The 71,018-nt window shown below is 46.3% G+C and overlaps 2 protein-coding genes and 1 pseudogene across 2 annotated transcripts; 1 reads left to right on the top strand and 2 right to left on the bottom strand.

The window, feature by feature from the left end:
- The first annotated feature begins 1,240 nt into the window (after positions 1-1,240).
- On the top strand, positions 1,241-30,940 carry DDHD2 (DDHD domain containing 2). Its single transcript, XM_056860283.1, has 18 exons — positions 1,241-1,256; positions 5,443-5,655; positions 6,930-7,120; positions 10,173-10,262; positions 10,721-10,841; positions 11,262-11,351; positions 13,596-13,728; positions 14,937-15,145; positions 15,971-16,038; positions 18,953-19,075; positions 19,560-19,655; positions 21,192-21,311; positions 24,427-24,582; positions 25,238-25,340; positions 26,754-26,927; positions 27,712-27,874; positions 29,318-29,437; positions 30,905-30,940. Exons 2-17 carry the CDS (start codon positions 5,451-5,453, stop codon positions 29,397-29,399), a joined length of 2,124 nt encoding a protein of 707 aa, XP_056716261.1. The 5' UTR covers positions 1,241-1,256; positions 5,443-5,450; the 3' UTR covers positions 29,400-29,437; positions 30,905-30,940.
- Positions 30,941-38,268: 7,328 nt separating this feature from the next.
- PLPP5 (phospholipid phosphatase 5) lies at positions 38,269-50,586 on the bottom strand. Its single transcript, XM_056860619.1, has 7 exons — positions 50,490-50,586; positions 44,403-44,511; positions 43,145-43,235; positions 42,687-42,750; positions 41,577-41,701; positions 40,180-40,350; positions 38,269-38,438 (listed from the first exon to the last, which is right to left on the bottom strand). The coding sequence occupies exons 1-7, from the start codon at positions 50,564-50,566 to the stop codon at positions 38,269-38,271; spliced, it is 807 nt and encodes a 268-aa protein (XP_056716597.1). The 5' UTR covers positions 50,567-50,586.
- A 13,094-nt stretch (positions 50,587-63,680) lies between these two features.
- The window catches only part of LOC130487406 (tubulin alpha-4 chain-like), an 11,002-nt pseudogene continuing 3,664 nt past the window's right edge, over positions 63,681-71,018 (bottom strand).

A 71,018-nucleotide genomic window follows, 5' to 3' on the forward strand; every position in this document is an offset into this window, starting at 1 on the left:
CTTGGTGGTCTCCCATCCAAAGATTAACCAGGGCTGACCCTGCTTAGCTTCTGAGATCTGACGAGATCAGGCTAGCCTGGGCCATCCAGGTCATGTAATGCCCAGATATAAGGGCTGGTTTAGAACACTATGTATTCATACGCACACACATGGAAGCTTTGGGAAGTTGGCATCCGGGAGCCATGAACCAACAAATCATGCTCTCTGTGCTTGGTACGGCCTTTCACCAGTAGAGAGCTCTGAATTACGTTGATCTTCAGGAATGTGGTTTCTGGCTACGGAGCTCACAAGATCAGGCACTCACTAAGTGACGCCTTTGGCCAATATCTATAGGTTATGCTAATTAGAGTGAAGTAGACCCCTAATGTGCATTGGTGCTTTTGTGTATCAATTGGCTTGTCAGCAGCCATGGGCCTGCCCCATGCAAATGCATAAATGATACTGACTTTCCTTTGTTTCTCGGGTGAGTAACTCTGCACATCTTATTTGTGGGTTATTTCACCCCCAGGTCTGTGTTTAGCTAAGTAAAGAGCTGTTGCTCTTTTTAACCTCCTCCTAGTTGCTGTCAGGAGCAGATCCTGGGAATGGTATGCTGTGGCTGTGAGCAGCTGCTGTTGTGTTCCTCGTCCAAGGTCTCGCCTTGTTCTCTGTTTAGACTTCGTGCCGCGAGAAGCACCGAGTGCCCCGTTGGTCTCCAGGGGTGGTGGTGACCATGGCGCCCTGTTATCAGTCTTCGTTTTGCTACTGATGTTCTGTCCCTGCCTATCGCCTGCATTAGAGTCCATTTGACTTTTAGGCTTCTGAAACCTGTTGGCTTTTCTGAATAAACCTTATTTTCTGGACTAAGCAGCTCATGGAATTTATTCATGAAATGATCACGGGGCAGGAGTGGACAGTTGTCTTCATTGGACTCTATGAGACAACCAGGGCACTGCAGTCAGGGGCCCCTTCCCTCTGCCGCCCCATAAACCAAACCACCCCTCCCCCTCCCCTAACGACCGTTTCATAACGGCTGAGGGGGGGAAAGCCAGGCTTCTCGCCTAGCCGACCGTTGCGGCGGTTGAGGCGAGCGAGGCCCCGCCCACGGGAAGGCGGGGCCGGAGGGCGGGCCGCGCCAATCAAGGCCCGGCTCGCGCTCGGGTCAGCCCCAGCCCGGCGGCGCGTCACCCGGGCCCTTGTCAGCGGAGCCGGCCGCGGAGAGGCGAGGAGAGAGTCGGCGTCGTCGCCCCGGAGACGTCGCGGCTCGGCCGCCTGGGGTAGGTCCGTCGGCGTGAGGCGAGCGGAAGGGGGGGGGGGAAGAAGGACGGGGTGGTGGTGGTTGTTGGTGGTGGTTGTTGGTGGTGGTTGTGAGGGGCAGGCGGGCGGCGGGACGGTGACATGGCCGGAGGGGGGGGGCGGGCATCGCGCGGCCCGATGCGGTTGGGGGGGGATGCTGGCCAGGGTGGAGCGAGCCGGGGCAGGTGGGGGGGGGAGGGGCGGCGAGACGTTTGTTCTCCCGAGGCGTCTCTCCCGAGCTGCTGTTTTGGCCTCACAACGGCCCTGCGGGGCTGTCCCAGGCGGAGGGACCGGCCCGGGGTCGCCTAGCGCGCTTCGTGAAGCTGGCGGGTGCGGGATTCAGGACGGGCGACGCGTGCTTAACGCGTGGAACTCCCTGCTCCAGGATGTGGTTGGTGATGGCTGCCAACTTGGAAGGCCTTAAGAGGGGAGTGGGCATGTTCATGGAGGGCTATTAATGGCTACTAGTAAAAATGGATGGTAGTCACGATGCATACCTATTCTCTCCAGGATCAGAGGAGCATGCTTGTTATATTAGGTGCTGTGGGACACAGGCAGGATAATACTACTGCTGCAGTGGTCTTGCTTGTGGGCTTTTTAGAGGCGCCTGGTTGGCCGCTGTGTGAACAGACTGTTGGCCTTGATGGACCTTGGTCTGATCCAGCAGGGCTTTTCTTATGGAGGAGAGGGCTATCCATGGCTACTAGTCAAAATGGCTACTAGTCATGATGCATACCTATTCTCTCCAGGATCAGAGGAGCATGCCTGTTATATTAGGTGCTGTGGAACACAGGCAGGATGGTGCTGCTGCAGCCGTCTTGTTTCTGGGCTTCCTAGAGGCACCTGGTTAGCCACTGTGTGAACAGACTGCTGGATTTGATGGGCCTAGGTCTGATCCAGCATGGACTTTCTTATGTTCTTAAGGCTCCCCCCCCCCTTATAATTTGGGTCCCAAGGTGCTTAGGAGAAAGGCAGACGTGTAAATATTTTATCTTCTCAGTGGCCCTGTGAAGGAGGAAGAACGACTAGGTATCTCCCAGAGAGCTTCGTGTCTTCTGCCCCTTCTGGTTTTAGCCTGAGCTACCTCGCAGGGTTGTTGTGAGGAGAAGTCCGAGACTGCCCCATATCAACCGCTGAGCTTTACTTCTGTGTCCTCTTCATTTTATTTGAGCAACAACCTTGTGCGGTATGTCATGCTGGGGCATAGGCTGGCTCAAGGTTATCCAGTTAAGCTTCTTGTCTGAAGATCTGAACCCAGACCTTCCCAAATCCCGCTAGGCATTCTGGCCATTTTAGGCAACGATGGCTCCACAACAAATTCGGTGGTAGGAACGGATGACATTGTGGAATGGGGTGGTAATTCCTTGAGGCAGGCATTGGTCAGAGTGCCATTCTTAATTTTTTTTTAAGAATAGCATTATGTATGTAGCACCACAGTATGGATGGTGCTTTACAAAGTAACAATGGGAGGAAGGCTGGGATCCTTGCATCCAGGAACCCATGACTGGCAGGTGGTAGGGAGGTATTTTTGTGAGTAGGGTCCCTTTCCTGTTGTTTAGTTATTTATTTGCTTCATTTATATCCTGCCTTTCTCCCCAGTGGAGGCCCAGATCAGCTCACATCATTTTCCTCTGTTCCATTTTATCCTTACGCCAGTGCTATGAGGTAGGCTAGGCCGACTGTGTGTGACTGGCCCAAGGGCAGCCAGCAAGCTTCCATGGCAGAGGAGGAATTTGAACATATGTCTTCCAGATCCTAGTCTGATGCCTTAGCCACCACCCCACACTTCCCATTCCAGGAGAGTATCAGTGCTATGTTTAGGGATAAAGAACTTAAAGACTGCCGTATTGGGGATGGGGAGAGCTCTGTGTGTGTTGTGATGGGGAAGGGGGTTTACTTTACTGAGCTGAAGGCTATCAGTGCCTGTGAGGACACAAAAACAATTGTGTGTATTTGGTGAGGGGGAGTGTATAAGGAGTAAATTGACTGCTTGGAGAGTAAGATACCAAGAGAAACACTGGCAAGGGGTCACAGTTCTTGTAGGGTGGTCCTTAAAGATTAGGCGCCATGCAGGAACAACCTTGAAGGCAAATGGTATGTGTATTGGTTGCGAAGTGACCAGTGCTCAGAGGTTGATGGATAAAGTACTGGAGAAAGGGTGACATTAGGTTAACAGTTACAGTGGGTTACTGGTTAAGGGCCCAGCAGTGCTTTAAACGTGACATCTGTCTTGTCAGCAAGACAGCTGTGGGTAGCTGTGTGCCAATGTGCTCTTCCGTCATGATTGTTTCGGTAGATCCTTCCCCAGGGGACAGTGAGCACTGTGGAATTAGGAATGGTATTTGGTATGCTGAATTAACTAAGGCAGTGGGTGGGAGGAGATAGAGATTGTTGGCTGAGTGTTGTCAATAAACCCTATACTTAGATGGAAGCTGGACATGGGTACTCCTACACAGGAATTGATTTTTCATAGCGTTGCTGATGAACACGTGTCATTAACGTGTAGGACAGGGCTCGGGCATCCTATTCCTGCTATGTTGTGCAAGGTTCAATTCTAGCAGGAGAATGTCGGTTTGCAAGAGCCAGGGTCATGCCCCATGGTTTCTCCTGTCTTTTCTGAAATTAGCAAACCATTTACCACTGATGAACATTCAAAGACTGTTGGGAATGTTTGATTTTACACAGCATAGTGATCTGTGCAGACATACATTCAAAGAATCCTTTCATTTGGAAATTTCTGGAGAGAGATTTCTGAATAGCAGCATTTCTACCACAGAGACAAAAATTAGCAAATAAATAAGTGAATATGTGAAGCCACCAGTAGTCTGCAGTGGCAAGTCAAAATGTCAGAGACTGGTTAGTTTAGTAGACCTGATGTTATAAATACAGAAAGAGTATCCCTTATGTGAACATCCCATATCTGGACTGATCCGAAAACCAGACCCTTTGAGCTGGCATGCAGACAGAGCCGTAGTTCCTGCTTCAATGTTTCCTCTCATCTAAATAAATAAAATACAGTGTACATTGCATCGTGAGTGGAGATTGAAAGCCTGCCATTGTTAGTTCGTTGTTTGTTGTTGAATAGCTGATACAGGTATTCTGGTGAGATAGTTACACCTTTGCTTTCTGATGATCCCGTGTACATAAAATTATTAAAAATATTGTTTAAAATTACATTCCGGCTATGTGTATAAAACATAAAGTGAATATAAAACATTTGGGTCCCTTCCCCAAGATATCTCGTTATGTATATGCAAATATTCCAACGTATGGAAAGATTGGAAATAATGACCTCTTCTGGTCCTAAGCAGTCTGGGTAAAAATACTCAACCTGTATAAAACTAAGTTTGATGTACAAGTGTGAGCATCCTAAGAGGGTCTCATCTCAAGAGAATACGAATGGAACATACCGGTAGGTTTTCTTTAGCAAAGATAACATAGTGGACTATTGACCAAACAGTTAGGATTCTGCGACTGCAACCGTTATCTTCTTGTCTACATTTTTATGTCAGCAAAATGGTTTAATAGTTTCCTGTTAGCAAGCGATGCTGATATAATTCAGTTCCCAGATAGATCAAATAATATAGTTCCCAGCTAAAGCAGTGTGTGACTATAGAACTTTGTATTTTATGTATGTGTTGATTAACAGGGATGGTGATACTTGTTCCTGTTTCTTTGTTCATGTATTTTAAAGCAAGAAGATCAGTAGGTTTTAGGAATGCTACTAAAACAAATCATGGGACAAAAAGAACTTTTAAGGCTGTGGTATTGATCTAGCTCTGAATTTTTACTGTAATTGGTTAAAAAAATTAATCCATTCTGAACATTTAGAACCAAAATCCCATTTTTAAATTCTAATTCCACAAATTAGTCTTTATGAGCATGGTCTGTATAGATTTTTGGAATCAAGGAAAAAGAATCTAAAGCTTAGATTTTACTTATTCCACACTCTTCATCCATGTTCCTATACTTGTTCCAGTTTCAGAAACTTGATAAGAAGTCATTTGTGCAGCTGCTGTTTGTAACCACTTCCAGTTTTGTTTGGCTTATTTTCTCAGAAATTGTGTTTTAATTCCTGTGTGATTTTTAGTTCAGTACTGGCAAAGAAATCAAAAGTTTTGTGTTTAAAAAGCGGCCAGTTCATTCTGTCTCCTTGTGTTCTTCTAGGCAGCGCAATGTCAGCAGCAGAACTGCGACCAACGGAGGTTTCTCCATCATCAAATTCATCCAGCTCCTTTGAGGCAGTAGAAACGGATACAGCAAATAAATATGAGCCGGTTTACCCACACTGGTTTTATTGCAAAGTAGCGGATGCCAGAGAAAGATGGATTCCCTTTAGCGAACAAGATTCAGAGAAATTAGAACATTTTTACCAATCTAGTAAGTTGATTGGGGGAAGAGGCATTTTTCTGGATTGAAGATTCTTGGCTGGTTAATATTTTACAGCACTATATAATGCATTTGAGGAGTTCAGAGGTGTACTAAAATCTAACATCACCTAATGCACACACATCTTCCCTTCACAAAGTTTCTTTCTTAACCACTTGTGACCTGGCTGTGTAGTTCATTCAGACTAAATTATGGATATCCAAAATGAAACAGGGTATCAATACTTCTGGATGTTCCAAACTTGAAAGCCCTGATAGTTTGTCACAGCCACCGTTAGAACTGGGAGCATCTGATGTATTTACTGAGTGCTTTACTAACTTCTGGTCTCTAAGCAACACTGAAAAATATGACTCACAGTTATAAATGCCCAGTGATCAAAAGATGCTTCTCTTGCAAAAACAAGGGATTGTGAACAGCACCTGCCTTATGCTTTGTACTTTTGTGAGAGGTCTGTTGGCTGTTTGGGAAGCATGTAGAGGTACAGGGAAGGAATTTTAACTGCGAGTCACAAGGAAGGATCAAGCAAATATTTATGATGCAATGTTTGCCCACGTATTCATTTTGAAAACATCATGCATTTTCAAAGCTATTTCTACAACTTTTTTATAAAAAGAAAAGCAAGGAATATGTAGTATCCTACACTGAATGTGGCATTCTCTGGAAATGACCTCTCATTTTCACAGAGCCTGTTTTTAAGTTCATTTTAACAGATAGCATAAAGTGATAATTCTTTAAAGGTTGGAAGTGAAAATTTGGTTTCTTTTAACGAGCGGATGCTGCTATTAATTACCACTATATCATGATAAAATAATAATAATCCTGTTCTGTACAGGCTGTTAGGATGTTTTTTTGTGTCTGTCCTTTCCAAAGTAAAACAGATATGAGCAATTTGTTTTCCTCTTAGATTTTAATCCTGTTCATACTGAATATTCAGGTCACATTGCGCGGGAATCTACTGGGGCAACATTCAGACAGCCCTCTGTCTCTGTATCACCTATTGCATTGTGTACTCTTGAGGAATTTTGCGGGAGTAGTTAGAGGACTCCCTCAGAGTATGAGTTGGGGGGGGGGTTCTAGTCCAGCCTCTTATTTCTGGATATCTTGTGCCGTCTGGTTAAATTGTTCTCTGTGTTTTGTAATCTGCCTTGAGTCTCAGTGAGAAAGTTGGGCTGTAAATGAAGTCAATAAATAAAATGAGAAGCGTGCAGCTCCTTAGTATATCTTCAGTTTAGTTCCTGCTTTATCAGACTCCTTGTGTTCTGCAGGTAAAGACTGTGAGGAACTGGTTGTCCCGACAGAAGGGGGCCGGTATGATGTGCATTTGAAGGAGAGGCTCCGTTGTGCTGTCTACTGGGAGGAAGAGGACTCTGAAGTCCGGCGCTGCACTTGGTTTTACAAAGGAGAAAAAGACAACAAATATATTCCATACTCTGAAAGCTTCAGTGACGAGTTGGAGGTAATGCTGGTTAAAGATACCACTCGCGTCCCATCACATATTTTTTGGACCTCCTTAGAAATATCCAACTTCATAATGCCACAATCAGTGGGAGCTCTTAGCTGTTCATCCTTTTCTAGTAATGTGAAAGTTGGAAAAGGGCATTTGAGGCCCTTTCAAATTTGATTTCAATTATTATTGAAAGAACAAGCTAATTCTTTCCTCCCTACGTCAGCAGTGAGATTTTCTCAGTTGTAGACATTTACACACTGGTCTTCTGCTGCAGTGTTTACATTTGTTCTTCCTCTAGACCCTTAGGTTCTTCTAAGATGCAAATAAGCCTTCTGGATTTGTCTCTTATCTGTTTTATTCCCACAAATGGGGCCTGATTGTAGACTGAGGAAAAGTTTATGCACAAACTGAATAGAGATGGGGGAAAGGTGAGAGGATGAGAGATTTACCGTATTTTCCGCTCCATAAGACATACTTTTTTCCTCCTCAAAAGTGAGGAAATGTCTGTGCGTCTTATGGAGCGAATGTGTGTGAATCCAGCCCCCGGGGAGGGCAAAGCTGAGAGAGGCCCTGGGAGCCACGGCCTACCCCCGGCCGCGGCAGCCCAGCGCAGAGCCTGTGCGCCCCGGGAGCTGGCTAGGAAGCCGCCAGCCAGCTGGGGGGTGGGAGGCCCCTCCCAGCAACCGCCCAGCGCAGCGGGAGCCCGGCGCGGAGCCCACGCGCCCCGAGAGCCGGCTTTAAAGCCACCAGCCAGCTGGGGGGCGGGAGGCCCAGCGCAGCGGCAGCGGGGCGCGGAGCCGGGCCGCCCCGGGAGCCGGCTGGGACGCCGCCAGCCAGCTGGGGGGCGGGAGGCCCCTCCCAGTCGCCCAGCGCAGCCTTGGGACCGGGAAGCGCGAGGGGGAGGGGAGGTTAAACTGCTCAGTTTAACCTTCCCTTGCGCTTCCTGGTCCCGAATCCCCGCCCAACAACGCGGGGGCGGGAGGGGGGAGGTTAAACTGCTCTGCGCTGCCTAGGCAGGCAGCGCAGAGCAGTTTAAAGACCCCCCTGCTGGGGGGGGGTCTTGAAAGTGCTCTGCGCTGCCTGGGATGGCAACGCGGAGGAGTTTAAAGACCTCTGCCGGGCTTCCAGGGAGTCCCTAGAAGCCCCGTGGGGTGGTGGTCTTGAAAGTGCTCTGCGCTGCCTGGGATGGCAGCGCGGAGGAGTTTAAAGACCCCCCCCCCACGGGCTTCCAGGGGCAGTACACCATTTGATTCAGAATATATTTTTTCTTGTTTTCCTCCTCTAAAAACTAGGTGCGTCTTATGGTCAGGTGCGTCTTATGGAGCGAAAAATACGGTACTCTGGTGCATAGTGCAATATTGTCTCATGGCTGTTGTGCTATAGAAATCTCTTTTTTGCATATCAGCATACCATCTCACAAACGGAATTTAGGAAGTGAACAGTACACAGATGATCTCAGTCTTGAAGTATTAGTGCCCGTGATGATATGAGCCCATAGCGCAATGTTGCCTCAAGTAAATACTACTTGAAGGAATTATCTATCTTGCAAGCATTTAAACAAAGTATGCATTGCAGATGACAGCCTATTAGTCTGTCTCTCGCTCTGTTTTTAAAAAGCAGCACAATCCTGCCCTTAGATTTGCAGGGGCACCCCAGTTTCCCAATATATTTAATAGACCATTTTCTGCCTGATGTCTTTATTGAAAATAGTTAAATCAGTGAACAATATTCTCTTGTCCCATGTGAGTCACATGCTGACATAAAGAAACAGCTCCATCAACAAACAATCTGGTATCTTGGTCCTGCTGTTAATAGGCTGGATTAAGATATGGTGGGTGGTGGTATGTAGATTGGGAAGTTAATTGGGGTTTTATTGGCTGGGTGTTTGACGTTGTAGTTATAAAATTCGTTTTTTAAAATTCTAATGTTGAGACCCAGTTAAGGTCACAATTAGATGTGTGTTTGCACTTAGAACTCTCTTACTTCCAAGTTGCCCCATTAGTGTGACCTAAATTATTGGTTCCCAAGCTTTTAGAGCAGGGGTCCTCAAACTTTTTAAACAATGGACCAGTTCACTGTCCCTCAAACACTGTTGGGGGCTGCCCCCCCCCCGCCCAAACGGGAAGGCAGCCAGGCGCCCAGGCAAAGAAAAGTTAACTTGCGGCAGGAGGACGTGCCGCCCCTCCCCCAGGTGCCTCTCCATGGCCGACACTCCCCCCTTCGCTGGGCTGAGAGACCCCGCCGCCGCGCACCCTCCTTTCCCTCCTCCTGGAGCGGGAGGCGGGCTGGGCTGGCCCCCTGCTTGGCAAAGAGCACCTCAGGGGAAGGGGGAAGGGCGCGGGAGGAGACCGGCAGGAGACGGGGGTCTCTCAGCCCTCCTCTCCCCAAAGGCGCAGCCAAGCCCCCCGCGCGGGGCCCCCTGCGCTCGCCCCGCTCGGCTTGCAGGCAGACGGGGATGTTCTTTTTCCAGCCCGGCATGGCTTCTTCAGGGCTGCTGCAGCTGCTGCGGCAGGAGGAGCATCAGCAGTGAGGGGCACATTGCAGTCCAAGGTGGCGCCTCCCGTCCCCCGAGCGCGCCTGGGGAAAGGAAGGCGGCGGCGGCTCTTCAGAGCAGCCGCGGCAGGGAAGGCACAGAGGCGGCGGCTCCCGGGTCGGTGCGGGTGTCGCCGCTCCACTGCTGCCGCCGGCGCTTTATACGGCAAACGGCTGCCTTAGTTTGGGAAGGGACGGGCGCGGCTGCTCCGGAGGGAGGAGGGGGCTGGGTTCAGGACCCTGACGGGCCGGATCCGGCCCGTGGGCTGTAGTTTGAGGACCCCTGTTTTAGAGTATGCAGACACCTTTTTAACATCAACAATTTTTGCAGACCCTCCACAAGATAGTAGTTGTAACTATTAGTATCCTTTGATTTAGAAGATATATATAATGACAAAAAAGATCAAAGTGACAATTCTTAGTGTGTACATGGCTTCGTTGACCCCTTGCAATAACTCCTCGCCTCCTTCCTCAAGGCTCCCCAGCCCCTGAAATATGTTTAATGTGTTAAATATTTTTTCCTACGTAGGAAACATATATGATCTGTGTCACACTAGATGAGTGGAAGAAGAAATTAGAGTCCCCTTCTAGAGAAATAATAATTTTGCACAACCCGAAGGTAAGTGACTTTCTCACACTGAGAAGTTTCTTCCTAAATATCTTTCAACCATTACAGGCACTTTTCAGACTGTTAATTTACATATTTGACTGTATTTCAGGATCTTGGAAACATGTAAAGAGTTCATCTTTGCTTCCTGACTAGTACATTTTACAATCTTGATGGTTCTTGCGTGTTGTTTTTAGGCTTGTTATAGCCTTGGAAATACACAAATACACTCCAGTTTTTAAGATGTGTTGGTACAGAAAGATTCCTAGGTGGCTTGCTAGGAAAATGATAGAAATACATCTAACATTGGAATTAATTGGGATGGGGTGAAGATTGGTACCAGCATCAGTACGTGTTTTTGTATTCAGATTTTCTTTGGGTCCTTTCTTGGTGATGGAGTCCATATATGACTGTTTGCACCTGCCACATTGCCCCACTTCTAATCTGATTTTTTTGGTGGTTCTTTCAAGCTGATGGTCCATTACCATCCAGTAGCAACCACAGATGACTGGGGTGCGAGTCCCACAGAGCAAGGCCGACCAAGAACCGTGAAGAGAGGAGTGGAAAATATCTCTGTTGAAATCCCTAGTGGTAACTGGATATTATTTCTCAGATTGTTTGATTCTGAATGTATTTTGCTTTGATGTAATTTTAGCCAGGGAATCTTGATTGTAATGGATTATTTAAAGGGCTGCAAAAAATCTTTATCAAAAAGTAATTTGATACTTTAGATTTTAAGAGAACAAAATTCTAAATTATGTCTGCTCAAAATTGAACGGATTGTAGATAATGGAAGCAGCTATCTCTGCAATAACCTTTCTATTAATGCTTTTTATATTTTCCCGTAATGATTACAATAAGGCATTTGAAATGATCAAGATTTTATTTTTTAAAAGTTATGGTTGCTGATTTGGATCGGTATTTTCTATGAGCCATACTTTTGAATAATGTCTCATTTGGCAACAGTCTCAACTACATGCACTGTGTAAAATTCCTTAATTTTTGTTTCAGGAGAGCCTCTGCAAATAGATCATTTGGTTTTTGTTGTACATGGAATTGGACCAGCCTGTGATATTCGGTTCCGTAGCATTGTTCAGTGTGGTAAGTAGGAGAGGAAGTGCTTTATTTTTTGTCCCAGAGAGATCAGATTGTAATTGTGGGCATTTAGAACATTTCTGTCCTGGTTTTTTTGATCCAGTGGGTCCATAAAGTAATTTGTGAGACTGAAAAGAAGAAAACCCAGTGCAAAAATAGAAAACAGTTAAACCAATAAAAATCTGCAGATGCCAGACACATAGAAGACCGCGCAAAGATTCTAAATCCAGAGGTCCAACATCAGCCATCAGAGGAATAGATGAATGCCAAGTGTCATAAAAACTACAACTGTTTTAATCAGATGCCTTAAGACAAGCAGGCAGAGAGCCAAACAGGCATCCTAAGGAAGGGAGTTCTTTATCTTTGGTTAAAAAAAAAAGCCCTGGATAGGAGTCCAGTTGGGAGCCAGTGAACATTGTTTCAGCACTAGAGTCATACATTTTGAACAGATTGCCTGGGAGCTGCCTGCATTCTTAAATACATGTCTGTTGTCCAGACAAAAGTACTGACATGTTGTTTGTTTATGTTAATCCATGTCCTTATAAACTGTGGTTTCTTCTCCAGAAGCAATAAGAGAATGAGTTTTTTGGCAGTTTGAAATTCTTGAGCCTTTGCAGACAGTAGAAATTGCATGTGAGGATTTTATTAATATTTTACACAGCTGCCCATCCAGATGTCTCTGATAGGAAACTGGAGATTGTTAAAAGTGAATAGGTCTTTTCAGTGTACTTTCAAGAAGGGTGGCATCTCTTGCACGGCATAGCTTTAATAGTCCGCATCTTAGAAGGGCAGCACAATCCAAAGGGGGGAGGGTAGATAGACGGCGGCAAGGAGCGGCACAGCCACGCTGCCGCCACAGAGGCTTCCCAGCCGCAAAATAAAAATTAAACAAAAAAGGAAAAAACCCAGAAATGGCCCATAGCATTTATTGGTGCTATGCCACCTATTTTGGTGGCAATGCCACAGCGCAAAGGGGCATTCCCAGGACAAAAGGGACCTGGAAGTTGACTAACATCAGCTCCGCCCCTGGGAAGATCCCAGGAATTGTCCCCCTCTCACGCGGACATGGGATTTCCCTTACGGGAATTCCCAGCCAGTGTGGCTGTGCTGGTGGCAGAGGCCAGCTTGGTCCCTGGCGCCAGCATGTTTGCCCCCGTGTCGGCGTAGGTGCCACTTTGCGCCATGGTAAAGTTGCACATACGCTGGTGCAGGGTCATGCCGGCTTCTAAGGAGCTTCACCCCCCCTCAGGATTGTGTGTGTGTGTAAAGTGCCGTCAAGTCGCAGCCGACTTATGCTGACCCCTTATGGGGCTTTCAAGGCAAGAGACTAACAGAGGTGGTTTGCCAGTGCCTTCCTCTGCACAGCAACCCTGGTATTCCTTGGTGGTCTCCCATCCAAATACTAACCAGGGCTGACCCTGCTTAGCTTCTGAGATCTGACGAGATCAAACTAGCCTGGGCCATCCAGGTCAGGGCCCTCAGGATTACAGCCTCTGAAAGAATTGAAACACTTTACCAAATGCAGATTTAGACTTACTGCAGATGTCACATATCAGGGTACTTACTGGACCAAAGTACAGTGATTTAAATGATCTGGAAATCTATCCTGGTCCTGAATCAGTGAAATGGATGCTAATGTCCTACACAGGAATTTTCCAGAAGAATTGGAATGCTGTTCCTTTTGAAGACGTCTTTTGCTATTTTCACTATAGCTCTCATCTACAATATAGATACATAGGATTACTTTCCCCTCCACCCCAATAGATTTTTAAAAGGCCAACTGTCTTTATAAGTAGTGGTGGAACTTCTTGGTTTTAGATGGTCATATCCTCTTTATTCAGGTCTTACATCATTATCACCTAATCTGTTCCATATAAATTGCAATGTCACATGCAGTTGAGCCTGTTTTTAAGCATAAAATTGTTTTTCAGAAGCTTGGCAATGTTTGGTTTCCAGATCACCCCATTTTGTTGCATGAAGTGGGTAAAACAATTTGTGGCATTTTCCAGTATATATGAAGTTACCCTGTGACAGACAGGAATTGCTTCTCACAGTTTCTTGCTGCGTGTGAGAGAAATACAAAGCCTTAGAAGTCAGGATGAACACATAGGGGTGCCTGGGGTAACCACGGCTGTTTGCACACATGAACTGGGTCTGGAATTGAGTGTGCAAACAGAATGAGCTTTAATTTGATGGTATGTGATGCAGTGTATGTTGGCTGCTTCAATCAGGCTTGAAATTGTCTTCCAGTCAATGATTTCCGCAGTGTCTCATTGAGCATGTTGCAAGCACACTTCAAGAAAGCCCAGGAGCAGCAACAAATTGGCCGAGTCGAATTCCTTCCAGTGAACTGGCACAGTACTTTACATACCGGGGTGGATGTGTAAGTAAATCCTTCAACTTTTCTAGGAAATCTACCCATGACTGCATGCTGACTGGAGCATTGATTCATAGAGTGCCAGATCTATGCTGTCTGTCAGGATGCTATGGATATAGCATTGGAAACATATACATGAAATTGCCTTATGCTGAATCACCCGTTCATCCCTCGGGGTCTGCACTATTTACTCAGACTGGCAGTGGCTCTTCAGGGTCTCAGGCAGAGATCTTCCACATCACCTAATACCTGATCACTTTCATTGGAGATGCTGGGGATTGAACCTGGGACCTTCTGTGTGCCAAGCAGATGTTCTGCCACTGAGCCGATACCCCACGTGCTCTGAATCCTTTGCATTCCCTGACTCCATGCAGCATATTTAACAAAGATGCTTTTAACATATGTGGCATTCCTGCTTGTGCATTATTCTTTTATTCTTCTTCCATGGCAACTTGTTCTCCCACCCTTCGCCTTCCCACCGTGTTGTATTTCTCATTGTAAAGAGAAATGGCTTTTCTTGTGCACCAATTTCCTGGCCTGATATGGCTGCAGGGAGCCAGTATGACATATGTCAGTTTCATCAGTAAGGTAAATAGCAGCTCCCTGGGGCTGTTTTGTGTTGGGAAAATGGGGAGAAGGCTTAAATCCTTTTTCTCTACGGTCCCAATTGAAATTGGACTCCCGTGCACTTGAGAATTCAGTTCTGAGTATTGAACTCCCAGTACATGTATAATAGGAAGTGGACTTCATAGCATGTGAAGTGGCCTTCAGCATCCCATTCCCAACCCTGTAAGATATGGCTCGTCAAAATTGCTTAATATATCTGGATCTGATGTTGAGCACATAGGGTTGCGTATCGGCAATGTACTCACAGTGAGTGGGAAGTATGGTATGGATGCAGCGTGGCCTATGTGGTAGCCATTGTATTCAATATTTTTAGGTCATGTTCATCTCAGTTCTATGTGTGTTTGCTTGAAAGGCCACTAAACTCAATGGGACCAATTTATAATTCTTGGAATACAGAGTACAGCATTTGTATCTGCCAGTATTTGCAGGCAGTTTCGCATTCTTCTTGCTGCCTGGGAGGAAATTTCTCTGTAACAAAATAAAGCTTCAATGCCACAATCTGACAATGTGGAGTCCTGTCTGGAAATGAAAGCAGAAAAAAGAGCAATGCTTTCCCCTCTAAATGCCCTCCTCTGTTTTGTCTTCAGGGACTTGGAAAGAATCACCTTGCCAAGCATCAACCGCCTGCGTCATTTTATCAATGACACCATCCTGGATGTTTTCTTCTATAACAGCTCCACCTACTGCCAGACCATTGTAGACACCGTCGCTTCCGAAATGAACCGCCTCTATCTCCTCTTCTTGCAAAGGAACCCTGACTATAAAGGGGGAGTTTCAATAGCAGGTCACAGTTTAGGTATAAATCTCTGTTTCCTTAATATGTGTACAAACAAGTGAGCTTGTGCGCATGTTGAATGCTCCATTTTACTTGGGTTTGGGATCCTTATTCTGAGGCGTGGTCGAACAGTGTGGGCTTAGGTGACTTGACAGATTAACGCTGAATCATCATCCTTCTTGTCTCCCTTCTCCCTCCTATAAAATTTTAATTGAATACAGAGGTATGCATGGCCTCTTAAGACCTGCTATCCTGCAGTCTCTTTGTTTAAAGCTTTAGCAGGAAGCTGTCATCCAAGGCAGCTGCTCACAAGCTAAGAATACATTTTGTGGGCATTGGGGCTAAGTATCAGGAGTTCTAGCACACCAGCCAGACATACTGGCTGTGTGAAAGTTGCTATTCTTTTAAATTGTAATTTGTAGCTTTAGAATTCTGTGCGGCAGGCTGCCCATAAATTTGCAACTTCAAACCTTGTGTTCAAATGCACGGAAATAAGTAAACTTTGCATCTGCTTGCTTAATATTTTAGCTGTAAACTCCCACTCCAGCCATTCCCCAGCCTCCTCAAACTTCGATTTTTGAATGCATTTTTGACCATGGTGCTAGGATTTTGCTGGTGCAAAAATAAGACCACAACCGTAACTTTGTGTGGTTTTTAAGAGGTTTTTGTTTGTTTGTTTGTTTGTTTTTGATTAAATTTAAAACGTCTCTGAAGGAATAAGGTCTAAAAATGTCCTCTGATAATTTAAAAAAAAAAAAATAGAAAAGGGAGGAGAGGAAGCTTGCCAGGCAGTTCTGGACTGTCTGAGATTGGCATCCCGCTAAACATTTTGTGTGCTGTTTTCAGGGTCGCTTATATTGTTCGATCTTCTCACTAATCAAAAATGTGCTGCTGAGAGAGAAGATAATAACAAGGTAGGTTTATGCATGCTGAAACAGTTTCTGGATTTAAGACGGGCCTTTTAAGCATATACAGTGTCGTGTGCATAATTAAGTTGGTTAACATCCTATACGTAGGAAGTGGAGTATTAATGGACAAAGGCTGGAACAGGTGTCCTGTTTTACATATATAGGTATGATCATTCAGGCATCAGGCTCTTAAGGCGTCCCATAATAATTATGTTGCACCTACACTGTGCCCTCCCAGCCAAGGCTATTCACAGTTACAGAGGAGAGATTTCAGTTGGGATAGATATTTAAAAACCCCTTCCCAGCACTACTGTCCCCAGCCAATATGAGATTCCACGTGACTTCTTTTAAGCTATAAAAAAAAGACATTGGGACATCTGTCAACTGGTACATCTATCATAGAACACGTCTAACGTATCCCTGTTGATTATATATTGCAGGGGAAGATCAATAGCAGTGGGCAAGCTGACTTTCAGGGCTGTTTACAAGCCACTTCCCATCTTCTCATTGAACAACCCCTGGTAAGCTTCCAGGGAGCTCCAGGATTTCCTGGAATGGTTTGAAAACGTTGGTTTTATACTGTCACGGTTACAATACGTAGCTAAAACTGAACTAAGTGCAATCCACAGCAGTGTGGTATGTATTGATATAATCGGAAGCCAGCTTGCCTTGCCTTGCTTCCACATCTGGGAAAGCAGCTGTGGGTAGGGTTGCCAGTCTCCAGGTACTAGCTGGAGATCTCCCGCTATTACAGCTGATCTCCAGCCGATAGAGATCAGTTCACCTGGAGAAAATGGCCGCTTTGGCAATTGGACTCTATAGCATTGAAGTCCCTCCCCTCTCCAAACCCCGCCCTCCTCAGGCTCCACCCCAAAAACCTCCAACCGGTGGTGAAGAGGGACCATACAGCTGGCCAGCGAGGGTCTTACCAGAATTAAAATGAGGCCTAGGCCTCGATGTCGCCAGTGTGATGATGTCACTTCTGGAAGTGATGTCATCATGCTAGCGACATCAAGGCCTAGGCCTCATTTTAATCCTGGTAAGACCTACCTACCCTCCCCCGCCGGTTGCCAGGGGGTATGTGTTTGAATTCGTATTTGAATTCTCTTGGCATATACAAGAGAGAACCTGAATTTGAAGTAGTGGATACCTGGCAACCCTAGCTACCTGGCAACCCTTGCTGCATTTCATTTTTTAACAAATTATTTATTTATTGAGAGACTGCTCATGCATCTCCTTAGGTCTAGGCTAGTTTCTCTTTTTAGTAAGAAAGAGGCTGCACTGAATGCAGTTAGCACAATTCAGTTAGAGGGGAAATATCCTTCTTAGAATCAGTGAAAGTTCACAATGTGCTGCTTTCACTGCTCATGCACGTTTCTTCAGCCTGGATTCTAATCAAAGCAAGTTGAAGGGAGAAACCGTTGTCTCTGGTAAAGGACATAGTGTTATGACTCATTTATTGACCCACCCACCCACCTGCCCAACCTTAAGATGGTAATGGAGCCTGCTTCAGACTAATTAGTTCAGACCTCTGGTTACACAGAGAAGCCCAGCTGGTGCTCTCCCTTTGAAAATACCAGACCCTAGCAGTGACACGATTCTACCTCTGTCACTAATCCAAAACGTATAGGTTGCTCTCTTAAGGCAAAGAACAGAAGTAAAGAGAAAAGGAATAATTTTTTTATGTTGTGAGAACTGGAGGCTAATTTTAGAAAACATAATAGGGTCCACTTAAAAATCCAGTTGGATAATGTTACCTAGTGATTGGGGGCTTGATATTGTTCTCCCTTAGAGTCCTTCCTGTGTAGGTGCCAAAAGGTCTGGATGTCATGTCATGTCCTTGACGGTCTTCTTCCTTCCTCCTGTTCCAGACAGCTGCTGAGTTGCCAAATACAGGGTTTTTAAAAGTGGATTACAAATGTGACATTTTCCTACATGACATGTATATGTCTAAATTCCGTGATTTTTTTAAACTGTGTCGGCACAGCTGTTGTAGAATCAAATGTGCTGATGATGAATTGAAGAGAATGAAGGTATCTGTTTTGTATTTAAGCACGTTTGCTGTTTGCTTTGATAAAAATGAACTGGTATAATCTGTTGGCATTAAAATAATGTAAAACTTGGATCTGTTTTCCTTTGACTTTTCTATTTAGATGCTTCGTTACTGCATTGTCCTACATTCTGCTCCACATTTTTGAGATTAGAGAATTAAGTAATATGCCATTAGAGAGGAACGGATTGGTCCATTTAAGAAGATGAGATCCCAACCTGAAACTACATTACATGGAAATGAATTGATTTTCATGAGATGTGCTTATTTCCATGTAATTGGTATAAATGGAAGTAAAGGAAATTGTAATGGAAGCACACAAGCTGTAGTAGTAATAACCAACCCATAGCTATTGAGCTACTCATTTTTAAAAATTTAATCTTATGTATCTTCTGCATTATGCTGTCTAAAGGTATATATACAGATGTACCTCCTGACAGGAGCAGGTTTTTCTATTGTGGATCAAGGTCTGCTTTTCCCTGTCCAGCTCCAACTCCAGTAGGGATTCTTATCTTGTCTCTCATACTTCAGGCGGGGGTTTGACCAATTCTCCTTTTAAAAACAAATATTGAAACATTGTTCTGGACAGATGGAGGGAGTAGCTTTTTGATTGTCAGAAGAGCCAGCCAATCAGCACTCTGCCTGCCAGCCAGCCAGCCAACTCGTGCTGGTAACAGGAAGAACTGGTTACCACTGAGCTCAATTAAGTTGGGAAGACTATGTGCCTCATGAAGGTGGAATGTTGATCCGTTTCTCCAGCAGTTTCTGTCTATATGCAACCTAAGTGCCCAACACATGTAGACATTCTCTGATTTGGTTCTCAGATTGTGCTAGAAAAGTGCTGCTCAAGTGTGTTGGTTGTTTCCACAGGGATCCCATCCGCCAGCATCCAGTGGAGAAGGCCTTGGGTCGATAAAGGACATCTTGAAGGAACTTGAGCTTTCTGAATATTACTCTGTGTTTGAGAGGGAGCATGTGGATAGAGAAGCGCTGGTAAATTGACGTGGCAGGGTTTCTTGCTTTGCTCCTTCAACATGGAATCTGCTTTTTAGAAATATATTTGGTGTGGGGGTGGATAAGGGGGGGCAAATCTTTGTCTATTGAAGTATGTGTTTGGATTCTCTTGGCATATGCGAGAGAGAACCTGAATTTGAAGTAGTGGATACTCTTCTCTCCTTGCACCAGCAATACCTTGCTATTTCTTGTATATTACAGGTGTAACAGTGGTACATTGCTGCATGGGTTTTACTGCTTGTGATGGGATAATTTCTGCATAAGAGTCCCGTGAACCTGAGCTTACAAATATTCTGTGTTTTGTAAAAGCTCAGCAGTCCCTTAGAGTCAGTGGCTTAAGCAACCAACCGCCCTGTATCCTAGTCAAATGAGAGCAGCAAATAGAACTTGGAGTGCCCCATATTCCATTGAATTGTTATTTATAGCAAAACTAGAGCTAATATGTGAGATTCTTATTGTGCAGGCCTTGTGTACAGAAAAGGAACTTAAAGAGATGGGAATTCCTTTGGGACCCAGAATGAAAATCCTGCACTACTTAAGGAACAAAAGCAGCAACCAGGTATGCTTTTTCTAATCACTGAAGTACTTTAAATTCTATACATTATACACAAGTGTACTTTGTGAAGTCTGAGTGTTTCTTCCCTGCCCCCCGCCCCCAGATGAAAAGCAGCCTTTGGGAGGCTGTGATTTTGAGCAGGGTGGGAATAAGAGAAAGGTGTGTTCAGTTCTTTCTTCATTTGCTGGCTGTTTTTCTGCTTATTCTCACCATTATCAGAAACTATTTTTTTCTTTTTGCCAGCCTGTAGGATTTTACTCAGGAGCCAATGTGGCGTAGTGTTTAAGAGCGGTGGACTTGGATCTGGAGAACCGAGTTCGATCCCCCACTCATCCACCCGAAGCCTGCTGGGTGCCCTTGGGCCAGTCACAGTTCTCTCCGAACTCTGTCAGCCCACGTGGGGGCAGGCAATGGCAAACCACCTCCGAACGTCTCTTGCCTTGAAAAGCCCTATGGGGTTGCCGTACGTCAGCTGTGACTTGACAGCATGCGCATGCGCGCACACAGGAATCTAATCATCCAGTTTGGACAACAGCATACAAACTAGTATAGTCAGGGCTGGTTCTCCACCCAAGTGGTGCAGTGAGGAGAACATTGACAGATGTTGTCTCCTAGATGCATAGTGTGTTGGCAGCTGAGTCAAAGCTGAGCCTTGTGGTGCTGCCAATATCAGCAGGACTCAAAAAGGTGGCTGTTGGCTACCAGTGCGGGAGGAGGTGGTGGACATTGCCTGTGCCTGTTGTCTCCTTCCCACACTGCCATTGGCTGGCAGCACTGAGAGCCAGTGTGGTGTAGTGGTTAAGAGCAGTGGTTTGGAGCGGTGGACTCTAATCTGGAGAACCGGGTTTGATTCCCCGCTCCTCCACATGAGTGGCGGAGGCTAATCTGGCGAACCGGGTTGGTTTCCCCACTCCTACACACGAAGCCAGCTGGGTGACCTTGGGCTAGTCACAGGTCTCTTAGAGCTCTCTCAGCCTCACCTCCTCACAGGGTGTCTGAGGTGGGGAGGGGAAGGGAAGGCAATTGTAAGCTGGTTTTTTCTTCCGTAAGTGGTAGATAAAGTCGGCATATAAAAACCAACTCTTCTTCTTCTTCTGGGGCAGTTCAGCTGCCACTGGCTTGAGACGATGTATGGGCATACCTTGCTTGGAGGTGACAAAACATTTTAAACCAGCCCTGGGTGGAATCAAAGCAAGAGCTCGTTCACTTGTTAATATTTTTATCAGGCAGCTTGGCATAGTTGTAATGTTTTTAAAATATCTTAAGGTCTAAAACAACGATTTACACCTAAATATGTGATTGCCTGCCCCAAGCTTTTGAAAATAGGATAGCCAAAAAAAGTTAACATTACAATGTGTTGGACAAGCAGTGCCCTCAGTGAAATGTGGAAATGCTGAATATTAGTAACTGCGCTGCGTTGTCCTCTTTGCAAGCTGGAATTCCCGCACCTCCAGCAGCCTCATAGGGCAGGGAGCTATCTGTGGCAGCACAGTGTCGGCAGAAATGGCTATGGAAGAAAGCTGTCTGACTTTGTTGCAGGATTCCAAGAGAGAGAGGCCTGCAGCAGCTTGGGAAGATGGAGATGTCAAGCAGGAGGCGCCTGCAGAACCCACAACTTTGAAGTCAAATTGCCAGTGTCGGGATGTTGTGACAGGACAGGTAACCTGAAACCCCACCCCAACAATCAAGGGGCCTTTTAGAGTCACATGTCAGCCTTGCATTAACAGCATCATAGATAGAAAGATGGTCTGTTGGGCTTTACTGTTAAACATCCAGAAAAGTGTTATTGGGTCAGATTAGTCATCGGTTTACCAAGTAGGCAGTGTCTGCCAGTGGCCAGTTCCTAATTCTTTCGACAAAGTATCTAAGAACATAATGATAGATCATTTCACTTCCAGTTGTTCGCTTACAGCAGCCTAATTTTAAACACCTGAGTCCAGTAGCACCTTAAAGACTAACAAAATTTCTGGCAGGGTATGAGCTTTTGTGAGCCACTATCTGAAGAAGTGAGCTGTGACTCACAAAAAGCCCATAACCTGCCAGAAATTTGTTAGCCTTTAAGGTGCTACTGGACTTTTGCGCTTTTCTACTGCCTTAAAGAGAGTGCGTTCTCTGGCCAGATTGGTCTGTTTCAGATTGCACTTGCCCAGTCCCAGGGCTGAAGGGAAAGATTTTGCCCTCCCATAGAACAATGCAGGTTTCTGCTTCAGTATCTTGGTTTGATTTTGTCATAACTAAGTCTTTATGTGTTGAAAAGGGTGACACAAATATTCAGGGAGGTGTCACAGACAACATCCAACTTGTAGAGCTGCTTGAAGATTCCAGTTCTGGTTAATTTCTGAAGCTTAAATAGGTTTGAGTTTTGCCACTATCGGGAAGATTGTTTGGGAACCTGCTTTGAGTTCTCGGAGGCAGGATGGAATTTTTTTTCTTGCTACCCGTATTTTTTGCTCCATAAGACTCACCTGACCATAAGACGCACCTAGTTTTTAGAGGAGGAAAACAAGAAAAAATATACCGGTATTCTGAATCAAATGGTGTACTGCCCCTGCATGTCTGCCCTGGGAAGCAGCTTGGGACCCTGGGGTCTGAAAGGGGTTGGCCGGACTCCGTGCCCCCCAAGAGGGGCACCGGCGGAGACCCACCCTAGAGACTTGTGCGGCGGCTGGTGCCTGAATGCCCCGTCTGCACGAGCGGGGGACGTTAGCCTTTAAGGTGCCTGGGGAAGCGCCCTGAATCCCCGAGCACGCGGATGGAGCTCCGTGCCCCGCTGCGGCTGCACTGGGCGGCTGGGAGGGGCCTCCCGCTGCGCGTGGGCTCCGCGCCCGCCTCCCGCTGTGCTGGGCGGCTGCTGGGAGGGGCCTCCCGCCCCCCAGCTGGCTGGCGGTGTCCCAGCCGGCTCCCGGGGTGGCCCAGCTCCGCGCCCCGCTGCAGCTGCGCTGGGTGGCTGGGAGGGGCCTCCCGCCCCCCAGCTGGCTGGCGGCGTCCCAGCCGGCTCCCGGGGCGCGTGGGCTCCGCGCTGGGCTCCCGCTGCGCTGTGCGGGTGGGAGGGGCCTCCCACCCCCCAGCTGGCTGGCAGCTTTGAAGCCAGCTCCCAGGGCGTGTGGGCTCCGCGCAGGGCTCCCGCCGCGCTGGGCGGCTGCTGGGAGGGGCCTCCCACCCCCCAGCTGGCTGGTGGCTTCCTAGCTGGCTCCTGGGGCGCACCGGCTCTGCACTGGGCTGCCGCTGCCGGGGGTCAGCCGTGGCTTCCAGGGCCTCTCGGCAGCTTTGCCCTTCTCCCCGGGGGCCGGATTCACACACATTCGCTCCATAAGACGCACAGACATTTCCCCTCACTTTTGAGGAGGAAAAAAGTGCGTCTTACGGAGCGAAAAATACGGTAATTTAAAACCAAATAGCAGTCTGTTTCTGCACAGGTTTTGGGTAAATCTCATCTTTAAACCTCCATAAATTATGATCCACTACAACTTGCCCCAGCACTGCATTCCACAAGGGAGTTGTGAATCATATGTCGGTGCTGGGGTGAATGCCCTTCTTTCACACCTAAAAATAAATAAATAACCTATGCTGTAAAGCAAATCTGAAATCCAAAACACAGCACGAAGGCCAATTGTTATGAAAGCGAAATTAACTGCATAAATATCTACCAATTGTATATATTGAAAAAACAACCATGTAAGTCCCAACATAATTAACATGGGAATACTAGATACAATCACACACAAAATAATGAGCTCATAAAGAGTCACACTCCAATGTATCAAGCCCCCCAGAGTCTCATAGAATCATAGAGTTGGAAGGGACCACCAGGGTCATCTAGTCCAACCCCCTGCACAATAAAGGAAATTCACAACTACCTCCCCCCACACCCCCAGTGACCCCTACTACATGCCCAGAAGATGGACAAGATGCCTTCCCTCTAATCATCTGCTTAAGGTTATAGAATCAGCATTGCTGACAGATGGCCATTTAGCCTCTTCTTTAAAAAATAAATAAAAAACGTAGTTGCTGGCCGTGGGTGCTATAAGACATACAGTAGCTGATTATAATAAACAAATACATTGATATATTGATATACTGGCTCGTGACTCTTTAAGAGTTATTTTTGTGTGTGTGTCTGATTGTATATAGTATTCCCATCAATTATGTTTTGACTTACCTGGTTGTTTTTTTCAATATATACAATTGGTTGGTAGATATTTATTCAGTTCATTTTGTTTTCATAACAGTTGGCCTTTGTGCTGTGTTTTGGACTTCATTCACACATCTGCCATGTGTTAATTTCAGTGGACACATACTTGAGCACAGAACGGGCAGTCAGAACAATCAAATCAATGGAGCAGCTCTCCTCTGAGGGAAGGCTAACACATCTGAGGAGTTTTTTTTCATTTAGAAAAATGTTGACTAACGGGAGGTGGAGGCAACATGATTGAGAGGTTATCGGTATGCACGTGGTAGAGAAAGTGAATGGGTGGGCCTCCTTTCCCCCCTTTCTCTTCTGTTAGAACTTGGGGGTAACCAAACTTTGAATAGTAAATTCAGACGCAAGTAGTCATTCTCACAATGCGTAATTGGGGGTTGGGGGTGAGCTTTTTGCCTTGAGTCTCTTGCTAATGGCCTCCCCGGAAGTATCTGTTTGGTCACTGTGGGACTCAGGATGCTGGATTAGATTGACCTTTTTGCCCTGATCCTCCTGGGGGTGCTCTTGTGGCCTTATGCACAAATTGCTTTTTTTCCTCCCATCAAATCGCCTGTTGCATTTAAACTCTGCCAGGTCTCTGCCAATTACCCTCAGCTGATCTACAAGCCGCAGATCTTCTTCGCCTTTGGCTCTCCTATTGGGATGTTTCTCACTGTACGAGGAATCAAAAGGATCGATCCGATGTACAGCCTGCCTACCTGCAAAGGTTTCTTCCATATCTTTCATCCCGTATGTATGAGCAGCAACACTGTGGTGTTTTCATTTTCATCAATGTCATTCCCAGTGCCCGGTTTGGGATTCACAATCACAGAACTTTGGTCTAGAGAAAACCGCTTTGCTATTTCTGTATTCCACTTCAGATCTCTGTTGCTTAGTGTTAAGGACAGCTGGTTGTCAAGATCAGACTGTTTTCTGGGCTTATCTGCTCTATTGAAACACAGTAGAAACATGACTTAGATTTAGTTTGTGGTTATAGCAGAGGGTTTTTAACCCTGCTAGGTGCCCAATGTTGGTTGATAGCACAGGATATAAATATTCCCCCCATGCTTTTTCCCAAACTCAGCCCTCCCCTATCCTGCAGTGCAACTTGCTCCACTCAGGGAGACATAGCAGGCATCATATGCTCTCCCTTTCCTATCCTCCCCTGCTTCCCTGGGAAAGAACAGATTGGAGTTAGGAAAATGATGTGAGGGCGAAGGGTTAAACCCTACTCCTCCACAGGCTGCAGCCCATTTCTACAATGCCCCCCCCCCCAGCAGTTGTTTACTCCTAGCAAATGGCAAGTTGTTCGGAGCCTTTCTAAGAGGGATGCTGGGAAGGAAAATTGTTCCCCTGATATGTGCAGACACATCCAGTATGATATTTTATGCTCCTTCTTCTGCAGTTTGACCCAGTGGCATACAGGATTGAGCCCTTGATTGTCCCCGATGTGGATTTTGAACCTATGTTGCTTCCTCATCACAAAGGCAGGAAGAGGATGCATTTAGGTAAAGCAGAGACTGTTCCCTCTACAGACACTGTCTTTTTGAATGCAAGCGCGCTCCAAGAAACTCTTTACATCTTCAGGTCGTGTTTGAGCACATTCGTGCAAATGTATATTGCCCCTTTTGGACAGCTGTCTGTGTTTACCCAAATATTAATCCTAGGTGTCTCTGGTTTCATTGGAAAAAATGCCAGCCTTTCAGAGTTACAAAATGCGGAAAGCTCCAAGCTCACTGTCAATAACCAGGGACTAGCCTTGGCTCCCAAAGAAGGCCTCTAAGAAGTGTATTGTCAGGCTGTGGGTATAAGGTCCCAGCCAAACCGTGATAGACAGATGTACCCTCCTCTAGGAGTATGTGTGGAACTTTAAAGTGTGGGATGAATTCTGCTCCTCCGTCCCCACGTGCCTCTATTATCATGTGTACACGGCTCCAATCCCAGTATGGGTTTTCATCTCTTCTCCCCTCCCCCCGTCCCTCTTCAGGTAGGCTTTTATGAATTCTCTCCCTGCCCTGGGTAACTGGGGTGTTTGTCCTTTTAAACATTTGATGACTATTTAAAAAAAAAAACCTTGTAAGAAATTGCATCATGGGGCAGGGCCCACAGGGAATCATAATGAGTGCTAGAAGGACCAGCCAATCAGCGAATGGCACAGCCAGTTTCTCTTGGAAACAAAAAGTCATCATAGGCCTTGACTCACTTTGCAAGTTTGTACATATGCCCCCAAAGGGGTAAATGCAAATCTCCAGCAGATTAGGTGCTCAAACCATATAACCATGTGTCGTCATGATCTCAAAGTAGTGGGTGCTGGTTCTGGTAGGGTGGACTCTGCCTTGAGGAGTGTACTGCTGTCTAAGTGGCAGAGGGAAAGTGACTCCCTTAATGAGAGAGGTTGATGAGTGGCAGGTATCCAGTTTCCACAAGACACTTTGCATCCCTGAGAGATTTTTTTGGATGTTTTCATGAGATGAATGCCCTTCCTCAAAATGTTATCCACTGTCTCTGAGCCTTGCCTTTGAAGAAGCTGTGTGGAAGATACATCCTGAAGGGATCCCCACAGCTGCACTTACACACACCAGGGCAATAATTTCAGTAGCTTTTGATTGGATGCAAAACATTATCTTGGAATTGGTCCAGGGAAATGAGAACTGGAGCTGGGTTGGAAGAAGCAAATATGTGCATGTGTGGAGATGACAATGTGACTATGTCAGGAACAGGAATAGGATTCAGGGGGCAACGAGGAGATCTGAACAATGTCAGAATCGGCCTGGAGCTGAAGTGAGAAGGATGTGTCGGTCCACAGGAAAAACCACATGTCCTGGCACGCTGACAGAATTTGTGGATTACAGGCTTTCTAGATTGTAGCCCAGACTCCTGTGCATTCAGTTTGCAAGACCATTTCTATTTCCTTGTTACAGAGCTGAAGGAGGGCCTCACACGGATGAGCACCGACATAAAAAACAACTTGCTCGGTTCTTTGAGGATAGCCTGGCAGTCATTCACCAGGGCCTCGTTGCCGGCTGTGGAGGCAGGGGCCACCGGAGATGCTGAACATGAATTGGAAACCGAAGCCAGTTCAGAGAAGCCAACCGGTTAGTGAGAGGGGAAGAAGGGAGTTATGCCTTGCAAACAAAAGAGCAAGCTGTGGGATCTGATCTGGAGAACCGGGTTTGATTCCCCACTCCTCCACATGAGTGGCGGAGGCTAATCTGGTGAACTGGATTTGTTTCCCACGAAGCCAGCTGGGTGACCTTGGGCTAGTCACACTCTCTCAGCCTTACCTACCTCACAGGGTGTCTGTTGTGGGGAGGGGAAGGTGATTGTAAGCCGGTTTGATTCTTCCTTAAGTGATGGAGAAAGTCGGCCATATCAAAACCAACTCTTCTTCTTCATCCCAGTGGAGTCTTCCTTCCTTCCTGTTTTAGGCACATTTACAATGGTGCCTTTTGCTTTGCAGTAGCCCTTGCCCAAAAAGATTTTAGCTGTACAAAACCTCAGATTCTTGATTTATAGTCAGTTGAGCGTGTTGATGCAAACAAATTTAATTTGTAGATGTTTGAATGGTTTGCATAATGTTGAGTGTTGCATTCAGATTTCTTTGGTACCAGATACAGGCTACCTTTGCTGTCTTAAAAATGTTCCTTGAGGATTTGTGTTCTTTATCTCTGGGTCTCATCCATCAAGCACATGGCAGTGTATCTCTTGGGCTAAATTAGTTGGTTCTGTCTCAGCGGGTGCAGGCATCACCCCCTGGGTGTTGCTTCTTCCTAAAATATATGGTACAGAATCCTTGAAGTGCCCATTGGATAGCCAGCCTTTGGCCTATGCAAGCTAGGAACCCACGTCATCTTAGCTCTGTCTGTTTACTTCATTCAGAAGGGAAACCCGAAGAGCCAGCTGTACCAGTGAATGAAGAACCCACACCGATTAACGTGGGCATGCTTAATGGGGGTCACCGCATTGACTATGTGTTGCAAGAGAAACCTATTGAAAGTTTTAACGAATATTTGTTTGCACTGCAAGGCCATCTCTGCTATTGGTATGTACTAGCTTTTAAACTGCTTCACAAAATCCTCACGGGTAGCCTTCTGTTGAATGTCTAATAGTTTTTTAAAATTGGGATAAAGCCAACGCCATGCAATTTAGCAAATTTTGCTGCTGAAAAGTTCAGGTCAGAAAAGGAGGCATTCTACTCAAAGGTTTTCTCAATGGGTAACTTATTTTTGCAGCCGCCTTTTCAAGCAAGTGGCTGCTCTTCTTGTCTGCACCCTGTTCCTGAAGAAAAATAGAGGCCGAGAGGTGCCACTGAGCAAGCCAAAAGCTGAACTCAGATGGTATTTGGGCTTCTTAGGCATATCTAATAGTCTGTAAAGTGGTCCATCTTTGACTCAGCATCAAGTTTTGTTTTTTACAGTGGAAAATGGCCTTCTGAAGTCTAAAAGTACTGGAATTGTTATTACTTAAAAAAAACACTTAACAGAAATCTGCAGTAGGGGCAGAATCCAGCCTATGAAAGGCTGGCAGCTGATGCCTGCCGGGGTATTTCTGCCACTTTGAATGAAGACATAAAAGCGATGGCAGGGACAGCTGCATCTGGGTTCATGCTGTCTGAGCTGGGGAAAAGGTTAGGTTTGGGAGAAGAGGCAGGTAGGCACACCTCCCTTGCCATTGTTTCATTTATTTTATTGGATTTTAGGCCACACTTTGACTAGGTCTGGCTCAGAGCAGCTTATAACCATTTAAAACAATACAGCCATAAGTTACAATAAATTTCTCAGCAGTAATAACCTACGAACAAGTAATAGCATTAACAACAAAGCAATACAGTAACGGGAAGCACAGCAGAGGTGGGGAAGGAGGGGAGGCCAGCCAGATGGAAATTGTCGGTGTCCTCAACCATATGCCTCCGAAATTGTTCTTGTCTCTGAAATCACCAGTGTATAGCAATATTAGCTGCTGCAACTTCTCTTCTGCTCCTCCCCACCTCACCCAATCTGATTCGTACCTGTAAGGTCCCACGTGAACACTCATGAAACTGCATTGTACTGAATCAGACCATCAGTCCATCAAAGTCAGTCTTGTCTACTCAGACTGGCAGTGACTCTCCAGAGTCTCAGGCTGAGGTCTCTCACATCACCGATGACCTGAATTCTTACTTGGGGATGCTGGGGATTGAACCTGGGACCTTCTGCTGCATGCCAAGCAGGTGCTGTACCCCTGAGCCACGGCCCCACCTCAAAACAGTGGCGTGGTTGTCCCCTGCTTCTCAGCCGAGTGCAGAGCCCTTCTCTAGAACTGCTTTCACTGGAGGAAGGCGCTGCACATAGCTGAGTGGCGTGGTAGGGAACAACCCACAGGTTCATCTTAGTGTTTCATACTAGATTGGATTGCCACTTGTAACTCGGACGGGCTTGCCACATGCACTTGCATAAGATGGGCATTCGTGTGTTCTTGAGTGTAATTCTCTGTTCCTAACCGCCAGGGAGTCGGAGGACACAGTGCTGTTGCTGCTGAAAGAGATCTACCAAACGCAGGGCATCAGCCTAGACCAGCCTCTCCTGTAAAGCCAGACTGACACGCTGCATCAGTCTAGTTACCAAATGTAAGTCGTCCTGTTTCTCAGGCAAAATGGTCTGCTCTCGTGCGTTACCACTGCTGCTCTGGTTGTTTGATCAGCCAGTTCAGCAAAATGCCAGAAGCTTCTGAAGTTTCCAAAAACAAAACAGGCCAGGTGCATTGCAGCAGACTCAAATCTTTTCAGCTGTTGATCTCCATGGGGGCAATTCTACTTCTCTGTCTTAAAAGGTAGTCCCCCATGCAAGCACCAGGTCATAACTGACCCATGGGGTGACGCCACATCCCAACGTTTACTAGGCAGACTATGTTTACGGGTGGTTTTCCATTGCCTTCCCCAGTTGCCTACACTTTACCCCACAAGCTGGGTACTCATTTTAACGACCTGGGAAGGATGGAAGGTTGAGTCAACCTTGAGCCGGCTACCTGAAACTGGCTTCTGTTTGGATTGAACTCAGGTTGTGAGCAGAGCTTTGACTGCAGTACTGCAGCTTACCACTCTGCGCCACGGGGCTTCTCTCTCTCTACCTTAAGGCCACTTCATGTATTTTGATAGAACTAGGTGTGGGTATCGTGTGAATTTTTGCCTAGTTGTGATCAGTCACTTGGGCCTTCTTTGAACAGAGGTAAAGAATTTGCCACTGAACTGGAGCATGCTTGTGGGGGAAAGGGCCGTTGGCCTTGATGTGGTCCCTCAAGGACCATTAACAGTATCAGAAGTGCAATCCTAAATACATTACAGCAAGGTAATGTCAGCTAATGATGTCAGCCAACTTCCTTCCACTTATCAGGATGCTATGCTGATTTGCTTCTTCATAAGTAGTTTCTGAGTCAGATTGTAGTCTCTGTGATGGCACAGGGGAGGGAGAGGTACCATTTTCCCAGAGCGATTTCCTGTCCTGGTTGTATCCTGCTGTGCCTAATGGGAGGGTGGGCAACTGTTGTGTCGCCTTGCCTTCAATGAATATCCAGTATTTGTTTCAGTGCCATCATTGTATAGTTTATCAAGCTGTAGATCATAAAAGAGAGCCAGCGTGGTGCAGTGGTTAAGAGCAGCAGACTCTTAATCTGGAGATCCGGGTTCGATTCCCCACTCCTCCACATGAAGCCTGCTGGGAGATCTTGGGCCAGTCACAGCTCTCTCAGCCCACACGGAGGCAGACAATGGCAAACCACCTCCGAATGTCTCTTGCCTTGAAAACCCTACAGGGTTGATAAGTCAGCTGTGATTTGATGGCACTTTCTTCCACCACCAGTCAAGCAACAGATTTGTCTGTCTTTTTGAGACTGTTGTTGAATCTTATTAGAGTTTCAGAGGTCTCTTATACATTTATTGGATATACTCAGTATCCTTCCCTGATTGTGCTGGCCAGTCCCTCACTATTCAGTACCTGCAATATTCAGAGAGCAGCGACAACATAATTCCTGCTCCTTTCTGGTCAGTTTTTCGAAGGTCAAACTACCTTAACGTGGCTTATCTTTCCTGTTTCCTTAGATGTACTCCCAAGTGGAAGCTTGTCAAGACTTCCTGCCGCCCTCCACCATCAACACCACCTTCTGTCATCTGTTGCTGATGCACCTGGCATGCTTCATCCCCACTGCCTGGAGCTCTGGAGGATCCCCAGTACTAGTGGAAGTGTGGCAAGCATTTTTGGTCTCACTTGCCTGATCTCACTCATACTTGTTGCTCACTGACTGTCCGGGCTGTGCCCCTCTGGCTTAGAGGCAGGGGTGTGTGTTAAGTTGCAATACCAGCTATGTCGAGTCTAGAACTGCACTAGATGTGGCTAGAAATTGGTGCTAGAACTTCACATCACCTCTTTGGTTGGACACCCCTGGTATGAGAGAGCAGCGTTGGTTAGGGTGACGTCACATTTGAGTGAAATTACCTCTCTTTGTGTGTCTGTGTGTATGTGGGGGGCATATTTATAAACCTTTGTTCTGTAGCAGCACTTGGATATTCAAGCATTATGATTTTGTTTCTCTGTGGTGGGTTTCGTTTTGTTGGGCACCCTTCATTGCTGCTGCTTTGCCCAACAGGTGGAGCTACAGACCAAAGCAAGAGGCTCTCCGAATCCCATTTTTGTCTTACTGTCGTCAGTTCTGCTCTGCTGGCCCTTTCCAGGTGTGCCCCACAGCAGCAGGAAACATACGTAACATACTCCCCATTAGGAGAAACTGACAGTTGCGTGGAAAGCTGCAAAGTTGCTCTTGCTTTACACATACTCAAGCTGTGAACAGTTGACTCCTCCAGTTGTGAGCCTGTTGCCTGTGTGTTCATTACACTCCAAATCACTTCAGTACACAAGGATAAGCGGGAGCGCCACTGTGGGCTTCCCTGGCTCTACTGAGATCTGCTGTTAGTGCAATGAACTGTGCAAGCAGCTGTTGCGCAAGGCAAGAAGTCCTGAGTTGTCCTGGAGGCTCCTGGTGTTAGCTCTGAGCAGATACATTTCCTGTAGCTGTAGCAAGAAGAGCACGTCTAGCTCTGAGATCGCGGGAGAGACTCCGTGGTGTCAGGTACTGCAGTTATCCATGATTGAATGTGGCCAACTCTGACTTCCTTAGGAAGTCTGCTTGATGCAACACATTACCAAATGTACAGTGAGGAAAAAAAGTATTTGATCCCCTGCTGAATTTGCCCGTTTGCCCTCTGACGAAGTAATGACCAGTCCATAATTTTAATGGTAGGTCTATTGTAGCTGTGAGAGACAGAATAACAACAGGAAAACCCCCAGAAACCCAGAAGACAAAAGTCAGAGATTGATGTGCATTATAAATGAGTGAAATAAGTATTTGATCCCCTAGCCAGATTTGATCCCCTATCAACCAGCTAGATGTCAGGCTACCTGGTATCTTCACTGTATGTAACGAGCTGAGATTAGAAGCACCTGCTGTAAGGGAGAGGTTTTACCTGTAATCCCAGCTCGTTACAGTACCAGTACAAAAGACACCTGTCGACAGAAGCAATCAATCCATCAGATTCCAAACTAGCCACCATGACCAAGACCAAAGAGCTGTCCAAGGATGTCAGGGACAAGATTGTAGACCTGCACAAGGCTGGACTGGGCTACAAGACTATTGCCAAGCAGCTTGGTGAGAAGGTGACAACGGTACAATAATTCGCAAATGGAAGAAACACAAAATAACTGTCAACCTCCCTCAGTCTGGGGCTCCATGCAAGATCTCATCTCATGGAGTTGCAATGATCATCAGAACGGTGATGAAGCAGCCCAGAACTACACAGGGGGAACTTGTCAATGATCTCAGGGCAGCTGGGACCATAGTCACCATGAAAACAGTTGGTAACACACTACGCCGTGAAAGACAGATCTTGCAGAGCCCGCAAGGTCCCCTTGCTCAAGACAGCACATGTACAGGCCCGTCTGCAGTTTGCCAATGCACATATGAATGACCCAGAGGAGAACTGGGTGAAAGTGTTGTGGTCAGATGAGACCAAAATCGAGCTCTTTGGCATCAACTCAACTCGCCGTGTTTGGAGGAGGAGGAATGCTGCCTACGACCCCAAGAACACCATCCCCACCGTCAAACATGGAGGGGGACATATTATGCTTTGGGGGTGTTTTTCTGCTAAGGGGACAGGACACCTTCACCGCATCGAAGGGACGATGGACGGGACCATGTATCGTCAAATCTTGGGTGAGCACCTCCTTCCCTCAGCCAGGGCATTGAAAATGGGTCGAGGATGGGTATTCCAGCATGACAATGACCCAAAACACGGGGCCAAGGCAACAAAGGAGTGGCTCAAGAAGAAGCACATTAAGGCCCTGGAGTGGCCTAGCCAGTCTCCAGACCTTAATCCCATCTAAAATCTGTGGAGGGAGCTGAAGGTTTGAGTAGCTACACATCAGCCTCGAAATCTTACTGACTTGGAGAGGATCTGCAAAGAGGAGTGGGACAAAATACCTCCTGAGATGTGTGCAAACCTGGTGGCCACCTACAAGAAACGTCTGACCTCTGTAATTGCCAACAAGGGTTTTGCCACCAAGTACTAAGTCATCTTTTGCAAAGGGATTATTTCACTTATTTCACTCATTATAATGCACTTCAATCTCTGACTTTTGTCTTCTGGGTTTCTGGGGTTTTTTCCTGTTGTAGCTGTGAGAGACAGAATAACAATAGACCTACCATTAAAATTATGGACTGGTCATTTCTTCGTCAGAGGGCAAACGGGCAAATTCAGCAGGGGATCAAATACTTTTCCCCCTCACTGTAATTCCAGTTGCGTGAAGGAGCCCTAGGAAGCAGCAAGGAGCAACGCGCCCAGTCTGTGCTTACTTCCAGAGGTCAGTTTCCTCTTGGAGGAGCCCATTAGAAGACAGTCCACATAACGAGGATGATAATGAAGAAGGCAGACCGAGTGGCTCCTCTTTCCTGTAGTGGGATGTGCAGCAAAGCCCGAACATGCTACTGAAATTGGACTGGGCTTTTACAGTGAATGTCAGTCAGGTATAGGCTGTGATTGCCCACAGCTTCTTCATCTGCTCACACTGGTAGCTGTGGATTAGGGAATAAAACCGGGGACTGCACTATGCTTGCACAACTCCTTCATGCACACTTGAACTACATCATGGCCACAACTGTGTGGCTAACAAGAAGTGTTCCTGGTTTCCCAGGCATTTGTTCACATTTCAGAAAACCTTAACAAGAGCAGTAGCCAGCACTGTGTTCCTTCATGGACTTGGGGGGGTGGGAGAAGGGGATGATTATTCTATATATTCTTTGTGTACTCTGTATCAAAACATCCTTTCCCTAGGGATTATTCTCCCTACATGTTTGCACTATTGTCATTGCCTCACTCACTACCTTGTCCACTAGTGCTTCAATTGCGACTGAGCAACACCATTTGGTGTAGCCAAGTTCTGGGTTACAACTTTGGCAAAGGGGCGGGGTTGGATATAGGAAAGAATCCAGCCTTGGCCAGTCAAGTTACAGAAACAGCTGTTGAAATTTATGCACTTTGTAAAATGTGTCTATTTAAAAAGTTATTTAACCTCTTTTTCAGTAAATACACGGCTTTGGCGTATTTCTTGTCTTCTGCAAGGAGAATGCTAAAGTGTATTAACAGTGCAAGGATTTCTCCCCCCCCCCCAATACACAAAGAGGAAGTAGAGACTGAAGAAAAGCAGTCAAGGATGCTTTTAGAACAACCTGAGAGCATCTTCAAGTGTTTTATAGTTGACTGCTGAGCTAAGCTAAAACAGAAGCCCAGTGACCAAAGATCTTGCTTCCCAGCAGTTGGCTGTATACATTATGGCAGAAATATATTTTTAGTAATTCTCAAGTCACAGCCAGACACACGTGATCTGCCCTCCATTGTTTACTGTAACGGATGAGACACGGCTCTGAAGCTAGCCAGCGTGGTGTAGTGATTAAGAGTGGTGGACTCTGATCTGGAGAACCGAGTTTGATTCCCCACTCCTCCACATGAGTGGCGGAGGCTAATTTGGTGAACCAGGTTGGTTTCCCCACTCCTACACGTGAAGTCAGCTAGGTGGCCTCGGGCTAGTCACACTCTCTCAGCCCCACCCACCTCACAGGGTGTCTGTTGTGGGGAAGGGAAGGTGTTTGTAAGCTGGTTTGATTCTCCCTTAAGTGGTAGAGAAAGTCGGCATGTAAAAACCAACTCTTCTTCTTAAACTACTACCAGTACTCCACACTGCCCATTTTGTGTTTTTCAAAGTACCTAAACGTGTTGCTGTTTCAAATCACAGAAACCAGCTTCCTTTTGGAACGGCTACAGGCAAGTTGTTTGCTGTGTCAACCCCATTCAGTTGTTGCAAGAAACAGTGAGGTGTTAATTACAGATAAGTTAACCATCTTTCTGTTTGTGTGTGTGGGCGCCTCCACCCAAGGATCCATATTTCTTCTTTGCACTTTGTGTTTGCTGCCACCGACGTAATACTGGTGTAACCACAACAATCATAATTATGATAGATAGCATGAAACGGCTTTCGGAGTGGTTCTGCTGAGCTGTGTTTACATTACAGAACTAATAGGGCACAGATTGGTGCCAGCAAGGTCTTGCTGTCATGCAAGGGCAGTGCTGCGTTGAGTAATAGTCAACTTCAGAACTTTGGGCAGTCACAAGAACATTAAATGTTGTAACATCTGATGAAAGGTAACCCTGGAGGCCAAAGAGTAGCCAAGCTTGCAGTGAAACTTACACAGGGCATGCTTGCTTCATGCTTACACAGCAGTTGTTCCAGAAATCAAACTAGCTTGAAAAGTGTACAAATTTGGGTGAACACAGTGCAAGCAGCATCCTTCATGCTGCAACTGGTTAGTTGTAGATTAAGAATAGCCCAGTCTCATGCGTGTATCACTGAGAAGTCAATAGGTTTTGCTCCTAAATAAGCAGACGTTGTCTTCCGTAACAATATAAAGTCACTATTCATGGAGGCAGTATCTGTTGCTGCCTTGAATCGGCACAGATCTGAAATTCAGTAGCCCTGAGCAAGACCTTACACCTGTTCAGCACAGGCCAATATAATTTTTGCTAAACGCTGATTCAAGGATCACACCAGTGACTCGACTCCAGTTCTTTAAATTACTGGCATTTTTTATTGGACACTTTAAAAATACCAACCACCATGAGACTTGAGTGATCTGATTTGGTCTCTAAAAACATACAAAATATTTAAAAGGCAAACTGAATATTGTAATTCTTACATCGCCAGCTACACTTCTTCCCTCTGCAAATGTTTAGGTCAGCCTTATTTTAACAGGAGGTGCAAACGAGCAAGTTTCCAAGTGTTCTAACATTTGAGATGACAGCTACAGCCTGCAAAAGCAGAATGGAACATCCCTAGCCAGAGGCAGCATACCTATGATTTCTACAGTGGGGAGAGAAGAGGAGATAACTGCCATCCTCTTGGCCAGCTTTGGGTGTCCCAGGGTTGTCTGGGGCACCTCAGCTGGAACCACACAGTAATTTTGTTTGTTCTCTTAAGGTAATATAGTTCCAGCTTTCAGCCTTCCATGACCAACTCTGTGAAATAATATCATGCTAGGCTTCATCCTGCATGCTACTTCTCTGAATAAAATGCTCTCTTCCCCTTTCATACGGTCACTAATAGAAGCACATCAGGAGAACCAGATGTGTGTCTGTACAGCAAAACCGGCTAGCGCTGATAACAGAGTTGTTTGTGTTAATTCACACGCACTGCATTAAACTGCATGACATTTCTGGGTATTCTCATTTAGGCCATATTCACAAGCCACCCAGAGACAACATCCTGACACAAAACAATTTGAATTCCTCATAGCCAGACAGCAGCCAAATGGCACAGGACCCAGTTTGAATTGGGACCACGATATGGGACTGAAGGGGCTTCAGCCTCCCCCCATGCTGTTTCTCTGAGCCAGGGTGGGATTTTTGCCTTGCTGCAGGGCTGCACATGCACGATTTAGGTTATGCCCTAGGATGAGAAAAGGACAGGTATCTTATTGTGACTATTTTATTTACCTCCTACGGCTTAAAAGCAGGGAAGGACATTTCCAGGGTGTTTTTTTTTTTGGGGGGGGGTGGAGGAATCCAGAAAACCACCATTATGACCCTGATCCATACTGCCCCCCCGCTCCCAGGTGGCCCAATTTTTCAACTACAAATACATATTTGGGATTCCTGTCAGGGACCCCCTGCATCTTGTGAGGTTTTGGCCCTCAAATTCTATCCCTGGCAATTTTTCAGGATCAGAATGATAAAAAATATATTTTAAAGTACATATAGCCTGCTTATCCCCAAAGGGCTCAAGGAAATATAAACCTGCTGCCTTGTTTTGTTGCTATAAAGGTCAATGTACCAGCCTGTACACGATTCAATAGTCATGTCTTCTGTCCTGGAAGAACTGGAGCTAGATTTTCTCTATGCCAAAAAGATGCAAGATCTACATTCAAAAGGAATGGACCAGATTGTGTGTACCAAGACACAAATTTTCAGCGCATGGATTCTTTCAGGGTACATATCAGGGATTAAATAGAAAGAGGGAAAGGAGTTAACGATGATATGCAGTGAGGGCTGGGAACGGTCAGTCACACCCCAAAACTAGGAACACACCGTCTCCAGGCCATGGAAAGACTTAGGCACCCTCGCTTCTCCACCATCAACAGCTACTGACTCCAAGCTCTACTTCAAAAAGACTACAGTACCATCTTCCAAAACAGAAGCTAAAATGGTCAAGATCCCAACTCTGACATCAAGATATGCACAGGCGGCTGGTGCAACATGCAACGAATAACCTGGTCACTCAGTGCAGAACCTTCTTCTGGAGGCTGCCAAGGGAATACAGACGCCTGAAAGCCAGACCTAAATCCTACATGACCTCTGTGAGTTACAAAGAGTTAGGGAGCATGAAAAAGGCAAGGGCCAACTGAGTTGACAGAAAACAAAGGTAATCTGCCTTACATGCTAAAGCCATGCCACGTGCATGACACAATGCATGGTGATCTAGCATGCACCCAGGTTTGCTTGAGTTAACCAGAGCTGCTCTACAGCTATTGCCTGCCTTGCAGCAAGGGGTTGGACTGGATTGTTCCTAGATCCCACTGCCGCTCCAAAATTGTACGGTAAGCACTTCTTGCAGCAGGCCTTAGAGTGGACCAGGGCTGATCCTTTGCAAGGGGCCGCTGCCAGGGATGAGAGGATGGCTCGCCTCCATTGCAGTGCACACCAACTACAATACTCCCTTCTCTGCCAGCAGACTCACGAAAAAGGGAAGAGGTGCATGCCCACATGCTCAGTGAGGCTGCTGATCCTTTAAAGTGAGATCATTCTCCCCCCCCCCCGCATAGGGTCCGGTGGAGGGTTGTGCCCCCCTTTCCCCACCAGGGCATCTTTTATACATCAAGGTTGAAACCAGAGAGGGTTAGCTTTTGCCTCTCGGGAGCAGAGAGTCTGGACTTGTGTTGCAGGGGCTGATGGCAGTCGGGGTCCGTCAGAGGAGGATAGTGCTGTCTGTAGCACAGGTACGCAAACACTGAACCCATGGCTGAGCCAACCACGACATCTTGGAGGGGAACAGAAAAAATTGAGAATGCAAAGGTCATTTCAATGAGCGCTGCCTAGCAACAGCACATCTAATTAAAAACCAGACATACACTCCATCTCATGAGCTGTGCATCTGCTTGGGCCATTCTGGTTTTGAGCCTACTTCCTTCATCAGCAAATCCAATTAAAAAGGAAGAGAATGTCCTGTCCAATATAAGACACTTATCAACTAAGATCAGTGGCCCATCAAGCTCAATACAGCAGCTCTTCGCGATACCAGGAAGAAGAGTTTGCCGGCCATGCTATCAGATATTCTTTTGTAGCTGATGCTGGGGACTGAACCTGGGATCTTTGACTTGCAAAACTCACGCCCGACCGCAGTTATCATTGGCTGCAACAGTGCAGATAAGTCAGCTTTAAATCAGACGTGCAATGCACTGGGACATCAGCCTTTGCATGCTGGGTGTTTTCCCCCCAGTAAATATGCAAGTTGCACAACAGTCAGAACTTATCATTGTGTTAGTGTTTGCATTGCATCAGGAGAGTGCCAGGTTGCACCACTGTGGTTTCTTTGGAAGGAGTGCAGTCTGTTGCAGCCCTTCCTTTGGCTTTTACTCTGCCAGAGGTCATATAAGGCTAGCTGTTCCTTCTCTGTGACGAGACCTTTCCCTGCCACCTGTTTGCAGGCAGATTTACAGACATGGTTCTGAGAGCACCTTTCCCCTCTTTGAGCACCCCTGGGCACTTGGAGATCTTCCCCCTCCTTTGTGCCTGGAGTTTCACACATCTTGGCACTGGCATCCATATTAAAAGAGCGACCCAGCCCTCCTGCCACCCTATACTCCCATAATCAACAAACAGCGCTTAATGGGTTGGAGCCAAACTAATTTTTTCGCCAGCAGAATGAAACTTTCCTGCTTCTCTTTGTATCCCATTGATTTCCATGAAAGGCTGTTCCTGGGGGGCGGGACCCTCAGGGGGGTCTGCAGAGGGAAGAACGAATCAGTGGAAATTGCCAATTCAGTCTGGATCCAACATAAGTTTTTTTTGTGCCGTCAAGTCACATCTGTCTAATGGCAACCCCTGGTGGGATTTTCAAGGCAAGAGATGTAACAACCCTGCCTCTGTGTCACAACCCTGGTATTCCTTGGAGGTCTTCCCTCCAAATACTAACCAGGACCAACCCTGCTTAGCTTCTGAGATCGGGTTAGGCTGGGGCTATCCAGGTTAAGGCCTAAGTTCTACAACTCTTACCGAATAATCACTGCATTAGAAAAGCAGAAACCTCTCTCTGCCCAACACAAACTCCTGCCTGACTTTAGCAAACTGTTTTCGTCTGCGTGCTACAGCAACCCACAAACAGTGCTGCACATGCAACAGGAGTTTATCTGGCCCCCATCACCATAACTGTACGGAGAGTTCTAAGCATGCCTAGAAGAGGAGAAGCCGATATCAAGGCTAAAGAGGAAGCCAGGATCAATTGCTGACCAGCTTCAGTGTGGTCAGAAGAGCATTCGGGTTGCTCATTCATCTGCTCAGAGCCATTGTGTGAACTCAGGGAAACATTTCCCATTTCTCCAAAAACGCAACCAGAGACCATCTGGTCCCAAGAACCCTTGCGAGGGAGCTTAATTCCCCCTACCACCCAGCATAATACAATTCACCTTCCCTGACTTAGAGGCAGGACTACTGTACTTAGCGAATGCAACCCACTGTCACTCTAGTTCCATCAGTATCCTCAAAAGTGCCTAAAGGCTTACCTTGCCAGTGATGCTTGTAATCACAGGTACGGGACAAAGCGATGAGCATCGCCACAAAGAGCGGTGCTAAGAAGGCACAAAGGCGCCAGGACTGCCCACGCCCACCGGGCGCAAAGCAGTGGAGCTTCCCCGCCACGTAGAAGGAGCCAAAGGCAAGACCAGCAAAAGCAACTGCAAGAAAGGTGGCGGATCAGTGTGAGACCCCAATGATGCCCAGCCTTCTTCAGCCCCCTCCCCTTTAGTAACAGGAGCCTTTAAGCTTTGGGAAGGGGTGCTCCCCAGCTGCGCAGTTTCTACAGCAGGCGGGCCTTGGGTTATGGAGATAGTGGCAATACTGGAAGTGTTTTCTCGGGGCGGCTTCCTATTTGACAGGAGCTGGGCAATCGCTGCATTCTCAGAGCTAACCCCGCATCATTTGAACAACAGACTCCTCTGGAGCAGACAGATCGTGTGGGAGGTTCCCACAACCGCATCCAAGACATTAGTCTGACCCTCAAACCTTTACACCACACTGGCTCTCAAGGGAGGTTAACGTCCCGCATGATTCTGTTATTCGAGTGTTATTAGGAACTTTGAAGAAACAGAAATCACTTTGCACCAGCAACATGTGAATCTCCCCCCCAACCCCGAGATCACCGCAAAAGGTATCAAACCTTTAATATCCCAATTTTCACAATATTTTAGGGGTGCACCTGCAGGAGAATTTCTTTCTACTTTGCTTCAGAGCTAAAACCAAAGTTTAGGAGACACTCCTTAGAATGTTTAGGTTTGGCTCCTATGAACAAATTCCACGTACGCTGGACTGTCCCTGCTGTGGTGTGTGCTTCCTCTTGTGCTGGGTCTTCCATTTGCACAAGATTTTTCACACAAGGTTTTCAGAGATCCCTGTGCAAACAGTGCCCACAGAACTGGTTCATAGGATCCAAGTGCCCACATAACTGGTTTATTGATGGGCACAGGAAAAGCCTGAGCTGATGTTGCACACTGGGTCATGCAGAGAGGCCTTCTGGTTGGCTTTTCCCCACAGTGTATGGCTTGGTTCACCTGGGAAAACCACCTAAAGCTATCTGCTCTACAGACATGTCTTTCCCAATGAGACTGCCTTCGCCCTGTTGTCTGGAGCGCATAAGCTTGTCAATCAAGAGCTGGCGGACTGATGGTTCAGTTCCACTGATAGCTTTTTAGCACATGCCATCTGAACGATTTAATGGTCCTGGCTATCGAGGACGAACTGAACAGGAGCCTCCGATTCCATCTGCTGCAGATGGCACAGTTAAAGCGATTTAGACAGAACCAAGAAACACACTCCAGATCTAGGAACAAGCTGATCGTTATCAAATCTGATTGGCGCTTCCTGTTCCTGCCTGCAACACATCCAAGACGACAGGCAAACTTACACGAAGAATGCCCACTGGGGAAGCTCTTGCGCCCTTCCGTCACTACTTGTGAGTCACCTGTGCACAACAGCTGAGCGGTTGCCCGTCCGTCGGGAAAGCAGCGAAAGAAGAAATCGGGCCGAGGCCTGCAGTGAGGAAAGGAAGCAAAAGGATCTGCGGTGCTATCAAGAGCCTAAAAGAGGAATCAGCCACCGTATGATGCTTCTTTCAGGCTCCAAGAAAGCCACTGTCCTTGCTACAACCAAGTCCAGGGGTCTCTTAAGAACATGCAAGTCTCAGCCCTTGCAGGACTGAATGTCAAATTAGACCTCTTAATTCAGCCAGATGCTGCCAGGGCCGAGACTGGATCCTCCCGGCACTGTTAAACCACTAATATAAGCTACACAGTAGTACAATTCAGATTGGGACCATGTAGGGTGCCCCCCAATCAAAACTATAATCACTGTGCTGTAATTAGCTCTTACAGGAAACAAGATGGTCTTCCCATCTATTCCTCCCCCCTTTGGGGACAATGCATGTGAATATGTGTGTGTGTGGGGCGGGGGGATGAGTAGTTTCAATTGGCATAACCATATAGGGGGAAGTACTGAACTCCCCCTCGCCTTGCATATCCCCGATCCTCCATGTGGCTGATTTTAGCATTCTAAAAACGGTGGGAGGATCCGGTTATGAATCTTCCAATGTCTTAATTAGTCTGACCTCCATGATCACTCTGCAAAAAGGGGCACCTTGACAGAATGCCCCGGGTGCTGGTTTTTCAGAAGAGGCTGAGAGTGGGAAGAACAGAAAGGCGCAGCGGAATGCCCTGACTGCATGGCGTTGTGCAGGGGTTGGGGTAGAGGCCTCGGCCAGGCTTGCTGCCCAAGAACCTTGAGGGTTGATGCTGGAGACTGAACTTGGCACCTTTGGCATGCCCACCACAGTGTCACATGCTGTGGCAGGGTAGATCCGTTAGCTTGAAACCGGATCAAAATCAGGGGTCAAGGAAAGCCAGCAGGCTTTCCCAAAGATCTGGCCCGTCACCAACCTCTTGGCACTGGGCCATCAAAATGTGGATGGGAAGGGCCCAGGAGAAGTAGCGGCACTGCGACATTCCAGGGGAGCTCTCACCTGCCTACGACCAGCTTCACAGCATTGGTGAAGACGCCATTCAGCATAAGAGCCAAGCTGGCCCCTGGAAAAAGAAGAGGATGTGACATCAACAGCAGTTATCAGTTCAGTTCTGATCCCTGTAAAACTGAGCATAGGCTATGATTCAGCAAGATGAGAGGGGGAAGGAACTTGTCTCTGCTGGGGTCAAGATTTGCCCAAGGTCCACCCAGAGAGCTTCCATGGCAGAGTGGGGATTCGAACCTGGGTCTCCCAGATCCTAGTCTGACCTTCTAGCTATTACACAGCACTTGTTTTCCTGTCCAGCAGCAGTCTTGGACGATGTCATCAGGAAAGGACAGCTTTGTCTGAGAGATGGTCGTGTAATAAGGCATGTGGAAAAGCCACACTTATCGCAGTTTTGACCCTGCCCAGCTCAACGCTCCCTCGCATCTGCTATCACCACCAATCATGCTTACCTAGACATGCTTCCCGCGTATCATCTTGGTCAGAATTCATGAAGAATTTGGCCAGAAGAATCAAGACCAAGGGAGACAAAAAGGAAATGAACTGGAATAGGTTAAAAGAGACAGAATTAGTCAGCGACCCTGTGAGAAAAGCAAAGCAAACAGAAGCTACACAGGGCAAAAACTGCGATATTTCCCCAGGCATCCTGGCAATCATTTTCTAATGCTGTGCCTTCATTTTAACATTGAAAGAGTCCTGTTAACTGCCTTGTTCCAGAGTGTTTTATGACAGGGGGGCTGTTTGCTTTATAGCCTGCTTTTCTAAAAATAAACAAAACTTGTTGCTTGTAGCACAGTGACTGAGGAACAGGATATGATCCCCAGGTCCCAAGTTCAAATTTCACCATAAGCTCCCTAAATGGCTTTAGGCAAGCCTCAGGCTCAACGCCCCCCATATGAAAATAACAATCCCAGCCTACCTTACAGGGCCGTTATAAGGATTGTATCAAATAAATGTATGTAATGTAGACCGAAAGCACGACATAATTGCTATTTTGTACCCCTTTTTCTCCAGGCCTGCTCCCAATTGACACTCAGTGGCTTTCAACATTCTGTCTTTTCTAGGGCATAGTCCATCCTCATCAGGCTGGTTTTTAAGCTCCCTCCCCTGATAATCCTTTTTTGCATACCTGCAGAGGATCTCCTGGGTGTGCAAAAACCCCTACCCTATATGGTTGAGTATCCACACAGAGGCCAGCGAGTTTACATACAGTATTCAGTACTCTCAGGTATTTCAGCTTCCCCTCCTTTTATCATGGAGAAGACCTTGTAGGATATTTAGTCCAGCTCTTACAAAAAAAAGGGAGAAGTTCCTCCATTTAAACTCCATCTGGAGAGGGTCTTCTTGTAAGAAAACAGAGCTCAGTACTAGAACATGTTTTCTTTTTAAAGATTACCAGCCAATACTGGTTGTCTAATGCATTTACCACAATCAAAAAGCACCCACTCCGTGCCCTAACACTGACTGGTCTTGATCCGAGAAACAAAGAATGCGGACCACAAACAATCTGCCCTTCTTTATCAAGATACAGCGCTACCAACCCCCTTCCGATCTTTTCATCGGCAACGCTGCAGACATTATCTTATGAACGCATGCCACATCATATAGCCCACACAGGATACAGATTAGAAGCAGCGCCCACTAGAAACAAACATATACTTCAGGCACAGCCGATGCTGCGCAAAATGGTTGGAATGAAGACCCACTTACAAACATTGGCTTGGCAGGGACGTGGTCAGACTCCACATAAGGGTTTTTATAAAGCCACATCTCTTCAGGCTGTATGACCCTCTGGAACGGAGGCAGAATTTCAGTGATCCTACAGAAAAGACAATCTGGTGACCAAGAGGCGTGTGGAGTAGAGAAAGCAGCAGGCCAGAGCTGAGACTTCCGGTCCATACGAAAGACTTCAAGCGCTGGAGCCATTTCCCCAACCTATCAGTTCTGACCCAGAAGTGGGCCCAAAAGCATGGGAAAGTGGCTTGTAGGCTTTTACAGTTTGATTGGTTTAGGTACATTTTTGCTTGGATGACTCAAGTAATTGTGGTAAGCTCTCCTTTCCGGGAGGTTAGATGGCCATCTGTCAGCAATGCTGATTCTATGACCTTAAGCAGATGATGAGAGGGAGGGCATCTTGGCCATCTTCTGGGCATGGAGTAGGGGTCACTGGAGGTGTGGGGGGGAGGAGGTAGTTGTAATTTCCTGCATTGCGCAGGGGGTTGGACTAGATGACCCTGATGGTCCCTTCCAACTCCATGATTCTATGGTTATAAAACAGGCAAAGTTAAAATGCACAATGCTGATAGCTGCTGAAATCCTAAGGTCCAAAATAAACATGACAATACATCAGTGTGTCACCATACCAAGTAAATCTGGACATGTGGATCACCATACCAAACACATTGGGAACTAATGGCCGAAGGCATGTAGCAAAGTCTGAAGCCTTTCTCTAATTTAAGTAAATTAAATAAAATGGTTCACCACACTGGGGAAATGGGATGCTGCACCGGATGGACCGCCTCTTCTGCTCTTAAAATCAGTGTTGCAGAGAGCAACAATATTACTTCTCTTTCTCACGCATTCAGAGGTCTCCGATCCAGGCACTGATCCGACCCATGTCTACTTAGCTTTAGCCAGCGTGGTGTAGTGGTTAAGAGCGGTGGTTTGGAGCGGTGGAGTCTGATCTGGAGAACCGGGTTTGATTCCCCACTCCTCCACATGAGCGGCTGAGGCTAATCTGGTGAACTGGATTTGTTTCCCACTCCTACACATGAAGCCAGCTGGGTGGCCTTGGGCTAGTCACAGCTCTCTCAGCCCCACCTACCTCACAGGGTGTCTGTTGTGGGGAGGGGAAGGTGATTGTAAGCCGGTTTGATTCTCCCTTGTGGCAGAGAAGGTCGGCATATAAAAACCAACTCTTCTTCTTTCACCACCTCCCACCCCAGCATTTTGCAAACCTTCCAGTTCCGCTGTGGCCCTTGGAGGCTGCACGCTGCCCCTTCTGCTGTCTGGAGTGCATATCCAGCCTATTCATGTTTGTTTGTGTTAGAAAGGCAAACAGTAGCTTGGCTAGTTGGGTCCCATCTTATGTTGTAGTATCACATGCTAAGTTTGCAAACTAATACCTTGGGAGACCTGAGAAGTCCAAGTTCCGGCCTCTTTTGGAACTGGATGCACAAGACCGCATCACACCAGAGTCCCCTTTCAGCCTGTTCAATTGGAAAGGCTCCGGCTGACATCTCCACCCCAAATTCACACATTGCCGTCATTGCAGGAAGACCGGAGCATCTATCACCCTCCTTATACTTCTGCTTTATTATAGCTGGTTAGATTATTAACTTGGGTCTAGCTGCTGTTTTGTTTTACTGGTGCTGTTTGGTTGTTGTTTTGTAATCTGTTATATTTTTTACATTTTCAGCAACAGCATTCTATTTTTGTGTTATATTTTGACGTTGTCAGCAATTGCAGCAGAATAAAGGTCTATAAATATTTTAAATAATGCGCCACAGGGAAGGTTCATTCATCGGATGCTTTCAGTATCGCAAAGATGCATAAAAAAGTAACATTATGGTACTGCCCACTAGAGGCTGTTCTATCGCATACATCCCATGAAATATTAGAGACAAAGGCCTATCCGTGAATAATCGCCACTATCCTGCCATGGCCCTGACCTGGATAGTCCAGGCTAGCCTGATCTCCTCAGGTCTCAGAAGGTAAGCAGGGTCAGTCCTGGTTAGAATCATAGAGTTGAAAGGCACAACCAGGGTCATCTAGTCCAACCCCCTGCACAATGCAGGAAATTCACAACTACCTCCCCCCCACACCCCCAGTGACCCAGTTAGTATTTAGATGGGTGACCTCCAAGGAGTACCAGGGTCGTGATGCAGAGGCAGGCAATGGCAAACCACCTCTGAACGTCTCTTGCCTTGAAAACCCCACCAGAGGTTGCCATAAGTCAGCTGTGACTTAATGGCAATAAAATAATAATCCTACCATGAGAGTCCGAGAGGTAGCACGATCCCAGGTTATATGCACTGTAGCGGCCCTGTGAAATCTGTACATGCAGAAGGCCCTGGGTTCAATCCTTCACCTCTCCAGTTTAGGGAACTTGGGTTGAAGGCAATGGGATAGATCTGTCTGCTCAGCAGGTTCAGATGTGCCAGATAAAGCTTTACAGTACTCCGTGTATATATCACAATCTCATTCAGGGAGCAAGCTTGGGTAGGCCTAAAGGTAAAGGTCCCTGTGCAAGCACCGGGTCATCCCTGACCCATAGGGTGACATCACATCCTGACGTTTACTAGGCAGACTTTGTTTGCAGGTTGGTTTGCCAGTGCCTTCCCCAGTCATCTTCCCTTTACCCCCAGCAAGCTGGGTACTCATTTTACTGACCTCGGAAGGATGGAAGGCTGAGTCAACCTTGAGCCGGCTACCTGAAACGGACTCCCGTTGAGATCGAACTCAGGTCGTGAGCAGAGTTTGGAATGCAGTACTGCAGCTTAACACTCTGCACCACGGGGCTCTTAGGTAGGTCAACTTGGAAGTAAATCCCATTTTATTCAGGCAAAGCTTGCTCTTAGGAAAGGGTTCTTACGACTGCAGCTTAAGTATACAACATTTTCTGGTCTCGGTTTTAAGAAAGCTACGAACATGCCCTGAAACATCTTTTGACTTCATTTATATCATCTTTCTCCCCGACAGGGACACAAAGCAGCTTACACATTGTTCCGTTCTCCGTTTTATCCTCACAACAAGCCTGCGAGGTAGGTTAGGCAGAGTGCGTGACTGGCCCAAGATCACCCAGCAAGCTTCCATGGCAGAGTGGGGATTCGAACTCGGGTCTCCAGGATACTAATCCACCACTCTACACACACACACCCCATTCCCATCCCCCCTACATCTTTCCTGATGAGGGGAACTAAAAAACTTGCACTCCCTGTTTGGTGACATGTTGGTTGGTCCTAATAAAAAGGTACTTTACTCCTCTTGGTTTGGGATCCCCCCCCCCATCAACTTACATGGCAAACCTGCATTTGCTCCATCCTAGTGCATAAACCCAAACAGCAAATGTAGCATAAACATCCTTATTAGGATCAACTCAAAACTCACAAAGAAGCTTTTGAGACCATTGAAACATTTCATTCGGCTGAAGAGTAAAGAAAACAAGAGCAGGAGGTGGGGAAGAAACAGATGTGGCTGAGCAGGAGGGGGACTCCTAAATCATAAAATGATCCACCATGTCAGATCAGGGCATCTGGTCCTGTTCCTTACACTGGCAAACAATGCCCCAAAAGGTGCACAGCTGTGGCAGGGAGGCAGGGTTGCCAACCTCCAGGTAGGGCCTGGAGATCTCCCAGAATTGCAACTGATCTCCAGACAACATAGACCAGTTCCTCTGGAGCAAGTGGCTACTTTGGGAAGTGGACTCTATGGCCTTATATCCCGCAGAGGTCCCTGCTGTCCCCAAACTCCCACTTCCAAATCTCCAGCTTGCCCCACCTGGAAAACGGCATTCGGAGGTACACTGCCTCTGACCATGGAGGTTTCATTAGCCATAAGAACATAAGAAAAGCCATGCTGGATCAGACCAAGGCCCATCAAGTCCAGCAGTCTGTTCACACTGTGACCAACCAGGTGCCTCTAGGAAGCCACAAACAAGATGACTGCAGCAGCATTTATCCTGCCTGTGTTCCACAGCACCTAAGATAATAGGCATGCTCCTCTGATCCTGGAGAGAATAGGTATGCATCATGACTAGTATCCATTCTGACTAGAAGCCATAAATACCCCTCTCCTCCATGAATATGTCTACTCCCCCCTTAAAGCCTTCCAAGTTGGCAGCCATCACCACATCCTGGGGCAGGGAGTGCCACAATTTAACTCTGCGTTGTGTGAAAAAAGACTTCCTTTTATCAGTTTTGAATCACACTCCAGCTTCAGCAGATGATCTACGTTCTAGCATTATGAGAGAGGGAGAAAAGCTTCTCCCTGTCCACTCTCTCCACACCATGCATAATTTTATAGGCCTCTATCACATCTCCCCTCAGCCGCCTTCTTTCCAAGGTAAACAGCCCTAAGCGTTTCATCGGCTCCTCATAGGACAGTTGCTCCAGTCCCCAGAACATTTTGGTTGCTCTTTTCTGCACCTTCTCAAGCTCTGCGAGATCCTTTTTTAGGCTCATAGCCCCTGATTAACTTGCCCTTCCACAAATGGGATTAGCCCCCCCCCTTTAATAAGTTGATGATGGACCGCAGGAGATGTTACGCCGCTTCCGCTGGGTCCGGCCGTGCGTGTGCGGCGCACAGGGATCGCACGTTGCACCAGAGGCAGCCGGGCCAAAGCAAGGCAACGGCGGCTCCCCTTCCGCAACCGGGCCCGCAGTTCCGAGGACTGAATGCAAGCCTATAGGAAGCCTCGAAGACTCCTTGTTTCCCGGGCACGCCAGAAGTAATGCCAGAGCCACCGACCCTCTCCCTGCCACGGCCATGCCATGTTGCAGCAAGATGCCCCGTCCGCTCCACATGCAATCAGGCAGAGGCAGGCATCCGCATCACATATGGCCAGAGGCGGATCTACTGTGAAACTAATGAAGCTTAAGCTTCAGGGCCCCTAATCCCAGAGGGGCCCCAGGAAGCAATTTTTTTTAATGAGTGAATCTCTCAACAAAATCGATGGAGTTTTTGACAGCATCATAAGCCAATAGGTTGAAGTACTTAATATTGTCCTTAGAATATGCTCTAATACCCATTTCATATGGCCTCAAAATTTCCCTGTAATTGGTCGCATTTCAAACTTTTCTTGGGGGCTTGCAGCGCCCGAACCCTCAGCTGCATGGGCTCTCTGAGCTTGCCAGGATCTATTCCTAGCCTACATTTTGGCAGCTGAATACTCAAATCCTTTATTGGCTCCTGGCTTAATCGTTCTATAGTTTTATTTCATCCCTGTATGGCCCTTTTGCCCTGACCTGGATGGCCCAGGCTAGCCTGATCTCGTCAGATCTCAGAAGCTATGCAGGGTCGGCCCTGGTTAGTATTTGGATGGGAGACCACTGAGGAATTCCAGGGTTGCTGTGCAGAGGAAGGCACTGGCAAACCACCTCTGTTAGTCTCTTGCCCTGAAAACCCCAAAAAGGGGTCGCCATAAGTCGGCTGCGACTTGACGGCACTTCACACACAAACATGGCCCTTTTTCCAAGGACTCCACCCCACCACCCTGTTCTCCGCCATTTGGGCCTCGAGGTTCTAGCAAGGGCAGCAAGGCCCTTCGGACCGTGTTGGACGTTGCCCTGTTGTCGCTGGTTGCGAAGGGGCCCCCATAACAGGTCAAGCTTCAGGGCCCCCAAATGTAGGTCCACCACTGCATATGGTAGGGAGAGGTTGACGAAAGGCCGGCAGTATTCCATGCATTACGGTAGCCCCCACCCTCGAAGGAGAAGCCTTTCGTTGCAATCACGCCGGGGGCGCTTCGGCACCGGGGGAAGGAAAGGAAGCGCGCCCCCCCTTCTTGGAAGGCACACGCCGAGCAGGAGACGGGGCCCCGTGTATTACATGCATTACGGCCACAGGAGGAAAAGAGGAAGACCCAACAAGGGATGGACGGACTCAATAAAGGAAGCCACAGTCTGCAATTTGCAAGACCTGAGCAAGGCTGTCAAAGACAGGACATTTTGGAGGACTTTCATTCATAGGGTCGCCGTGAGTCGGAAGCGGCTTGACGGCACTTAACACACACACGCACGGTCAGAGACGCCAACGACGACCCCCCCCTTTTTGTTTGTTCCCCCCGCTTGCACTCACAAGAACGCTCCTAAGAGCAGCGCGCGCACCCCCACTTCCAGCACCAGCGCGAGCCCCGCCCGCGGGACCCGCCGCATCCTCGGCTTCTGCAGGAGCCGCGCGCGCGCCAGCCGCCGCCTGCCCGGACAAGCTCCGCCCACTCCCGCTCCGGACGGGGAGGGGAGGGGGGAATGGGGGCGTGGCCTGGCGGCGCGGGATGCGCCCAGGAGATCACTGACGTGTCTCGCGGCTGCTGGGCGGAGACGGCGAGGGGGCGTCTGGCGCGCCACTGACTCACCCCCTATACACTGCAACGGAGCGACCCCTGCCTGCCTTTGTTGTTGCCAATGCTTTGCGCGCGTCGCGAAAGGCAGCGCGGGAGGGGCCGTGGCTCAGGGGCTGAGCATCTGCTTGGCATGCGGAAGGTCCCAGGTTCGATCCCCGGCACCTCCAGTTCAAGGGAGTAGGTGATGGGAAAGACCTCTGCCTGAGAGCCATAGGCAAGGTCTGTGGCTCAGTGGCAGAGCATCAGCTTGGCATGCGGAAGGTCCCATAGGCAAGGTCTGTGGCTCAGTGGCAGAGCATCAGCTTGGCATGCAGAGGGTCCCAGGTTCGATCCCCGGCACCTCCAGTTCAAGGGAGTAGGTGATGGGAAAGACCTCTGCCTGAGAGCCATAGGGGAAGGTCTGTGGCTCAGTGGTAGAGCACCTGCTTGGCATGCAGAGGGTCCCAGGTTCGATCCCCGGCATCTCCAGTTCAAGGGAGTAGGTGATGGGAAAGACCTCAGCCTGAGACCCTGGAGAGCCATAGGGAGGGTCTGTGGCTCAGTGGTAGAGCATCTGCTTGGCATGCAGAGGGTCCCAGGTTCAATCCCCCACATCTCCAGTTAAAGGACTAGGCAAGTAGGTGATGGGAGCCTTACCAATCCACCACAAGTGGACTGCAAGCCTTACCAATCCACCACAAGTGAGATACTCCTCCTCTCACTTCTTAGTCGTTCCTCCACTGCAAAGCCAGGTGCCAGGAAGGTGCCTCTTGAGCAGCAGATAGAGCTCCTGAGCAAAAGCTGGTATCCTCAGCAACACCTCATCCCCATCCTCTGAAGTAGGTGACTGAGGTGGGGAAGGTGGTAGCTGAAAAGTAGCATTATATCCCTGAGGAAGAGGAGACCAGTGATAGAACTGAGATTCATATTCATCCTCTGAGCCCTCATCCTCTGATGCCTCCTCAGCAGGTTGTAGATCCCTGGCATCTCCCGTTAAAGCAAACAGGTGACGTGAAAGACCTCTACCTGAGAACCTGGAGAGCCTCTGCTGGTCTGAGTAGACAGTACTGACTTTGATGGACGAAGGGTCTGATTCAGTATAAGGCAGCTTCTTGTGTTCATTACAGGGAGGGGCCGTGGCTCAGTGGTAGAGCCTCTGCTTGGCATGCAGAAGGTCCCAGGTTCAATCCCTGGCATCTCCAGTTAAATGGACCAGGCAAAGTAGGTGATGGGAAAGACCTCTGCCTGGAGAGCCACTGCCAGTCTGGGTAGACAATACTGACTTTGATGGACCCAGGGCTTGGTTCATAGGGTGTCCAACCTCCAGGTACTAGCTGGAGATCTCCTGCTACTACAACTGATCTCCAGCCGATAGAGATCAGATCACCTGGAGAAAAGGGCTGCGTTGGCTGTTGGACTCTATGGCATTCAAGTCCCTCCCCAAACTCCACCTTCCTCAGGCTCCACCCAAAAAAAGTCCGCCGATTCAGTATAAAGTAGCTTCATGTGATCCTGAGCCTCTCTATAGCACTTTTAAGTATTTGTCCCACACTATTCAACCACCCTGTCAGGTAGGTCAGTGTCATCATCTAGAGTGGCCTGGACAAAAAAAAAGGCCTGTCCCTTTAATGGAGGCCTAATGGGTGGTTATTTACCAGGTGAGGTTCTTTAACTTTTTGCCAACAAAAGCTTGAACTGTTCATTTCCACACATTAAGCCTCTATTAAAGGGGCAGTACCTTTTTTTAGCAGTCCTGTTGGCAACCCTGTTGCTATCGTACATCGCGGCTAGGAAACCAGACTTCAGGGGTAGAGGTGAAACCCGAACTGGAGACTTGTGATGCCTTTGGTATATACCCTCCCACACCATTTTATTTATTTAGTACATTTTTTTTATTATGCTCTTCTTTCAAGGAGGACATGGCATACCTTGTTTTCACCTCCTCCATTTTTTATTGTCACACCCACCACCTTTTGAGGTTAGGCTATGAGCATGACTCACCGTGTGTCACCCAGCAAGCTTTTATGGCAGAGTGGGGGTTTGAACCTGCCTCTCCCAGATCCTAGTCTGACACTCTAACTACCATGCTGTGCTGGTTCCCTGCTGAAACCAAAGCGCCTGTACCCAGAGTGCAATGAATCTCAAATACTAGATTGTAAGTGCCTCAGGGCATGTCTGTCTTCTTGTATTCTGTAAAGTGCCTTCGATATCAATGTTGGTAGAGAGCCAGCATGGTGTAGTGGTTAAGAGCAGTGGGCTGGACTGTAATCTGGAGAATCGGGTTTGATTCCCCGCTCCTCCACATGAGCGATGGACTCTAATCTGGTGAACCATGTTGGTTTCCCCACTCCTACACTTGAAGCCAGCTGGGTGACCTTGGGCTAGTCACAATTCTCTCTGAACTCTCTCAGCCCCACCTACCTCACAGGGTGTCTATTGTGGGGAGAGGAAGGGAAGACGATGGTAAGCAGGTTTGAGTCTCCTTTAAAAGGTAGAGAAAAGCAGCATATAAAAACCAACTCTTCTTCGATGTAACGAATGAACTGCTGTGACAGTGGCTGAATGGGCCCATATAACCACATGCTGTCCATTTAATCGCCAAAAAGCAGCATTGCTAATGGGATCGCTTATGTGCACAGAATTGATGTTCTTGGAAAGAGCAGTTGTTGTGATGTGTGTGTGTTCCCTCCCTTCCATAAAGACCTCTTAAGTAGATGCACCAACCCTGACTTTCAAATGAATAATGACTTATTGAATTACCTATTCCTATTAAGTGTCCTTTCCCAGTCTTTGCAATTAGCAGTCAATTCCTCCCCCCCATCTCTCTCCCCCCACCGCCCCCGTGGAGTGTTTACTGATTTGCAGCTTCAAAGGCACAGTGTCCTGTTGATTCCTCCTAATAGCTTGTTTGGAACCGCCTGAGATTGGGGCGCTTAATCTCACAGCAAGAAATGTTTGGTCACTTGTGGTTGCCAACCTCCAGGTGGTGGCTGGAGACCTCCAGCTATTACAACTGGTCTCCAGCCAATAGAGATCAGTTCACCTGGAGACAATGGCCGCTTTGGCAATTGGACTCTATGGCATTGAAGTCCCTCCCCTCTCCAATCCCCGCCCTCCTCAGGCCCCACCCCCAAACCTCCACCGGTGGTGACCCCCAAAATCTCCACCGGTGGGACCCAGAGTTGGCAGACTAGCACAAGGTCACCCAGCAGGCTTCATGTGGAGGAGTGGGGAAACAAATCCAGTTCACCAGATTAGCCTCCGCCGCTCATGCGGCGGAGCGGGGAATCAAACCCGGTTCTCCAGATAAGAGTCCACTGCTCCAAACCACCGCTCTTAACCACTGCACCACCACTGATCTATAGGCTTTGGAGCAGTCTGGTTCTTGATAACTTCTTGATAACTTCAATTTTTTAAAAATTCCAGATGGTGAGAGAAGAAAAACCACTAAAGGGGCATCTCTGCGGTCCAAAGAGGTCTGGGTGGATATTGAATACACAACTGTAGTCATAGAAACAAAAGGATCTCATTAGAGCCAATTCATCACATTGGTGTACAAGACAGAAGACTGCGGTTCCGGATCCATTACAGCAGCTCCTTCTGAGCCGGTCCCCTTTGGAATGAATGGGAACGGCACAAAAGCGCAGCGGTGGGTTGGGCCCTGCTCCAGCATCCCTTTCTTGCTGTCTTTTCATCCAGCTAATGGGCTCCAACAGTTCTGTTTGCTCCTGAAGAGACGAGAGAGTCACGGGGAAGGGGAAGTTTGGCGGAGAAGCTGCTAGTCAGAAATGTGAGATTAATTCCTGTAAGTGCCTGTTGGGGTCAAGAGAGCACTGCAGTCTATGGAAAATGAAGGGTCAGTCTTTCCATTACTGATACAAAAAGGCACCAGGCAAACATTACAGATATGGCTGAGAGTCTTTGTTCTTTTGGGGAAGAAGATTTCAAATGAATAAATCTCTTCGTTGTGGGTTTTGGAATGGAAACATTTGGGGGTCTGACTCCAAACCATGGGGGCTGGATCCAAACTAAATTTCCACTGATTTCCCCCTTCCCATCACAGACCCGCCTCGACTCATTCCTCCGGGTCCCCTATCCCCTGGGAGCAACTTTTCACAGAGATCAGCGGGCTGCAGTGGGTGAGGGGAGGAAGGGAAATTCCATTCTGCCAGTGGAAAATTTAGTCTGGATCCAACCCAAAGCTTTCGCTCTACAATTTCTCTCTCTGGGGAGGATTTTGTGCTAAATATTGGTTCTACTGTATTTTGTATGTCATTTTGAGCTGCTTTGAGAGTGTTTGTGAGGAAAGGAAGGATATAAATATAATAGTTATTTATGTAACCCTGCCAATATTATGGGCTTTAGGACCCAGGGGGGCTCACTGAGCATGGGCAGTTAGGTAGGTTACTGACTGCAACTGCCACACCCCTCAGTCGGTTGGGCTGGCTAGGAATAGGGAAGCCAGAGTTAAACTGAGGGGACTAATTATTTCCCTTTACAGGTATGTGTGGGTCCTGTTAGAAAGAAAGGGGCACACTAGAATTTTCCCTGAAAGAGTTATGTTAATAAAATGATTTTAAGGGATAGTTTAGACACACCCGTGAGTCGGTTGGGCTGGCTAGGAATAGGGAAGCCAGAGTTAAACTGAGGGGACTAATTATTTCCCTTTACAGACTGGGAAGAGAGAAGAAGGCCTTCAACATCTGCAGCAGCATTCGTGAAGCAACAACCCTGCAGTTAAACTTTAAGTTGTGGACTTTTCCTTCCTTGTTATTGCACTTGATGTTATTTACCAATGTACAGCGTGTCCTTCCTGAAAGGCACTGAAGATTTTGTGTATTGTGTTTGTGTTTGTAATTGGTTACTTGAAGTTATATGTTGTACTGTTGTATTAAATGTTTTATTTTATTGTAAGCAACTTCACAGTTGTCCACAAGTAGTGCTGTCAATTTATTGAAATCAGAACCCCCCCCTTATCCTCTAGTAGGGATTTGTGTCAACAGGGTTACACAAAAGGGAAAAAAAATGGCGCCCAACGTGGGGCAGCGCCATCTTGTGGCATATTGATATTGCAAGTATAAAATTAGTGAAGTTGCTTTAAAATTTTGTATAAATATATTTCTGTGATGGCAATGGATCTGTTTGATCCAGAATACTCAGTTAGGCTGAGTGAGATTCACCCTGAAGTTACTGATGGAGAGTTAATGGATGCTTTGAATGAATATGGTGCTGTAAGCAAATTTAAAAGAATTCAGGGTGCAAGACTAGGTATTGCATTGTGTGAATACAGTAAAAAGTGTGCAGCTAAAATGATAAGGTCTGAATGTAAACAGTTTAAATTAAATGGCAAATGGAACGTGTTTCCTATCAGCTTAGGAAAAATACCTTTTAATGACACTGTATCACCTGAAGGGAATCTGGCCACTGAACCAATAGCTAGTACTTTACCTACTCAGTTTTCAAGGGAGAATTCATTTACCACTCCAGCTCATCAAGCACAATCTACACCCATCTTCACTATCCCTGAAGGGGTTCATCAAGTAGTAGTGGAGCATGTAGTAAAGACTAATGAGGGTACTTCTGCTTATTATCACACACCCTTTAAACTTAAATGCTTTTCTGGTCTTTCGTTAAGACTCCCTGGTGAAGTAGATTTTGATACTTGGAGGCTGCAGGTACAACAGCTACTTGATGATCCAGAGATATCTCCAAAAGGGAAAAAGAGGAAAATAATTGAAAGTTTGTCTCCTCCAGCCTTGAATGAAGCCTTAAATGCAGGGTGGAATTCCACGGCTGAAGAATGCCTGGCACAGCTGGAAACTATATATATCTCAGTTACAAGTAGTGATGAACTCTATGCCCAATTTCTGGAAACCTTTCAAAATTCTGAAGAAAAACCCTCAGAGTATTTGAAAAGATTAAATAGTTGCTGGAGGAAGGTTCTTGAAAAGAAGGCCAATGTGCTAGAAAATCAGGAAATGCAGCTAATAAATCAATTCATTCGTGGATGCTGGGATGAGTACCTGATTATGCAACTCCATCTTAGGGATTATTTGGATATTACCAACATTTCTAAAATATCTTATTCACAACTACTATACCAGGTGAGATTATATGAAGAAGAAAAGGAAATGAAGAAGCAAAGGAGATGTAAGCAGTTAGGGAGACCACTTTATAAATCTAGCAGTTCATGTCATATTATGGACTCAGGAAGCCCTACCAGTACTATAGCCATAGAGCCAAGGAAATTGGAAAGCAGACTAGAACATCTTGAAGGGGCTGTTTCCAAACTGGTGAACCGGCCTGTTATTCAGAAGCAGATGGATGGAGCAAAACAAAAGGTCTTTAAAAGTCCAATACAAGATAAGTCTGGGTTTAGTAAACCTTGGTTTTTCTGTTATAACTGTGGAATGGAAGGTCACTCTAGGACTGAGTGCAGAGAAGTACGCAATGCTGATTTAGTGCAAGAGAAATTAATTTCTAGGCAGAGTCGTGTTTCAAAATCTTTAAAAATTGCTGAGAATTGTAACGTTGATGCTAAGCTCCACGGAGCCACATATAAAGATAAGAAGATGAACAAACCATCAAATGAATTAGTGGGAGAGCCATGCCATACTCAGATGTTTATAGATGGAGTACCGTGTAAGTGTTTACTAGACACAGGTTCCCAAGTGACCTGCATAACTGCAAGGTTTTATGAAGAACAGTTGTCACATATGGAATTGCATCCAATTAAAGAAGCACTTCAGATTATAGGAGCAGGTGGTCAAGAGGTTCCTTATTTGGGATATGTTGTTGTTTCTGTTCATTTTCCCAAACAAAATTGTGGCACTGAAAAGGGTCAGGTGGTATTTGCTTTAGTGTGCCCTGATCAAAATCCTCCTGCAGAAGTGCCAGTTATTGTGGGTACCAATATATTGTGGAAATTTAAAAATGACTGTGAACAAATGGCTGGACCACATTTTCTGAAGAAGCTCAGGATTGATAGGGTATGGGCAAAAGTATATGCAGTGTGCAAAATGAAAAATCTTTTGCAGAAGGAGACCCCAAAAAGAATAATAAGAACTGCAGCAAACCAGTCAGTAACAATACCCCCAGGTGAAGTAAAGGAAATTACTGGAAATGTAAGGAAAATCTCAGGAGAGGGACAAATTGAAATGCTACTAGAAGATGCAGAAAATAAATGCTTTCCAGGAGGGTTGGTGCTAAAGACTCAATTTGCTACCACAGCTTCTGTGTCTTGCAATAGGATAACAGTACAGCTGCAGAATGTAAGTTCTCGTGAGATTACAGTACCCCCCAAATGTGTTGTTGCAAAAGGAGAAATTGTAGATTGGGTGAAGCCTATGCCTGTTTTGAATGAAGCCAATACCACTCCTTTGTCATTGGATTTTGGAGAGTCACATATAAATCCGGACTACAAACAGTACCTTGAGAAAATGATTCTTCAAGAAGCTGGAGCAGCTTTTTCCAGTCACGACTTAGATGTGGGCCATGTTAAAGGAGTGAAGCATGCTATTCATCTTTCAGATAATATGCCCTTCAAAGAGAGGACAAGACCTGTCTCACCAGCAGATTTTGAAGACTTAAGAAATCACCTTTATGAATTGCTGGCAAGTGGTATTATAGAAGAATCAGATAGTCCTTATGCTTCTCCTGTAGTTTTAGTTAGGAAAAAGACTGGTGCATTGAGGATGGTGGTGGATTACAGACGTCTTAATAGCATAACAAGAAAGGATGCCTATCCATTGCCAAGGATTGAAGAAACTTTTGCTTTGCTTTCTGGATCAAAGTGGTTCACTGTCTTGGATTTGAAGAGTGGATATTACCAGATTGAAATGGAGAAAGAAGATAAACCCAAAACAGCATTTACTACACCAATGGGAAATTGGCAGATCCGTATGATGCCACAAGGGCTAACAAATGCTCCGGCAACATTTCAAAGGATGATGGAACGTGTCATGAAAGACATCAACCTCACTGAAGTAATTGCATTCCTGGATGATCTAATAATATTTTCTGCAACCCTAGAAGAACATGAAGCCAGGTTGATGAAGGTTCTACAACGGCTGATAGAACATGGATTAAAGTTATCAGTTTCCAAATGTAAATTCTTCCAAACATCAGTGAAATACTTGGGACATGTCATCTCACAGGAAGGTATACAACCTGATCCAGATAAATTGTCTGCTTTAAAGGACTGGCCAAGGCCAAAGACTGTAAAAGAACTGAGAACCTTCCTGGGGTTTGCGGGATATTATAGGAGATTTGTAAAGAAGTATTCAACTATCACTAAGCCCTTGACTTCACTTCTGGCAGGCAGGACACCAAGTAGAAAAGGAAACAGAAGTGGTTCTGGTAAGCATTCTCAGAAATTAGAAGAAGAGTGGAGCGGAAAGTGTCAAGAAGCTTTTGATGCCATAAAAAATTTGTTGACATCTGCACCTGTCTTGGGTTTTGCTAACTGGAAACTCTCATATATATTACATACAGATGCCAGCTTGAATGGATTAGGAACAGCCTTATACCAAGAACAAGAAGGAGAACTCAGGGTGATTGCATATGCCAGCCGTGGATTAAGTGCAAGTGAAAGAAATTACCCAGTCCATAAATTAGAGTTTCTTGCTCTTAAATGGGCCATATCAGAAAAATTCCATGACTATTTGTATGGAGCAAAATTTAAAGTTACAACTGACAATAATCCCTTGACTTATGTTCTCACTTCAGCAAAGTTGGATGCTACTTCTCATCGGTGGTTGGCAGCATTGTCTAATTATAATTTTACCATTACTTATAAAGCGGGGAGAATGAATGCGGATGCAGATGGGTTATCCCGCAGACCACATGACCCTGAAATGGAAGATGATAGTGCATTAAAATTACAAGAGCGTGTCTCAGAACTATTAGCAAGAGCTAAACCTGACACTGAGGATTTGGAAGAAATATCTGTGGCTAGTTGTACGGCTGTGTGGCAAAAACATTCTGTTCATGTCATGGCACAGACAAATGAAGAGGATTCTACTGAAGATACTTTTCCAATGATTGAACTGTTGTCCTGTGATGATGGAGCCGTGCCAGATGAGTATGAATACCCAGGGTTATGGCCTGGGACATCAAGTATCCCTGGACTTTGCTCTGAAGACTGGCGAGAGATACAGAGGAAAGACAAGTTTGTTGCCCGAGTGATCCAAATAATAGAGGAAGGTAACAGGCCTAGTAGGGGAGAAGAGAAACAGGAACATTATGAAGTCCAGTTGTTGTTGAGAGAGTGGAAACGACTTCATCTGCATGAAGGGGTGCTTTATCGAAGAGTAAAAAGGAAAGAGGATTTCATTGATCAGTTAATCCTTCCACGTTCTCACAGAAGTCGAGCATTACGAGGTATCCATGATGAAGTAGGACACATGGGCATGGAAAGAACATTGGACTTAGCCAGAGACCGGTTCTATTGGCCTAAAATGGCAGCTGATGTTGACCGCAAGTGCAGGACCTGTGAAAGGTGCATCAGAAAGAAAGCTCCAGTAGAGAAAGCAGCACCTTTGGTGAATATAAAGGTTTATGCTCCAATGGAACTTCTATGTATAGACTTTTTGATGTTGGAGCCTGATGACAGAGATACACGGAATATTTTGGTGCTAACTGATTGTTTTACAGGGTATGCACAAGCCTATCCAACAAAAGATCAAACAGCCAAGACTGTGGCTGTTACTTTGTGGGAAAACTTTCTTTGCCACTATGGTTTTCCAAAGAGGATCCACAGTGATCAAGGTGCAAACTTCGAATCTGAATTAATATCTGAACTTTGCAATATCGTTGGTGTGAAATCAAGAACTACCCCTTACCATCCACGAGGAAACCCTGTGGAAAGATTTAATAGAACTTTAATAAGTATGTTGGGAACTTTAGAAGATTTTGAAAAGGCTAAGTGGAGGAAATATGTTAAACCACTGGTTCATGCATATAACTGTACCCGAAATGATAGAACTGGAGAGTCTCCCTATTTTTTAATGTTTGGTAGACAGCCCTTGTTACCAATTGATTTATGCTTTGGTATTAAGCTGCAAGGGAAATCTAAAGTAACTCACCAACAGTATGTGAAGGACCTAAAAAAAAGGCTGAAGCATGCATATGAGTTGGCTAGAAGAGAATCTGAAAAGAACCAGGAAGCTAATAAGAGGAGGTGGGATGCAAAAGTCAAAATTTCGCATATCTCAGAAGGTGACAGAGTGCTGGTTCGCAATCTCAATTTAAGAGGAAAACATAAATTAGCTGACAGATGGGAAAAGGAAATATATGTCATCATTCAACAGCTACAAGACCTCCCAGTTTATGTAGTTAGACCTGAAGATGGTGATGGTCCTCAAAGGACATTGCATCGTGATCTGTTGCGGCCATGTGGGTTCATTTCAGCTATGGAGGGGGAAGAAGTTCAGCTAGTTGCTCACTCTGATCATGACCTGCCAGTTGTTGAACTGAATCCTGAAGCAATAGAGTTTGAACCAAAAGATTCCAGCTTTTCACCAGATAATTGGCAGCCAAATGCAGAAAGTACAGTGTTGCTGGATTCCAATGATACAGTACCGTATACTCAAGGGGATGAGCTAGTTGATGTGTCCGTTGAATTTCCAGGGATTGAAATGGAGGATAGACGTGTTGAAACATCAAGTACGGGCACATCAGTTCTGGAAGTTGAATCTGAAAACTTGCCTCGCAGACCGCAACGGCAGAGACAGATTCCTACAAGATTTAATGATTATGTATGTGGTGTACACAAATTAGCCCCACCGCACAGAAGGATGTCGGGGACGACATCGGTTTAGTAGGGGAGAATGTAACCCTGCCAATATTATGGGCTTTAGGACCCAGGGGGGCTCACTGAGCATGGGCAGTTAGGTAGGTTACTGACTGCAACTGCCACACCCCTCAGTCGGTTGGGCTGGCTAGGAATAGGGAAGCCAGAGTTAAACTGAGGGGACTAATTATTTCCCTTTACAGGTATGTGTGGGTCCTGTTAGAAAGAAAGGGGCGCACTAGAATTTTCCCTGAAAGAGTTATGTTAATAAAATGATTTTAAGGGATAGTTTAGACACACCCGTGAGTCGGTTGGGCTGGCTAGGAATAGGGAAGCCAGAGTTAAACTGAGGGGACTAATTATTTCCCTTTACAGACTGGGAAGAGAGAAGAAGGCCTTCAACATCTGCAGCAGCATTCGTGAAGCAACAACCCTGCAGTTAAACTTTAAGTTGTGGACTTTTCCTTCCTTGTTATTGCACTTGATGTTATTTACCAATGTACAGCGTGTCCTTCCTGAAAGGCACTGAAGATTTTGTGTATTGTGTTTGTGTTTGTAATTGTTTGGTTACTTGAAGTTATATGTTGTACTGTTGTATTAAATGTTTTATTTTATTGTAAGCAACTTCACAGTTGTCCACAAGTAGTGCTGTCAATTTATTGAAATCAGAACCCCCCCCTTATCCTCTAGTAGGGATTTGTGTCAACAGGGTTACATTTATTTAAAATATTATTACCCAGCCTAGCTCCTGAATCAAGACTCATCGCAAACCCATTTCTCTACACTGAATCATCCATTGCCAAGAGCTCCCACTGGTACCAGAGGAATATCCTCGGCGCGAGGATATCGGGTCATTGGTCTTTTATGCATGGCTGTTTCCCTTGCCGTCACCCCTCTGATGACTTCAGGTCTTTGTGTTGACTGTGCATGCCGTTTCCGACCGTCAGAGGTCGCCTCGCTTTCCCACTGCCTTTCCCTGCGTTTTGTCTGAGTTTTCAAATTCGAGATAAAACAGGTCTCTGGAAATGCAGGGGGAGAGAGAGGTGACCTCTGATGGTCGGAAATGGCATACACAATCAACACAAAGACCCAGAGTCTTAGAATCATAGAGTTGGAAAGGACCACCAGGGTCATCAAGTCCAACCCCCTGCACAATGCAGGAAATTCACAACTACCCCCCCCACACACACACACTGACCAGAAGATGGCCAAGGTGCCCTCCCTCTCATCATCTGCCTAAGGTTACAGAATCAGCATTGCTGACAGATGGCCATCTAGCCTCTTCTTAAAAACATCCAGGGAAGGAGAGCTTACCACCTCCTAAGGAAGCCTGTTCCACTGAGGAACCGCTCTAACTGTTAGAAAATTCTTCCTAATGTCTAGACGAAAACTCTTTTGATTTAATTTCAACCCGTTGGTTCTGGTCCGGACCGGAGGCCACGCATCAAAGGCCATTATGTCAGAAGCACTTTGATCTCTTCACCCTGATATCCTCCTACCCTTACTGCCCCTGACAACAGAGAAGCTGCCAGCATAGGAGCAGGATAGACCCATCAGGTCCCTTAAAGTCTCCTCCTCATGCCTCTCTGACTGTGTGGCAGGAAACGTTACATTTGACTGGTCACATACCTCTTGTAGTGAGGGGTGACTATAGATGCCTTGTTTTTCCCAACCCAAAATAAACACAGCTTTTTTAAAAAAGGAGTTTAGTGACACCTTCAAGACTAATAGGTTTATTGTGGAAGAAGCTTTCATGGACTAGATACATGACGTGTGCCCTCAGTTGGTAGAGAGAGAGAGAGAGAGAGAGAGATTCACATAGGATCAAAACAAAAAACAAAAAGTAGCAAGCAATAGATTCCAAAGTCAATGAAGACCAAGTCTGTGACATTTAAAAGTACAGCTTTGGTGTATACAATAAACACAATGTCCATTCACTGTGGCAGTAACTGATTGTGTTGTTACAGCAATTTGCATGCAGCTAAAATGCGTAGCATACATTGGCAAAACTGATGTTTGGGAAAAGACCACAGGATGGATGTTACTGCTGATTCACTGGTTTGCTCAACAGTAGAAACCCAAGCACGAAAGGAAGTTTTTGCTACTTGCTTATTTCCTGCTTGGTTTTCATATCAGCAACTGGGCCCCTGTGATTTTATCCTGTAGCCAGAATGCTACAACTTATCAGGCTGATAATCAGTAATTCACCCCAGTAACCAAGGCCTCCGTTGCTTGAGCATGGGCGACTGCACGATTCCGCTGCACACAAGTGGTTGATCACGTACCACATCACCCTGGCCTTCTGGTCGTTTGAATTCCTTCCTTCAGGTAAATTCAGCTTGCTTGAAGTCATTGTGAAGCTAACACATTCACTAACGCGCGATTCTTGGGTCACGTTAGACTGCAGGGACGAAAAACAGTCAGGGTAATGAAGGCCACTGGGAAAATCCTTCCAATTATCCTTGTAAAACTCGGCATCCTGAGGCTCCAGGGCCACATCCTCGACCATTGGACCATCGTGGCAGAGATTTCCCGAGACAGGCGACGCCGTCGTTGGGGATGGCGGTTTGGTATCGCTATTGGCGGAGGTCTTTTTATTGCGCTTTGAGCTGCTCCTCCGGCAAAGGCCAACATCACCGCACAGGGCTACCAAGAGGATTGCTGCAGCCAGATTTCTCTGCATTATAGTCTTTGAAAGGAGAAAAAAGGCATGTTCAATCCACAAAAGAGCTTCCAGTGGCAATCCGAAGCTCTCTAACCACCCGTGAACTATAAGAGGTATACAGACACCTCTGGCCTTTTATGCATGGCTGTTTCCCTCGTGGTCACCCCTCCAATGACTTTGGGCCTTTGTTGTGATTATGCATGCCGTTTCCAACCGTCAGAGGTCGCCTCGCTCTCCCCCTGTGTTTTGCCCGCGTTTTCAAATTCGAGATAAAACAGGTCTCTGAAAACGCGGGCAAAACGCAGGGAAGCTCAGGGGGAGAGCGAGGCGACCTCTGACGGTCGGAAATAGCATGCATAATCAAAACAAAGACTTGAGTCATCGATGGGGTGATGGTATGGTTGCCAACCACCAGGTACTAGCTGGAGATCTGCTATTACAAATGATATCCTGCCAATAGAGATCCGTTCACCTGGAGAAAATGGCCACTTTGGCAATTGGACTGTATGGCATTGAAGTCCCTCCCCTCCCCAAGCTCTGCCCTCCTCAGGCTCTGCCCCCAAAACCTCTCGCTGGTGGCGAAGAAGGACCTGGCAACCCTATGTGATGGCGAGGGAAAGAGCCATCCATAAAAGGCCCCTGTTTGCTTCAATCAGAGCCTAATTTGTTCCTCAGTGTAATCCCACAGCTTTCTTTACAACAGCCATGCAAGACAGGTAGGGAAGAAGAAGAGTTGGTGTTTATACCCCGCTTGTCTCTACCGTAAGAGAGTGGCTAGTCAAAGAATCACCCAGTTAGCTCCCTAAGTGGGGACTCAAACCAGCTCTCTGGTATTCAAGCCAGACATTAGTCACTACACTATGCTGGCTCTCTTTAGAAATAGATTCAGATTAGGGTTGCCAGCTCTGGGTTGGGAAATACCCGGAGATTTTGGGGGTAGAGCCTGGGAAGGGAAACGTTTGGGGAGAAGCAGGACCTCAGTAAGGTATAATGCCATAGAATCCACCCTTCAAAAGCAGCCTTTTTCTCCAGGGGAACTGATTTCTGTCGCCTGAAGATCGGTTCTAATTCTGGGAGATCTCCAGGCCCCAGATGGAGGTTGGCAACCCAAAATGGGAATCAGGTACACATCATTTTTCTGATCCCAAATGGCTCTGGGTGATGGTGATTTGTTCCGGGGGGGGGGGGGGGGCGCACACGTAGGTTCTCAGCTATCTGGAGGTCTTCTGCCCAAATGGCTCTGTCCTTTCTCCCTTAATGCTCCTTTGCCTAGAACTGTCTCCCAGAATACCTTGGTGATGTCGCCTTCCCCTTCAAAATTGTTTTCTGTGAAGATTTCAGCACCCAACCTTTTAGTTCTCATCTCATCTTTTCCTGAGGTATATTTTGACTCTATGCAGCACAGAGAGTTGGGGGTAAAGGAATGAGGGTCTGAGTATGGGGGGATTGCTTAGCTATTCCCCTCACAGTGTTCAGGGATGCTGGGGTGGGGAGTGTTGTGCCGACCTAACCACATTCAGACACGCAAGCTACACGCATACCCACGGAAGCCGCTTGTCAGTGGCCCCACCCCCCTTTCCTTTAGCAAGTAGGCACACACACACATGCCAAAGGCTGGAATCTTTCCTCTCACATAAGGGAACAGCCTTCCTCCCACCTATTCCTCCTTTAAGTTTCGCTTCACCCTGCAAGGGAACAATAGAGTTCTATTCATTAATGTAGCAATGCTCACGCAGGCGCTGTAGAAACTAATGACGTTGCATTGACAAGCTAACATCGAATGTCATTGGAATGTCAAATGTCTATAAAACCTCTTGCATTGCCCCTCCCTCGGTGTGACAGGATCACGGAGCTCTTTGTCTGGATCCTGGATCACCCGGTTATGACTTCTTGGCCAATAAAGCAAGCCGTAAGCTCACACCAGCCTCCTTGCTTTCATTACTCCATTGGACTCTATGTTAATGGGGGGGCACATCAGGAGTAAGAGGCAAAATTCCAAAAGCTCAGAGCTGGGCAAATTATGTGATTTGCATCTACATGCATGATGCAAATGTGATGTTTGGTTTGGATTTGGAATAAGTGAGGGAAGACCAGAGGGAATCTTTGCCTTGGGGTGGGGGGTTCCTTCATAGCTTTCGGAGGTCCTGGCATTGTTTTCCTGATTAAAACCAGACAGCCTCACCCCTCTGGGCTGCAAATAATCCCAGATGGAGAAGAAGACAATGTGGTGCAGTGAAACCCTTCTCTTTCACTGCTGTAGCCTCTACCCAAGTCAGTCCATTCCTCCTTAGTCTAATCATGGATCACCCATTCATATGTAGTTTGGCCCTGATACAGATTGATAGGATGAGATTGCAATTGTCACCCAAAAAACCATCAGGGTGTCTTGTTATTACTGAAGCCGACTTCAGAATTTCACAAATCAGAAGACTGAATTGACTGTGGTGTCCCATCCTAGAGACAACTTCATAACCTCTTCCTGTTGCTATGATACTTGGGAGTTTTGCTAATTGAAAAAACTGAGAGCTTTTTTAAAAAGGAAAATCTATTAGAGTTTACGCTCCCAAACCAACCTGCCAATTCATAGGGGGAGTTAGCATGCCAGTGGGTAGGAAGAAAAACTTGAAAGGGCACTTCAGCGCACCTCTTTGTAGTCTAAGGTTAGGGACAGCTGTATGTTCTTGCAAGAAAAATACGAGTGAGTGGGTGGGTTGGTAAGGGCAATAAGGCTCACAACCCAATAGTGTGCATGAGTACCTGGAGCATTTAAGAATAATTTTAATAGAAGACTCTTGTTTAAAAATAAAGGTAGTCCCCTCTGCAAGCACTGGGTCATTACTGTCCCATGGGGTGATGTCACATCCCAACGTTTACTAGTAAGGTTAGTAAGTAAGTATTTATTATGGTAAGTATTTATTAATAAGTAAGTTATTATATACGTAGAATTAAAAATGTTACATAGGTTGTCAATATAAATATCATGTCTTCAATCAATCTTCATATGATGATCATTCATCATCACTAAAATATAAAGTAAAATAATAGTAAATAATAAAACAGATGGAAATACCGTAAGTAAAAAGGAAGATATTCAATATTAGCTGCTTATGATTCTTCTTGAACCTGTGTACACCAAGATTTCCTGATCTTTAAAATCAGCCAGCCAAATTTTGCCACCTTTAAAGTCATCTCCTGATTCTTATCTGATAACATACTATAAGGGCAGACTTTCATTTACTGGGTGGTTTGCCATTGCCTTCCCCAGTCGTCTACAGTTTACTCCTAGAAAGCTGGATACTCATTTTACCAACCTCGGAAGGATGAAAGGGTGAGTCAACCTTGAGCCGGCTACCTGAAACCGACCTCTGTCGGGATCAAACTCAGGTCATGAGCAGAGCTTGGGCTGCAGTACTGCAGCTTATAATTCTACGCCACGGGACTCCTATAGAAGAATCTACAAATGGCTAAACGTTACACATTTCATGCCTTCCTGGATTCTCTAAGGAACCAGAAAGCAATTTTTTCCAACATAGGAATCAACACTTCCATACTTAGCGTCACATCGTATAAAATTGAATTTATACAGAACTATGCAAATTATACATTGTAATAATGTAAACAATTAGCTACATTATAACAACATACATTCTATATAATTAAATCTATAAACTGGCATACATAGCGTTTGATGGGAGATGTTTATAAAAGCAACATGTGGATTTTAATGTGCAAGAGCAGGCCTTTAAAAACCTTGCCGGCATGATGTTTTTTTAATGCAGAATATTTGCAGAAAAAAGCATCAGGCAGTTTATCTGCTCTGATATGTAACATATATAGCTCCCTCAAAACTAAAAGCCAAGGCAATTCCATCTACCTACATTGCTCTTTGGAACCCTCTGGGGTTATTACATCTACTTTGAATCTGATGTCCTGCTCGTAACTATTTCCTGTGAAACCAAGTCCTGATAATTACAGTATAGGCTCAGTACATGCCCATTTGAAGTCGCTTGAAGTAGCTTAAGACAAATGTAAATCAACTGGGATAACAGGGAAACTATGGCCATTTATGCATGGGAAGTTTTGCCTTGGATTTGCAGCTCTCTAGATACACATTTTCCCCATCCAAATGCTCAGGCCTCTGCATGGGGGCTTATTGTTGAGTTTGGAGAATGTGGATGGGGAAAATGTGCATCTAGAGAGCGGCAAACCCAAGGCAAAACCTCCTGTGCATAAATGGCTAATATGAGTTTTGCAAAGACCTGATAAACGTGGGAGTAGCTTACCTTCCTTTAGATGGCTTTGTGGTCTCCTTCTTGGAAGAACTCTTCTTTTGGAAAGGAGGCTTCTATATTCTGCAGAACCCGTTTCTCTCAAAATATATAGCAGTGGGTAGTGCATGTTCAGTGTCAGATCTGGCCAATCATTTATCTCGGAGCATACGACATCTGAGAACATCTTCTGATTTCTGCATCCCTCAGTCGAAATGGACTACAAAAATTCCCTGGGGCAATTTTCAGACGGTGGAAAAAAACAAAACACCGCACATCACCAGAAACCTCGCTGGTAAGCCGCTGGCTCCAGGTACAGACTGTGCTTTCGTTGTTCTCTTGTATGATGCAAAGATGCGGGACAAAGTTTTATAAATAATTTTCATCCTAGGAGAAAAGCAAAGCGCAAAGCATGTGACAGCTGCTTACAGACAGCCTGTAGGCTCCTGGTAGAATGCATTACGTAGTTCCAAAAGGTTCCTCCACTTTTCTTCTATTGACATTTCTTTCCTCTTTTTAACAGGAACACTTTTCTGAAGAAAAAAAAATCTGTTTCATAAGAACCCTGCTGGATCAAACCAGAGGCCCATCTAATACAGCATTCTGTTTCATACAGTGCTGGTTACAGTAAATTCATAAAGGCCTCTCCTATTTTTCCTTATCAAACCATGTTATCAGTGGTCCTTGGGAGGTGCTTTATATGTAGCCAGTGTGGTAATAGATAGTTTATTTACGGCCCTTAGCCAGATAAAACAAGAAACATGGACTAATATATTCTTACAAACAAAGAATTACAATCCGAGTCTGTAGCCAGTGTGGTGTAGTGGTTAAGAGCGGTGGTTTGGAGCTAGGGTTGCCAACCTCCAGGTACTAGCTGGAGATCTCCCGCTATTACAACTGATCTCCAGCTGATAGAGATCAGTTCACCTGGAGAAAATGGCCGCTTTGGCCATTGGACTCTATGGCATTGAAGTCCCTCCCCTCCCCAAACCCTCCCCTCTTCAGGCCATGCCCCCAAAACATTCCGCTGGTAGCGAAGAGGGACCTGGCAACCCTATTTGGAGTAGTGGACTCTAATCTGGAGAACTAGGTTTGATTCCCCACTCCTACACATGAGAGGTGGACATTAATCTGGTGAACTGGGTTGGTTTCCCCACTCCCACACATGAAGTCAGCTGGGTGACCTTGGGCTAGTCATGGCTCTCTTAAAACTCTCTCAGCCCCACCTACTTCACAGGGTGTCTATTGTGGGGAGGGGAAGGGAAGGTTATTGTAAGCCGGTTTCATTCTTCCTTAAGTGGTAGAGAAAGTCGGTCAATCCTAATTTGAACCCAGGCCTAGCCAGTCTCATTCAGGCATTCTAACCACTACACTACAATAACTGAAAAAGTAGAAGACAGAGTAATTTCTGCAAACACCTCATTTGTGTTTACAGCTTCTGTTCAATACTAATTATGCCTGTAGAAAAAAAAAGACAAATCAAAAACTTGAACTTGCATTTCCAACTTGTTGATTGCTAGCCTTTTTAGCTCATTAAATAATGTTTATTCTGAATCTGAACTACTTAAAAATATTGAGCTAATGCTTCTGGAATGGGTTTGCATGGTTGCACAGATCAGAATTATACAAGGAAACAGAAAAGCCATTACGAAAATTCAATTAGCAGCAATTCCTAGGATTATTAGATTTTGCTTCTGTTTTTCTTTTTTCTGAAGGCAGATGTAGATGGGAGAGCTATCCTCTTCCCCCACCCAATTGCATTTTCCGTGGAACAGAACGCGCCCCCCCCTTGCAGAGAGATTTGTCAAGGATACATGTTGAGTTTTCTCTGTCAAATGCTTAGAGCAATAGGGCTTACTAGGACATATACTGAAGGTCAATTGGTGGTGGTAGAAAGTGCCATCAAGTCACAGCTGACTTACAGTGACACCCCCCCCCCTTGGGGTTTCAAGGCAAGAGACTTTTGGAGGAGGTTTGCCATTGCCCATGGGCTGCGAAAATTCTGAGAGAACTGTGACTGGCCCAAGGTCACCCAGCAGGCTTCATGTGGCGGAGTGGGGAATCGAACCCGGGTCTCCAGATTAGAGTTTGCCACGCTTAACCAGCACACCACGCTGCAGAAAACTCTGCTAGAGTTCTGTTTGTAGGGAAATGGACTACAGAAGTGTGTGTGTGTTTGACAGGCAAAATGATACAGGGCAGATAGGATGAAGTCCCTCCTTATCTCCTTTTGCCTAGCAAACACACACACACACACACACAACTATTTGGTTGGAAAGACAAAAGACTGACAGCTATATTTTGTCTGTCTTTTCCCTTTTCTTTTTCCTACTGAAAAAGAAACCCCGCTTTTCTCTACCTTTTTAAGGAGTCTCAAAGTGGCTTACAATCACCTTCTCTTCCCCTCCCACAACAGACACCTTGAGAGGTAGTAGAAAAGGGCAAGAGTCCAGTAGCGCCTTAAAGACTAACAAAAATATTTTTGTTAGTCTTTAAGGTGCTACTGGACTCTTGCCCTTTTCTACTACTGCAGACAGACTAACCCGGCTACCCACTGTGA

The sequence above is a fragment of the Euleptes europaea genome, chromosome 14, assembly GCF_029931775.1.
Source record: "Euleptes europaea isolate rEulEur1 chromosome 14, rEulEur1.hap1, whole genome shotgun sequence".
NCBI classification, from domain to species: domain Eukaryota; kingdom Metazoa; phylum Chordata; class Lepidosauria; order Squamata; family Sphaerodactylidae; genus Euleptes; species Euleptes europaea.

Excerpts from the sequence above, each read along its gene's own strand:
- DDHD2 (XM_056860283.1), top strand. The coding sequence starts at position 5,451 with ATGTCAGCAGCAGAACTGCGACCAACGGAGGTTTCTCCATCATCAAAT. Across the intron at positions 16,039-18,952 it reads AGAGAGAAGATAATAACAAG|GGATCCCATCCGCCAGCATC; the intron begins GTAGGTTTATGC and ends TTGTTTCCACAG. Across the intron at positions 26,928-27,711 it reads CAGTTCAGAGAAGCCAACCG|AAGGGAAACCCGAAGAGCCA; the intron begins GTTAGTGAGAGG and ends TACTTCATTCAG.
- PLPP5 (XM_056860619.1), bottom strand. The coding sequence starts at position 50,566 with ATGCGGCGGGTCCCGCGGGCGGGGCTCGCGCTGGTGCTGGAAGTGGGG. Across the intron at positions 42,751-43,144 it reads TACGCGGGAAGCATGTCTAG|GGGCCAGCTTGGCTCTTATG; the intron begins GTAAGCATGATT and ends TTCTTTTTCCAG. Across the intron at positions 41,702-42,686 it reads GTGAAGCTGGTCGTAGGCAG|GCCTCGGCCCGATTTCTTCT; the intron begins GTGAGAGCTCCC and ends TCCTCACTGCAG.